This window comes from Hyperolius riggenbachi, chromosome 10, assembly GCF_040937935.1.
Source record: "Hyperolius riggenbachi isolate aHypRig1 chromosome 10, aHypRig1.pri, whole genome shotgun sequence".
NCBI classification, from domain to species: Eukaryota; Metazoa; Chordata; class Amphibia; order Anura; family Hyperoliidae; genus Hyperolius; species Hyperolius riggenbachi.
The window spans coordinates 148,368,215-148,440,303 of record NC_090655.1 but is presented as its reverse complement, the minus strand read 5'-3'; the positions used below and the strand labels follow the sequence as shown (position 1 = coordinate 148,440,303).

The 72,089-nt window shown below is 43.8% G+C and overlaps 2 protein-coding genes across 3 annotated transcripts in view; both read right to left on the bottom strand.

The window, feature by feature from the left end:
• LOC137535745 (loricrin-like) overlaps positions 1–17,058 on the bottom strand; it is a 48,287-nt gene extending 31,229 nt beyond the window's left edge. For both annotated transcript variants that reach the window (XM_068257614.1, XM_068257615.1), the window contains exon 1: positions 16,928–17,058. The gene's annotated coding sequence lies outside the window, so the exon portion shown is untranslated. The remainder of the gene's footprint in view (positions 1–16,927) is intronic.
• A 20,176-nt stretch (positions 17,059–37,234) lies between these two features.
• LOC137535743 (amelogenin-like) lies at positions 37,235–47,998 on the bottom strand. Its single transcript, XM_068257613.1, has 3 exons — positions 47,873–47,998; positions 41,781–41,936; positions 37,235–37,505 (listed from the first exon to the last, which is right to left on the bottom strand). Exons 1-3 carry the CDS (start codon positions 47,955–47,957, stop codon positions 37,399–37,401), a joined length of 348 nt encoding a protein of 115 aa, XP_068113714.1. The 5' UTR covers positions 47,958–47,998; the 3' UTR covers positions 37,235–37,398.
• Positions 47,999–72,089: the final 24,091 nt, after the last annotated feature.

Sequence of the window (72,089 nt, the reverse complement as noted above, 5' to 3'; positions counted from 1 at the left end):
TTTTTGTGGCATGTCTGGATCTGTTTGTAAGTAAAATTGTATGGCTTCAATACCGAACTCATGTGAGATGTTCGTGTAAAGTGCTGTGACGTCACACGTCAGCCAGGTGTAATTAGACTTCCATTCATGGTCTTTCAGTATTTCAATTAATGTTGAGAGTCTCTGGTGTAGGAGTCTAATTTGTGAACATGTTTTTGTAGGTGGTGATCTATAAATTTGCTAAGTTGCTGGTTAAGGAATTTATTCCGAGATTATTGGTCTCCTGGAGGGTGTTGTAGACATTTGTGTATTTTGGGCAAATGATAAAAGTAGGGGACAGTAGGGTGTTCGATGAGTATAAAGTTTCTTTCATTCTTGGTGATGAGACCCCTCTATAAGGGCCTCATTAATAAATGCTTTAAGCGCCATATTATAGATGATGGTGGGGTCTTGTACGAGTGTGGTATAGCTCGTGGTGTCCCTGAGTAAACGAAGCGATTCCCTGATATAGTCCTCCTTATTGAGTTATGACTATGCCCCCTCCCTTGTCTGCTGGTTTAATTACTAGGTTAGTGTTGTTTCTGAGCGTTGTTGATCGCAATTTTTTTCAGATGGGGTGAGGTTGGACGGATGAAATGTGTGTTCCTGACATAATTTTTGCAGGTCTTCCAAAGTAAGTGCATAAAACGTTTCTATAAAGTTTCCTTTTGATGCAGTGGGATAAAAACGAGACCGTGCTTTAAGAGAAGTGGTTATACATTTTTCTAGAATGATTTCCTGATCGTTAACCGTGATGATTGGTGTATCCGGTTCCTGAGTGTAAATCATTTTGGCTGTCTTATCTATTTTTTTTCAGAGCAAAATGTCTCTTTAGGGTCACTTTACGTATAACGTATTTAGATCTGTGAATAGTTCACTTAATTGGGCTGTGTTTGTAGGACAAAAAGATAGGCCTTTACTCACTAGTTTGATTTCATTTTCTTTGAGTATGTAATCAGAAAGATTAAAAATGGATTTTATCTCCCCCCCATTGGGTGTGGTTAAATTTTTGTTTCTTTTTCCCCTTTCCTTTTCCCCTTGAACCTCGCTTTCTGTGTCTTTGAGGGGACGTTTTCGGATACTTTTCGGTTGTAGGAGGGTGCGTGATGCTTGTGGGCTGGGAAGTTGTTTGTGTAGGGAATCCGGTGGGTGATTCGTGAATGTGGATGGAAGATCTAAAAAAGACTCCGAATGTTCACTTGGGGTGTCTGGTGCAGGGTTAGTCAGTAATAACGGATCCTCATCCGATGAGGTGTTGTTAAGGGTATCTGTATGAGGTGGGGAGGTCGTGTCTTCTTGAGTGTTGTAAGTGCTGTATTGTGTGAGGTTGTCCCCATCTATGGATTGGTTATGGTTGTGATAGGGGTCTCGAGAATTCATTATTGGGCTTCAAGGTTGTTTGTGGCGTGTATCTCCACTGTTAGGGTGTGTGAGATTCCTTTGTTTGGTTTTTCCGTTGCTGCAACCACCATCTATGGTGGAAATTGTGGTGGGAACGTCAGATATGGGGGTCTGAGTTGTATCTGTGTGGTTGAGATTGGTGAAGATGGGCCGACTCATTGGTGGGTTATATGTGGTGTCTGAAACAAAGTGGGCGGAGGTGGGCCTTTGGTGAAGTTGTATACGGGCGAATGTAAGGGACCTATTATGGGCTGTGTAACAGTTTTTTGTTGTGAATCATTGAGGGTTTGGTTAGAGGCCCTTGGGGGGAATATTCTTTATTTTCCGTGGTTTATTATTCATGTTTTTTTTAAAAAAGGAAGCTATCGGTTTATTTGGGTGCGTGGTAGTTTAGAAAAAATGAATTTATGTGAGTGAGGTGGAATGCTCCACTTGTTGTGGGTGTGATGTTCTGACCCATTCTTTGGTGTTACGGCCGGAGTTATTTGTGGTAATGTAGGGTCCTGATTATCCGGTGTGCCGGTAGTCTGTATGGGCGCGTCATCTTTGCTGGGGACCTGATGGTTAAGTGTGTTTCCACTGGTGTTCGGGTTCCCCTTAATGGGTAAGAATGGTGGAGGTGGAAAGTTGGGATATAGGAAGGGTGGTGGAGGTATGTGTAGATTCATTAGTTTTGGTATATTCCCAAGGGCCGGTCTTGACCCGTATCCCTCTTTAGGGTTCCCCAATGGTTTCTGGATGTAATGGGTGTGGGGAGGGGGGGTTTCGGTCTGCGTTCTCTTTCCCTGTGTTCGGCATATGCCAGTCTGTCCCTATTAAGTTTGCTGAGTTTATTGTCTGTAGTGTCCGTGTTCAAATTTCCTGACCCTAGTAATTAGGCAGGACATGAGAGCTTGGTATTTAACACTACTGGTGTGAGGGGCCAGTGAGTTTCTACAGTCCGTTATTATGGGCTGTAATTCCTCTATGAGGGACGTCCGTTTTTTGATGATCCGTGTCATCATACCCTCAGAGCAGGTTTCAAGGTATTCATACCAATCCTCTGTGAAAACTGTGTCCTTTGGGGAATGCTGACAATGTCTTAACTCTAATACCGTCGGGAGATATTTTCTCCTCTATGTATGTCCTCCTGCATCGAAATGTCAGCTTGGTTGAAAAATTCATCCTTTAAGGCATTTTCTAATTTTGAAAGATGGGTTTTAGGTCAATACGGGGTTTCATTGTCCATCACAGGATTATCTGTGCATTAATTGGTGGGACCAGATGTTGGGTGCTTCTTGAAGATCGCAAGAAGGTCTGTTCTATGCGAGTGTTCCGTTGTTCAATGAAATTCATTCTCCTAACGTAGTGGAGCTCTTAATGATGATAGGGTGGGGGTCTGCAATCGATTACACGTCGGACTCGTCCACGTGAATATGTAGTATGGGAAGAAGAAGAGGACAATCGAGAGCCCCCCGATAGTGTATACTGTGATACAGTTGGCATCGAAATTGATAGGAATTATACTCACAAGTCTGGGTTGCCGAGTCCAGGCAACCACTTAAATCGCGGACGAGGAGATTAGACCTGTCCTCGCTCAGGTTAAAAAGTCGCTCTCCCGTAGATAGGAAAAAGAGGGTAAAAAACCCCATCCACCAGGTGGATCAATCGTAATGTGTTATACAGAGGCGCCAATAGAGTAAAAAAAGATTGCCAATTAAAATCAATAAAATTGTGGGCGGTAGGGGTGGACCTACCCGTCCAACAACAACACACACAAGTGTAATTTTGTATATAAATAAAGTACATTTAATAAATACTCCCAATAAAATTATACAATTTGCAACGCGTTTCACGGGTCCCACAGCCCGCTTCCTCAGGCAAAAAACTTTTACAGCAGGAGCAACTGAAATATATAAAGGAACAACAAGGAGAGAAGAGAAAAAAAGAAGAAGAAAAGAAGATCATATATAAAAACAACCCAAAAAATTCACAAATTCAAAAATCCAAAACACCATCAAACATTGTTAAAGTTGGGAAGTGTACAAATGATTGCACTATTAATTAGAAACTTCTGACTGTGTTTATGGGTCCTATATACCCACCAAGCTACATTGATCGACTGTATCTGTGGGCAATATATACCCACCATGTTGTATAGGTACATGATTACCCACATATACTGTAAGATAATTGCCATCCATACATAATAAATACCATCATGTTCATCCCTTGATTTGTGTATAATACACTAATTACAGATGTACCCTTCTCCTGCCCAACCTTTAGTGTGGTTGGACCTTGTATATATTTCGTAAAGGCATCACGCCCTGAGCCAGCGCACTTGAGCATATATATGTGCAATAACATTGGCTATCCCTGATCAATATCCCCACAAGGCAAAATTGCAGTTTTCCAAAAACAATATAGTTTGTATCCTTACATTGATACACATGATCTCAAAGTTGAAGTAAGAACATCAGGTATCTTATCTCAAACAGACCGTGCGGACGGGTAAGAGGGTAGTGGGTGGACTATGTCAGGTTATCAGAGGGAGAAAAGAAACAGATAGGGTGAAGAGGAGAAATGGGGGAACATATATGCATAACTCACCAGTATCCTTGTGTGGACGAGTGTGGCGCCTTAGCTGTATGTTGGCGCCACACTCGTATCTAAATGGACTTCCGCATAGTGACGTAAGGGATGGAGGGGATTGGCTACCTGGCTGTGCAACTATACCGCGCGCACGCCGCTCGTAGAGTCCTGTGTAGAGCGGAAGTGCGCTGGCTCAGGGCGTGATGCCTGAGCCGCCATCTTTCTTATGGGCTTGTATCCGTATGGGGGATTCAGACGGAAAAAAAGTTACTCTACATATACGAGTCCGACGTGTAATCGATTGCAGACCCCACCCTATCATCATTAAGAGCTCCACTACGTTTAGGAGAATGAATTTCATTGAACAACGGAACACGCATAGAACAGACCTTCTTGCGATCTTCAAGAAGCACCCAACATCTGGTCCACCAATTAATGCACAGGATAATCCTGTGATGGACAATGAAACCCCTATTGACCTAAAACCCATCTTTCAAAAATTAGAAAATGCCTTAAAGGATGAATTTTTCAACCAAGCTGACATTTCTGATGCAGGAGACATACATAGAGGAGAAAATATCTCCCGACGGTATTAGAGTTAAGACATTGTCAGCATTCCCCAAAGACACAGTTTTCACAGAGGATTGGTATGAATACCTTGAAACCTGCTCTGAGGGTATGATGACACGGATCATCAAAAAAACGGACGTCCCTCATAGAGGAATTACAGCCCATAATAACGGACTGTAGAAACTCACTGGCCCCTCACACCAGTAGTGTTAAATACCAAGCTCTCATGTCCTGCCTAATTACTAGGGTCAGGAAATTTGAACACGACACTACAGACAATAAACTCAGCAAACTTAATAGGGACAGACTGGCATATGCCGAACACAGGGAAAGAGAACGCAGACCGAAACCCCCTCCCCCACACCCATTACATCCAGAACCATTGGGGAACCCTAAAGAGGGATACGGGGTCAAGACCGGCCCTTGGGAATATACCAAAACTAATGAATCTACACATACCTCCACCACCCTTCCTATATCCCAACTTTCCACCTCCACCATTCTTACCCATTAAGGGGAACCCGAACACCAGTGGAAACACACTTAACCATCAGGTCCCCAGCAAAGATGACGCGCCCATACAGACTACCGGCACACCGGATAATCAGGACCCTAACATTACCACAAATAACTCCGGGCCGTAACACCAAAGATGGGTCAGAACATCACACCCACAACAAGTGGAGCAATTCCACCTCACTCACATAAATTCATTTTTTTCTAAACTACCACCACCAAATAAACCGATAGCTTCCTTTTTAAAAAAAAACATGAATAATAAACCACGGAAAAATAAAGAATATTCCCCCCAAGGCCTCTAACCAAACCCTCATGATTCACAACAAAAAAACTGTTACACAGCCCATAATAGGTCCCTTACATTCGCCCGTATACAACTTCACCAAAGGCCCACTCCGCCCACTTTGTTCAGACACACATATAACCCACCAATGAGTCGGCCCATCTTCACCAATCTCAACCACACAGATACAACTCAGACCCCCATATCTGACGTTCCCACCACAATTTCCACCATAGATGGTGGGTGCAGCAACGGAAAAACCAAACAAAGGAACTCACACACCCTAACAGTGGAGATACACGCCACAAACAACCTTGAAGGCCCAATAATGAATTCTCGAGACCCCCTATCACACCATAACCAATCCATAGATGGGGACAACCTCACACAATACAGCACTTACAACACTCAAGAAGACACGACCTCCCCACCTCATACAGATACCCTTAACAACACCTCATCGGATGAGGATCCGTTATTACTGACTAACCCTGCACCAGACACCCCAAGTGAACATTCGGAGTCTTTTTTAGATCTTCCATCCACATTCACGAATCACCCCACCGGATTCCCTACACAAACAACTTCCCAGCCCACAAGGCATCACGCACCCTCCTACAACCGAAAAGTATCCGAAAACGTCCCCTCAAAGACACAGAAAGCGAGGTTCAAGGGGAAAAAGGAAAGGGGAAAAAGAAACAAAAGTTTAACCACACCCAATGGGGGGGGGAGATAAAATCCATTTTTAATCTTTCTGGATTACATACTCAAAGAAAATGAAATCAAACTATTGAGTAAAGGGCCTATCTTTTTTGTCCTACAAACACAGCCCAATTAAGTGAACTATTCACAGATCTAAATACGTTTATACGTAAAGTGACCCTAAAGAGACATTTTGCTCTGAAAAAAATAGATAAGACAGCCAAAATGATTTACACTCAGGAACCGATACACCAATCATCACGGTTAACGATCAGGAAATCATTCTAGAAAAATGTATAACCACTTCTCTTAAAGCACGGTCTCGTTTTTTATCCCACTGCATCAAAAGGAAACTTTATAGAAAACGTTTTATGCACTTACTTTGGAAGACCTGCAAAAATTATGTCAGGAACACACATTTCATCCGTCCAACCTCACCCCCATCTGAAAAAATTGCGATCAACAACCTCAGAAACAACACTAACCTAGTAATTAAACCAGCAGACAAGGGAGGGGGCATAGTCATACTCAATAAGGAGGACTATATCAGGGAATCGCTTCGTTTACTCAGGGACACCACGAGCTATACCACACTCGTACAAGACCCCACCATCATCTATAATATGGCGCTTAAAGCATTTATTAATGAGGCCCTTATAGAGGGTCTCATCACCAAGAATGAAAGAAACTTTATACTCATCGAACACCCTACTGTCCCCTACTTTTATCATTTGCCCAAAATACACAAATGTCTACAACACCCTCCAGGAAGACCAATAATCTCGGGAATAAATTCCTTAACCAGCAACTTATCCAAATTTATAGATCACCACCTACAAAAACATGTTCACAAATTAGACTCCTACACCAGAGACTCTCAACATTTAATTGAAATACTGAAAGACCATGAATGGAAGTCTAATTACACCTGGCTGACGTGTGACGTCACAGCACTTTACACGAACATCTCACATGAGTTCGGTATTGAAGCCATACAATTTTACTTACAAACAGATCCAGACATGCCACAAAAACAAAAAAACTTTTTATTACAGTGTGTTGAGTTTATACTCACACACAATTATTTTACATTCATGGAGACTATGTACCAACAAAATAGGAGGCACAGCTATGGGCAGCAGCTTTGCGCCCAGCTATGCTAATTTGGCCATGGGCCTATTGAAACCCTTTATATCCACCACAACAATCCATTCCGGGAACACATTGTATTATATAAGCGATACATAGACGACCTAGTGTTTATATGGCAAGGGGGACACGTCTCTCATTCCACTCTTTGTTAACTACCTCAATTCCAACAGAGCCAAACTCTCCTTCACATCACAACATAGTAACATATCATTAGAATTCCTTGATCTTGTTCTATTCCACAATAACAACCAAATCAAAACCAAAACGCATTTCAACAGGTGGACTCTAATAGCTATATCCACTTTAGCAGCTTTCATTACAAGCCTTGGACCACTAACACCCCGTACAACCAATTCAGACGTAATACATAAGAACTGTACAGATGTCAAAGATTACAAAACACAATCTAGCATCCTGGTTAACAAGTTTAGGGAAAAGAAATACCCTAAAAAACTGATACAAAATGCGAGACACAAAGCTATGGAACCCCCGAAACTCAAAACCACCCAAGACCCTACACAAGACCGCAATTCAGATACTACATTACGATTCATTACCAAATATAATACCCAACACCACAGCCATAAAAGACATTCTCACACACAGATGGGAAATCCTGCAGCAGGATCCATATCTACGTGACCATATCCCCAACAAACCCATCATGACATACAGGAGAGCGCCCAACCTCCGGAATCTACTAGCCCCTAGTAAACTCAAATCTGAAAATAAGGGTGAAACATCACCGGCAGGCTCCTTCACCTGCCTCAAAAAAACGGTGCCTCGCCTGTAATTTCATCACCATCACGGATCACATCATATCTCATAGTGATGACACAGCATACCCCATACACAAACATATAGACTGCGATACCAGGTTCGTAATCTATGTGGCCACGTGTCCTTGCAAAGTACAATACGTAGGACGCACCAGCCAGTTATTGAGGGAAAGAATTGGCCAACATAAACGGAATATTCTTAAGGGACTCGCTACTCACAGCCTGTCTAGACATTTCGATCAGGCCCACAATAGAAACGTCACAGATGTGTCGTTTGTAGCACTGGAATCCATAAACCCCATGAAACCAAACGCAATTCAAACACTTAAAAACAGAGAAATATTCTGGATTCAGACATTGAAAACACTTGTACCCAGGGGGCTGAACGAACAGCTAGAGAAAACCTTCTGAACACATAGGTCCAATGCCCCATACCTCACTGTCCTTCCCTCCCTCCATAAACCTAGATGGAGAGAATGTCAGGACACGTTACCTGTCCAGCATCATAATTGCTGTCCCCACCCTGTCACACACTCGACCAGGGAAATGTAACACATACAGTCCCAAGACCAGTCCGGATCAACACCGACCATAAATTAAACTCACATACAGTCGCTCTCTTTTAATCTTATTTGTATTATAATAACTTTTTGATTTTTAATTTTTTAATCTGATCCAATTTTTTTTTATTTATTTTATTCTTTTGTTTTTATTCCGATTTCCCCTAATCGTATGTTCCCCTTTCTCTCACGAGTACCAAAAGTGAAAGACCTATTCATGATGTGTCCAATTCATCACCGTGTCTGGGGGGCCCTGAGCCCTCCACGTCGAACCACCCTACCTTAAAAGGGACCAATGACCCCCGCATATGCGTTTTAGGTTTACTAGGTGTACATATAATGTTTGTACATACAGTATGTATATCCCGGTTTGTTTATACAAATGCATGAATTTATGTATTTATATGTCTCTGCATCCTGTATTCCATTTGTTTATTTCATATGTCAAGATGAGAAATGTTACTTCCCCTCCCTCCAATCCTTTCCCTCTTCCTACCACTAAACACCGGCCGCCCCCCCCCCCACCCCCCTCTACCCACCTCCTTCTCTTTCCCCCCCCCCCCCTATCTTTTCCCCCTAAAAATTTTTCGAACCCCCAAACCCCTCTTCCTCCCCCCCCACCCCCCTGCGCTGAGGCCAGGTACATGAGTGTGTGGCTCTTGGAGCAATGAGACACCTCCATTCTGTCCTCCCTATACCATGGACACACCAGCCACTCTCATTACCTACCCACCATTTCACACATTAAGGCATGATATAACCCATACATTGAGTCACCATCACACAGCACTCACTATTGGGGGGTGACCCACATCGGATACCCTTCACCTTTCACTATTTTCCACATTCCTGGAAACATGTAAAAGTGCATGGCTTGGAAGGCCTTTAAGTCATCTTGTTTATACAAGTACATATGTTTTGTCCATCTAGGACACCGTAGAATAGCCCAAAAGGCTCTTTCCGTATATGTAGAGTAACTTTTTTCCGTCTGAATCCCCATACGGATACAAGCCCATAAGAAAGATGGCGGCTCAGGCATCACGCCCTGAGCCAGCGCACTTCCGCTCTACACAGGACTCTACGAGCGGCGTGCGCGGCGTATAGTTGCACAGCCAGGTAGCCAATCCCCTCCATCCCTTACGTCACTATGCGGAAGTCCATTTAGATACGAGTGTGGCGCCAACATACAGCAAAGGCGCCACACTCGTCCACACAAGGATACTGGTGAGTTATGCATATATGTTCCCCATTTCTCCTCTTCACCCTATCTGTTTCTTTTCTCCCTCTGATAACCTGACATAGTCCACCCACTACCCTCTTACCCGTCCGCACGGTCTGTTTGAGATAAGATACCTGATGTTCTTACTTCAACTTTGAGATCATGTGTATCAATGTAAGGATACAAACTATATTGTTTTTGGAAAACTGCAATTTTGCCTTGTGGGGATATTGATCAGGGATAGCCAATGTTATTGCACATATATATGCTCAAGTGCGCTGGCTCAGGGCGTGATGCCTTTACGAAATATATACAAGGTCCAACCACACTAAAGGTTGGGCAGGAGAAGGGTACATCTGTAATTAAGTGTATTATACACAAATCAAGGGATGAACATGATGGTATTTATTATGTATGGATGCAATTATCTTACAGTATATGTGGGTAATCATGTACCTATACAACATGGTGGGTATATATTGCCCACAGATACAGTCGATCAATGTAGCTTGGTGGGTATATAGGACCCATAAACACAGTCAGAAGTTTCTAATTAATAGTGCAATCATTTGTACACTTCCCAACTTTAACAATGTTTGATGGTGTTTTGGATTTTTGAATTTGTGAATTTTTGGGTTGTTTTTATATATGATCTTCTTTTTCTTCTTCTTTTTTTCTCTTCTCTCCCTTGTTGTTCCTTTATATATTTCAGTTGCTCCTGCTGTAAAAGTTTTTTGCCTGAGGAAGCGGGCTTGGGACCCGTGAAACGCGTTGCAAATTGTATATTTTATTGGGAGTATTTATTAAATGTACTTTATTTATATACAAAATTACACTTGTGTGTGTTGTTGTTGGACGGGTAGGTCCACCCCTACCGCCCACAATTTTATTGATTTTAATTGGCAATCTTTTTTTACTCTATTGGCGCCTCTGTATAACACATTACGATTGATCCACCTGGTGGATGGGTTTTTTACCCTCTTTTTCCTATCTACGGAGAGCGACTTTTTAACCTGAGCGAGGACAGGTCTAATCTCCTCGTCCGCGATTTAAGTGGTTGCCTGGACTCGGCAACCCAGACTTGTGAGTATAATTCCTATCAATTTCGATGCCAACTGTATCACAGTAATACACTATCGGGGGCTCTCGATTGTCTCTTCTTCTTCCCTTATTACTTCTTCTGTCTTTAAGTTAACTCTTTAATCCTTAAAATAACTCCAGAGTTAAAGACAGGCTGTTCATTAACTGCGTGTGAAAATAACTACAGAGGAGGTAAGTTAACTACAGAGGAGGTAACTTAACTACAGAGGAGGTAAATTAACTACAGAGGAGGTAAATTAACTACAGAGGAGGTAACGTAAGGAATGAAGAGATAAGATAACTCTCTCACTGTGTGGAGGTAAGTTTTCTCTTGCCTTATTATCTCCAGCATGATCTTAGTGAATTGAGGCCAATGTGTTGGAAGTGACAAAGCCATGCAGTTGTTCACTGGAACTGGCTGCCAAAACACAGTTGTGGATGCTAAAGGGAAGAGCTTACAGTAGGGGAAGTTGTGGGCAGTACGGCGTTACTTCAGGATAAGGTGTAGGTACCAGGAAGGAGTTTTGGCTGTAGGAGAAGGGGTTGTCAAGTTTTACCTTATCTCATAAGAAAAAAAGGATCATTACGTGGGGATTTGGCCTGTGTGACGAAAGAGTTTAGGGCACCAGGGATGTTATTATTACCGTAAAGGTGACTATTGTGCACCATTGGCCGCAGGCAGGTTGTCTCTGGGTAGGTCAGCTGCTTGTGTTGCTGTTAGGTTGTTAAATGCCTGCACTGTTGGGCACACTGTGGTGGTAGGAACTGTGTTTTTAAAAACATGCACTTAAGTGCATTCACCACACTGTTTAGGAAGCCACACTTGTGAGTACTGACCGGTGTGGCAGCAGTATGAGAAGTGAGATGTGAGATGCGGTGCGGTGCGCACAGTAGGAAACATGGAAGAGTCTGTGTAATTAAATTACATTTTGTTTATTGATCAGTAATTGCAACGCATTTTACCCTTTCATCAGGCAAAAGTTACATTGATTACACAGATTTCTGTTGCTTTTCAGACATAACTTACAGTGTTAAAGAAATTCATCATAAAAATGATGAGGTTACTTCGTTTGAATAAAGGAATTACTCAAATGTGTGGCTACTTTGGAGAATATTCAGTAAGCAAAGTTAACATTGCTAGGTGCTGTCTTACATTTCAGCTATGTTGCTACTGGTACAGCAATAACTTTTCTTTTGTTTCTTATGCCATCAAAGTGATAACTCGGTTAACCACTAGTGACCAGTCCATTTGATTGTAATTGGGCCACTGCAACTGTAAAATTTAAAATATGTGCACACATATACAAATAAGAAGTACATTCTTTCCAGAGTAAAATGAGCCATAAATTACTTATAATGCTATAATGCTGTCACTTACAGTAGGCAGTAGAAATCTGACACAAGTGACAGGTTTTGGACTAGTCCATCTCTTCATAGGGGATTCTCAGCAAAGCTTTAATTCTTTATAAAGATATTCCCGAAAAAGGATTTAAACATTGATACTGGCCAGCTTCCCTGCTAGCTACACAGTTTTTGGGCAGATGGACAGAGCAACTGCCATTCACTAAGTGCTTTTGAAAATAAATATATCCCTGAGAATCCCCTATAAAGAGATGGACTAGTCCAAAACCTGTCACTTCTGTCCGATTTCTACTACCTACTGTAAGTGACAACAATATAGGAGAAAATAAATTTATGGCTCATTTTACTGTGGAAAAATGTACTTCTTATTTGTATATTTTTGCACATATTATACATTTTACAGTTTTTCGCTGTAGAGCCCCTTTAAGGCCTCGTTGCAGGGCCACACAACTCAGCACACAAGTGATCCCCCCCCCCTTTTCTCCCCACCAACTGAACTCTCTGTTGGTAGGGTCAGATCGCCCCCAGGATTGTTTGTTTATTTTTCATAAATATTTGTTTATTAAATGTCCCTGTTTTTTTTTCTTACCCTTTCTTACATGTTGAAATACACATACCGGTCCTGGTGAGCAGGGCAGGCAGGGGCTGGGTGGGTAGGTGGGTCCGGGGCACTGGTAGCCTAATCCTGTAATAACGCAGTAGCCATTTTCCTGAGACTTTCGTGTACTGCAGTGAGAGCTGCTTTCTCTCCAATATTTGTTGAAATGTTTTAGGCCTCGTTTCCACTATCGCGAATCCGCATGCATCTTGCGTATGCGGATTCGCATAGACAATATAAGTGAATGGGCCTGTTTCCACTTATGCATCTGCGGGAGCGTTTTATTGTGTGGAGAAAATCTGCACGGGACACCCTGCAGAATTCGCCTGCGTGTGGAATGCAGGCGAATCGCACACAATGTATTTAATAGGGAAATCGCATGCGTTTTCCCCATGCGTTTTTTGCCGCAAATTTGCATGCGAATTTGCATAGGTACCAATGTAAATTCACACAGGCAGTGACATGGTTAAAATCGCATATACCCTCCCCTATAAAACGCATGCGGAATCGCATCCGCATGCGATTTCATCAGCGTGGGAATCCAGACGATTCCGCACCGCAATAGTGTAAACGAGCCCTCAGGAAGACAACATCAAGAGTCTTTTTCCTCTGTCCTGTGAGTGACTTGTATAACTTTTGTCTAAGAACACCCCTTCAAGGACCTTCTGCTTTCCACTCAGGGACCTGCATATTTCAAAAAGAGTGGAGCACGTAACAGCCTTCTGTCTTTGCTGTGGAACCATATTTTTGCACACTAGACATCTCTAAAGGTATGCTGCCTCTACTCAAAGGCCTCGGTATTTAGCATTTTTTATTTATTTATTTTATTTAAAACAGAAAAAATACAAACATGTCTGCAGAAGGCCAAATTATGCAGGTTGAAATAAAGGTTTTTTTTTTCCTGGGGTGTGCAATAATCCCACCTTAGTATTGTTTGATAAAATTGTATCAGTTGAGGCTCATATTTAAAAAAAAAAAGCCTTTTATTTTCATGTAATGTGTTTAAAGGGAACCTTAACTGAGAGGGATATGGATGTTTCCTTCTAAACAATACCAGTTGCCTGGCAGTCCTGCTGATCTCTTTGGCCACAGCAGTGGCTGAATCACACACCTGAAACAAGGATGCAGCTCATCCAGTCTTACTTCAGTCAGAGCACCTGATCTGCATGGTTGTTGAGGGGCTGTGGCTAAAAGTATTAGAGACACAGGATCAGCAGGAGAGTCAGGCAACTGGTATTATTGTAAAAGGAAAAATCCATATCCTTCTCAGTTTAGGTTCCCTTTAATAATGTTTTTTTTTTTTTTGGGGGGGGGGGGGGGTACACAATCAGGTACTTAAAAAAAAAAGGAGGAGGGAAGGAAATAGAACACGGTATGGCCAACCTATAGTATTAATGCTGCTGCTCCTAAAAATAAACCACAATGATTCCTTTATGGTGTTAGCAGGATTATGGAATCGCACAAAGTTTTAAATGGAAGAATATAAGCAACTCTACAAAGTTTGCCACAAAACTGCATAAAATGCCTCTTCCAATGATTGTAAAGTTTTTCACCAGTGTCTCCTTGTCCTTTGTACAAGCAAGGGGAGAAAAAAAAGCTCATCTGACATTTTTTTGTGTTGCAAATCTTTTTTCCAAGCTAAATAAACCGTTAGTCCAAAGGTTCTCGGTAAGTGAGACATTTCAACAATCAAATGAATTTAGTTGCCTGTCTTTATACCTATTCTAATATGTCAATGTTCTTCCTATAGGCCTCAATTCACTAAGATTTATCAAACACTTTATCAAACGTTTGATAATTTACCTCATGCGTAAAATCTAATTTTGAATTCACTAAAGTGTTAAATATTTATCAAATATTTTATTGATAAAACGTTCAATAAATATATAACATAATATAACACCTTAGTGAATTCAAAATTAGTTTTTACCCATGAGGTAAATTATCAAACGTTTGATAAAGTGTTTGATAAAGCTTAGTGAATTGAGGCCATAGTGTGTTGCCCAAAACTGCATCCCATAATGCTACGCCACTGCTGGTGGGTAGTCTACCTAATACTGGGGGCACATCTGGCTATTTAAACTGGGTAGAAGGGCTACCTAATAATGGAAGCACATCTGGCTATCTAAACTGGGGAGGGGGGCTACTTAATACTAGGGAAACACCTGGCTGCCTATACTGGAGGGGGGGGGGGGCTACCTAATACTGGGGTCACATTTGGCTACCTTTACTGGCAGGAGGGGGGCCTACCTAATACTGGTGACATATCTGGCTACCTATACTGGGGTCAACCTACTTAATGGTGGGTGTACGTTTGCTACCTATACCGGGGAGGGCACAATTTGGGAACGTGCACTTCACAATCTTTGCCTCTTGTCCTAGAGAACCTTGTCCTGTTCTGATCTATACACATAGGAGGGTCTTCCACTGCCTTTTCTGTGACTGCTTTACATGGTCTCCAGAGAATAGAACAGAAACCAGACTTTTTATACAATTAGCTTCAATGGACCTCAACATTGGAACCAATTTAGGTGAATGGAACTGAGGAAAGTAGTATTACTCATGACAACCTCCATTTATCCCTAGATGAATAAAACGCTCATTAACCTATTTTGGTTCCTGGACGTAGTTTCTACCTCCAGGAACCATGCGCGCTCCCGCGGCCGATCGCGCGCGTGCACGCGCACTCCCGGCTGCGGATTCGGTAGCCAGGGAATCAATGTATCGGGCTATGGTGCCCGATCACTGATTCCTCTCCCCCGCTGAAAAAGCGACAGCTTCTCTCGGAAGCTGCGCCTTTTCTGGCCGTTCCCTTCCCGATGCATCACTGTAAGCGTATGTTACGCTTAGAGTGACGTCATGTAAACAAACTCATGGCCGCCATGTTGTGGCCAAAAAGTAATACTACACCTGTAAAAAAAAAAAAAAATTAAATTAACACACATTTACATTATAAATCTATTGTTTACCTCCCACCCTCCCAAAACTACCCAAATAAAATGTTTACTATAAAAAAAAAAACATTACAATAAAAAAAAAACATATTTATCTAAGGGTCTAAACTTTTTAAATATCAATGTAAAGATGAAATATTTCTATATATTTTTTTATTTTAAACTTGTAAATAGTGATAGATGCAAAACGGAAAAAATGCACCTTTATTTCCAAATAAAATGTTGTCGCCATACATTGTGATATGGACATAATTTTAACGGTGTAATAACCGGGACATATGGGCAAATACAATACGTGAGTTTTAATTATGGAGGCATGTATTATTTTAAAACTATAATGGCTGAAAACTGAGAAATAATGAATTTTTTCCGTTTTTTCTTATTCTTCCTGTTAAAATGCATTTACAGTAAAGTGGCTCTTAGCAAAATGTACCCCCCAAAGAAAGCCTAATTGGTGGCGGAAAAAACAAGATATAGATCAATGCATTGTGATAAGTAGTGATAAAGTTATAGGCTAATGAATGGGAGGTGAACATTTCTCACGTGAAAACGACAGAACCTGAATGGGTTAAAGTGGACCCAAATTTAAAATACAAGATTTCAGAAATAAAATCTATTTTCTAAATTATAATAATAAATAACAGACTTTTTTCAGCTGCATGATGACAAATATAAAATATTTTACATTTATTGGAGAAACCCCTCCCTTCCTTTCAAATTGCCGGGACAGAATCCGGCAAACTGGTGAAGTAGATGGTGTCCAGCAAAGGAGGAATTGCTAATGGCTGCCACCTGTATAATCCTAGTTATGAAAAGAGAAGGCTGAAAAGTATGCACTGAAATGCTCATAGGCTTGAAGGAGTGTTTATTTATCTTTGTATATGTCAAAATGGTGCAACTAAATATTTTTAAATAAAAAAAAAAATGTTTGGTTTGGGTTCGCTTTAAGACATTTTTTGTAGTGGCGATGTAGAGGTGAGTTTGTAGCACAAGGCACAGCATGCATAATGATGTTCAACTGACGCGTGTCGGGCTTACAATCTGCCCTTATGACTAAGGGCAGATTGTAAGCCCAACACGCGTCAGTTGAACCCTGTGGTTTTATTGCTATGCAACATGGAATTTTTTGAATAAAGAAAAAACAGCATTTTTCTACCAGCATTTGGTCTGCGGATCCTTCTGTGTACATTTGTGGACTGGCTTGGCTCTTTTGATCCTGCACCTGCTGGCTAGTTCCTAGGGGGTAGAGCGTTCTGAACTTTTCTAATGCATAATGATGTATTCCTATATATTTACTGATCCCACACGCCTGTGCCTGTCTGTAAACAAAGCTCAACTGAATATGCTGACTGTATTCAGGTTGCTTCCTAGCAACAATTTGCTGCAGTGACTAGAACAAGTCTGGTAAATGTTTGCACTGAGACGTACACCAAGCCTGCAAAGCACAACATAATGCAGGGCTTATCTATTACTTTTATGAAACAGGCATGCTAAATAAATAACTAATAGGTTCAGAAAAGTAAGCTCACAAATGCATGAAACTGCCATCAGTGTAAAAGGTGCCAAGAATTCCTAAAATGGATTTATTTTTACAAATCTGGCAACAATCATACGTCTTCACCTGCATTTATATTTCTGTTCTTTCAAAAAACTAAGCACAAGATTGTACTGAGGCTCTTGACTCTCTTTACAGCATTTTGTTGGGCCTCCTTTAGTGTGAACTCCACCTGCTGGTAATTACAGACAATGATGTTTCGGCTCCTCCTTGGATCCAAGGCTGTTATTGTAAAGGCACAATTTATGGTGCTGCAATTTTTGGCAGGAGGAAAAACAACCTTGGCACCGCCAAAAGGTGTAATAAACCCACAAAGTGATGCAGCTTCATGTTCTAACCACACACTTCACAAAGCTGCATTGATAAAGTGATTTTTGTAGAAACAACATTTCTATTTCAAGAAACAAAGAAATACCTTGGCATGCAATTCAGTTAATGGAAACCTGCACTAAGAGAAATATGATGTCTATGTTTCTATCTCTTTCCACCCCTCATTCCAATCCCCTTTACAGTATATCGTTTCAAATGGCGTCTCCCTGGCTGTCATGCAGTACCCTAAGGAGGAACATAAAGTAATTTTGAACTTGTAATATATATTATCTCAAAGACTTTCTTTATATCGAGAAAAAACTCAGTTTCATAGTTATACATTTTTATTCATTGAAAATATTCAAACAAAATGTGACATAAATGTCATTGCTGTACAATTTAGACATATTTTAGAACCCTGATGTTGAAATACCTTCAGTTCTTGCTGTGCAGCCCTCAATGTAAAAGCTCTTTTAAGTCTGTGCAACATTCACAGTGCACACGTTGCGTTGTGTGTAACGTGTAGCAATATTTAGAAAGTGCTGCATGCTGTGCGTTTAGCAATAAATCTGCTGCGTTGTGTGTGTTGCACATGCTCAGTAATGTTTTATTTTTTAATGTAACGTATGCGCCGTTTTTGTTCCATCACTGTGTGACGAAAATGGCGCACCAAATACAGGGCTAAAGAATGTACTATAATGTCCAAGTTAAAGTCTTCCAATGCGTTGCATTAGGGGCATGTTATCCGACTTTAATGCCACATCAAACGCACCGTTCCACTGTGAAAGAGGCCTTAGTAACTTGCATCTTACAGTTTTTTTCGAATGCTTACACACTAAAATGACAACTTTCCCACAATTTACAGAACCTAACACTCAAAGAGCAAAATACATTCTCAAATAGGCACAACTATAAGCACATTGTCAGCTTCACACTTTTTGCAAAACTCTACACACAGTGATTTTCAAAACCCTAAACACAATTTGTGTACATTTGACTCAAAAATCATTCATATAGACACTTCCTTGCAATATCAAAGCAAAGGCTCTCAAATGAACACTCACATGAGCCAATTGGTTAAATACAGGCACCAGGTGTGCACACACACAAGTGCATAATTATGCGCACACCAATCACACCGAGCGAGTACGAATCTACGTCGGGCAGGGGGCGCTGCGGTCCTGACAGGACGTAAACTCTACGTCCCATTGACCGTGCGCCCCAGCCCGTCCACGTCGCTCGGTCCGCTCTGCCCCCGCCGCAATCAGCTGCCCTGCCGCCTCTATGGCGGCAGAGCACTGTGAGCCGGGCAGAAGCCGTTTTCATTGGCTCCTGGCCCTGTCATTCCTGTAAGCCGTTCCCATTGGCTTACATGAAGTGACAGGGTCAGGAGCCAATGAAAGCGGCTCCTGACCGGCGCACAGCGCTCTGCTGTCATAGTGACGGCAGAGAGAGCAGCCTGCGGCGGGGACAGAGCGGCGTGTATGGCGGGAGCGACGGTAACTTGCGGTGATTCGTCGGGATGCGGCGGTTTGCTGGACCAGCACCCTCTGGTCCTTAAGGGGGCAGAGGGTGCTGGTCCAGAAAGGGTTAAATACTATAAAAAGGCAACAAGATGCCTATATTCAACAAAAATGGATGGTGTGAGAGCAAGAGGGAGAGTGCAGATGGGAGGAAGCAGCCAGACAGAACAAGGTGGAGGTGGAGGCAGAAGAAGAGGGAGAGGATGACCCGGAGGCGGCATAAGACATGGACAAAGAAGGCAACAAAATCTTTTGAATGAAATTCGTGCTACGCTTGTGGACCATGTAATAAACCATGGACTTACAATGAGGGAGGCTGGGTTAAGAGTTCAGCCTAACCTAAGAAGGTACACAGTGGCATCAGTAGTTCGCACAGTTTGTCAAGAGAACTGGTGCGGAACCTATCTTCTGTCAGCAGTGTAGTACTGTGTGTAGGAACCTTTTGTGAATACTTCACATAAATCGATACTACTCACACTGGGTGGTTGTCCAATTGCAACTGGATTTTTAGATTTTGAAAAAAACCATCGCCACCCAGGTCTTTACTGTAAAGGTGGGTACACACATCAGATAAAAGTCTGTGGGAAATGAAAGATCACAGACCAATTTTACCCCCTACCATGTAGTATGAGAGCCATAATTACACAGTCTATTCTATTGAGCTGAACTCCCCATCAGATAAAAATCTGTGCAAGATGCTGTACACAAAGATGTGGTACACATGCAAAAGATCAGTTCCTGCAAAAGATCAGTTCCTGCAAATTGCATTCATGGTCTATATCTGCAGATTCCATACACACAGACATTCATCTGCAGATCAGACAATCATCTGCAGATCTGAAAATCCATCCTGGTGGTTCTGATCTGCAGATGAATGTCCGTTACAGTAAACAAGGTGTATATGAGATCTGCAGATATCATAGATTATGAATGCAATTTGCAGGAACTTTTGCAGATACTGATCTTTTGCATGTGTACAGCATCTTTGTGTACAGCATGTTGCTAAGATTTTTATCTGATGGAGAGTTCAGCTCAATAGAATAGACTGTGTAGATATGCTCTCATACTACATGAAGGGTGGTAAGATTGGTCTGTGATCTTTCATTTTCCAAAGACTTTTATCTGATGTGTGTATCTAACGTTAGTCCTCTGGCTTCTTTCTACTGTAATATACATGTTTGGGTCAGCAGTTGAAGGAGAAAAGGGGAGGGGGGGGGGGGGGGCGCTCTGCAAAGAAACTTGGATCTACAGTGTAAAATGATGAAAAAAGGAGATAAAATACATTTTAACAATTACAGTAAAGCCTCATACACACGAGGCACAAATGTCTGCTTGCAACTGCAGACAAGAGCCAAAAAAAAAAAAAAAAAAAGCAGCGACAGTTCGTCGCCAGGTCCCTCTGTGCGGCAGCTGTACACACGCTGCACAGAGGGACAGCGATCCCACAGCTGGAAGCTCCCTTCTGGCTGTGGGTAGCTGTTGCTAGTCCGCACATACACATGCGGTACGCGTGGCGGACTAGTGACAGTTGCGGAGACAGCAGTCGCCATGCGATTGAACTTTCCAATCGCACGCAGACTTCTTTCTCCAGCGACAGTTCGGGGCACGCGTCTCATACACACAGGGGACCTGTTGCCGCAACATGGGCGTGTCACGTGTTTGTGGCGACAGTTGTGCCCCGTGTGTATGAGCCTTTAGGGCCTGTCTATGCTCATCCATTTTTACAATAAAGGTATATCAAACTGCTGTAAAATGTGCACATAAAAATGCATACATTTTGCGTGCATTTTTTCTGCTTCACAAGAAAAAGGCATATTTATAACTACAGTATTCTGGGAGTGAAAAAGGTGGTTACATTTATACATTGGGAGGCAGCAGTAGCGCAGACGCGGAATCGGCCTGTAGTGTATGGGCAGCTTCGATGAATAGACAAATTTATCTCTAATCAGATTCAATTAGAGATACATTTGTGCCTATGTGGAATCGGTCGATAATTGTCAGGTCTATGGCCACCTTTAGTATATATATATATATATATATATATATATATATATATATATATATATATATATATATATATATTCATATTCTATGTTCATCCAGAATAAATTACCTGAGTTTATATTTTTTTCAGCCCTGAACTGAATTATTTATGTTTTTACAGTTAGCCTAAGAGTACAAAGGTATATTCAGCAAATACAGTATGATAACTGGAAAAAGTTTTTTTGTTTACTGTAAATAAATGTTTTTTTTTAAATTGGACTTGAATAGACGAAAAGCAATACAAATTTTCATTGGTCTGAAAAACTTGTACAATGTAGTGTTGAAGAATGTATTTTTACACTTTTTCTATGGAAATGCTAACAGTGTTTTAAGTTAAACACTGGAGTGTTTAAATGATTTAAACAGAATCTGCTCATATGATGACATGTTTATCTGTTTGACAAGAAAATAGGGTTTTGGCAAGAAAGTGTACAGTTTTGACTAATGTGGTCCATTTAGCACATAATCTGAGGTGTTGTGCTACTTGTGTGTGGTGTTGTGAAAATTATGTGAAGTGTTTTGAAAAATTTTAAAATTTTTTGAAAATTGTGCTTAAAGAGACACTGAAGCAAAAAAAATATATGATATAATGAATTGGTTGTGTACTATGAATAATTACTAGAAGATTAGCAGCAAAGAAAATATTCTCATACTTTTATTTTCAGGTATATAGTGTTTTTTCTAACATTGCATCATTCTATAATATGTGCAGATTACACAACACTCAGCATTCAAAATGTGTCTTTCAGAGCAGTCTGTGAAGTAATGACCTCTCCTCTAGCAGAGGAAAAGTAAATAGTCCAGGAACAGTTGAGATAATAAAAGTCAGATAACAGCCCTCTCTACGACTAACTTAGTCGGAGAGCTTAATGGCTTGTTTGCATAGAGATGACAACTGGAGTTTCTCAACTCTTCCTGTACTGGAAACAATTACACTGATGTATCTGATCTTAATGTTTTATTTCTTAGCTGTGCTGCACATACAAATCATAATATCATCATTTTTTTTTCGCTTCAGTGTCTCTTTAAGCAATTGTAAAAAACTGTAACTACCTCTGTCTTTTGAAAGTCCTACCTCTCGTATGCATATCCATATCCAAATGATCTCAAGTTGTGTATGATTTTGAATTTGCACCAAAATATTTTTACAAAAATTTAGGCAAGCTCCCACCCTGAACACTCAGCATAATGACACCCTGTAGCTGCAATGGGAAAAGGAAGCCTGGAGTTGCACAGACTGTACCAGTAGTGGACTAACTTGGAAGAACAACATAAATCAAACACGGTTTTCCAACATTGGACACAGCAAGGCAATGTATGGATATGACGAAAACAGCAATATAATGTTGCATGTCTTCAAATTCCAAAACTCTACTTTTATAAATAAAACATTGGGGGGGGGGGGGGGGAGGTGTGTGTGTGTGTGTGTGTGTGTGTGTGTCTCTTCAGAAAGTGTTAAGACTGTCGCAGAACCAGTGAACACATGGACACATTCACTGTGGAGCTCCTGTCCCTCTCTGGGACAATTGATCACATCCTGGCTTCTCTAATTATTCTATCAGGTGTTGTATGTATCCTCCTATACACTTACCAAGCTGCACTGTCCAGCATCATTGTACTTAAGCAAATGGACTTGGCCCCATTAATATACAGTATTTTGCACCTTGATTATTACAGTTTTTTACGTATTAATTCATTTATTTATTACCCCCTGTATTGTATTCACCAGCACTATTAATGTTGCCCAAGCACTTTACCTATAGCCTGAACCCAGGTTCATACAATCTTGAACCACACAGATGTATACTAATCAATATTTACCCCATACTAATTGCTACCTCATTCATAGAAATTTTAGGCCAATTGCAATACCATGTATATCCTTGAATATGACATTTATTATTATGTGCTCCATACCTGCAGTAGAGATGTGGCGAACATGACATTTTTGGTACGCGAACGTGTTTTAATCTCTAAAGGGCAGAAATCACATTAAATTCCTACATTTGTGGAATAAAGTACTGCTTTAAAACATCGTGTGTACATGTCTATTAGGTAGTGTAAGTGTTAGGCCCGCTTCACATTAGATTGTTCACCTCAATGGGGGACACAGACCTGGCGCCCACTTAACCCACTTTAGCACCTGACTGTATGCTGACTGTAAGTGATTTTATCTTTTTTCAATGAACAACCCTAATTGCAGTGCTGGCTTCGCCTCACCTCTCCTTCCATGATATTACATACAAATGTAATTTGACAAAAAATTATATAAATCAAGAGATGCAGTAACTTGGCTCTGCACATGGTACTGGTGTATAGTGGTTGGTTGTGCATTGTGCTACGCAAGCACCTTCACCCTGGCAAGGTAACAAACATGAAGGGAAATTGACATATACATGCCCTTTTTTTTTTGTTGCAGCACCAGAGGCCAGAACAATTTGGCATGTACACATGCATGAAAAATTAGGTTTTGTAGCAGCTGCTGCTGTAGCAGCTGCCTGAAAAATTCAGGATTCACCTGTATAAAATGTTTCCACCCCCTAAAAAAAAAGGTTTGGACTCTAGTTGGTGGTGGCGGAGAAGGACAGCTGTGTGGGTACATGCAGCGTGCAGAGAAGAAAGACAGCTGTGTGGGGTCTAAGTCACAAGTCTTCTGGCATGCAGTAACCCTCCGGGATCTCTGCCTCATTCATCCTAATAAAGGTCAGGTAATCAACACTTTGGTGACCTAGGTGACTTCTCTTTATCAGTGACAATCCCTCTTGCTGAATTGAAGGTCCTTTCTGACAGGACGCTTGAGGCAGGGAAGACCAAAAGTTCAATGGCAAATTGTGACAGGTCTGGCCACAGGTCAAGCCCGCACACCCAGTAGTCTAGGGGTTCATCACTCCTCAGAGTGTCAATATCAGCAGTTAATACCAGTTAGTCTGCTACCTGTCGGTCGAGGGTTGTGGCAATGCATTGGACTAAAAAAACTCTGCATATCTGACGTCACCAACACATTGGTAAAGCATCCTGTCCTTGCCGGCATGGCTGTGGGAGGAGGAAGATTACTGGCAGCTCTTCCCTTGTTAGAATCCTGTCCTGTTGTGACATCACCCTTAAATGCAGTGAACAGCATACTTTGCGACTCTTTTGCAACTGCTGCACCCTTCCTGACTTCTGGTAATTTGGTAACATTTCCGCCACTTTATGCTTATACCTCACAAAACCTCACAAAGTCCTGAAACTTCCACCTTCATAACATCTGCAAGATCTTCCCTTTCCTGACCTCTGCCATCACCAAACTCCTCATCCATGCCATCATACTATCCTGCCTTGACTACTGCAATGCCCTTCTAACTGGTCTCCCTATGACCCGAATAGCCCCGCTGCAGTCCATCATGAATGCGGCAGCCAGACTTATCCACTCCTCCCATCCCTCCAACACGGCGGCTCCCCCCTGTGAATCCCTCCACTGGCTTCCTATCCAGTCCAGAATCAGATTCAAGATACTGTGACCTACAAATCTGTCCACAAAACCTGTCCAACCAACATTTCCGATCTTACTGAGAGGTACACACCTAGCCACTTACTCCGCTCCTCCAATGAACTTCGCCTGACCACGCCCCGCATTACCCAGTCCCATGCATGCCTCCAGGACTTCTCAAGAGCTGCTCCAACACTATGGAACTTCCTACCTTCACCCATTAAGGCAGCCCCCTTCTTCAACATCTTCAAGAAGACCCTCAAAGCCATTAGCGGAGTTAATTAGGGCATCCTCGGATATTCAGGGGTTTAAAGTCCACAAGCTAGAGGAGCGTATATCATTATACGCTGATGATGTACTTCTGTACTTAGCAGACCCAGGCCCCTCCTTGGTTAAAGTATTTCAAATCTATGACTCTTTTCAGGAGGTCTCTGGCCTCCGGGTAAACTGGTCTAAATCTATCTTGTTTCCTCTTGACCCAGAAGCTGTCAAACAAATTCATCCATCCTCTAAACTAGTTGTGACTGACTCCTTTAACCTGCCTGGCGTTCTGATTTCCGCGGCCGTGTTCTGATTAGCCTAGCGCTAGCTACATGATTCCCCCCTCCCTGCGGCGTCCCTCCCACCCCTCCGATCGCCGCCGGCGCAATGGCCTGTCCAGAAATCCCGTTCTGAACGGGATTTCCTGGAGGGCTTCCCCCGTCGCCATGGCGACACACGTCATGACGTCATCGATGTCGGCGACGTTGTGACATCACCGGGAGACCCAATCCACCCCTCAGCGCTGCCTGACACTGATTGGCCAGGCAGCGCACGGGGTCTCGGCTGGGGGGGGGGCGCTCTATCACGGCGGATCGGCGGCGGCGATGGGTAAGGCACGCAGCAAGCAAAGTGCTTGATGCGTGTTTTAAAAAAAAATTATTTAAATCGGCCCAGCGGGGCCTGAGCGGTGACCTTCGGCGTCTCTGGACGAGCCTAGCTCGTCCAGAACGCTAGGTATATCTAGGAGTTACAATTACCAGAAATATCAGTGACTATACTCAGGTCAATTTAAATCCTTTAATTGATGGCCTTGGTCAAATCATGGAGCAAACTACCCCTGAATATACCTGGTAAAGCCACTGCTATTAAAATGGTCGTTGCCCCTTAATTTTTATACATTCTTCAAATGGCTCCAGTACAGATACCGAAACAAACCTTTAAATTAATAGACTCCTTGGTAGTTAATTTTACTGTATATGGGGTAATTCTACACACCGTTTGGCATTAGATACTTTAAGACTAGCGACAAAATATGGGGGTCTAGCGGTTCCTAATTTCTATATATACAGTATATTACCTAGCCGCACAACTTACACATATTCATGGCTGGATGAGTCGGGATAGATTCAATGCCTCATTGACCCTGGAGGCTGACATTGCATCTTCTTATGAAGCCTTAGATATCTCTATCTTCAGGGGTATCCCTCCTTGAACAGAAGGAACTTCTTTCATTTATAATTTAATTAAAGTTTTTGCAGCTGCCTCCAAGCTGGTCCCTGGATCACTGGGCTCTATTTCTCCAAATACTCCTCTCTGGGTTAATCCAAAATTTCCAGAACTTCTTAAGATGGAAGATTCTCAATTTTGGGTAAGGTTTGGAATAAAATATATAAACCAATTATTCTGTGACGGCAATCTTAAAACGTTCAATATCCTCAAAGATGACTTTGGACTTCCACGTCATTCCCTATTTCGGTACTTTCAAATCAGAGATGCAATTAAAGCCCAAATAGGCTTATCAGGAATTTGTTTGGCCTTTTCAGAGCTAGAAACAATACTGTTAAGCCAGGATAATTCCAAACTGATCTCCCGCCCGTATTCCCTAATGTCAGATAAAATAGGGTATCACAGATATGATAAGGCCAAATTAAAATGGCAAATGAATCAATGTGAAATCTCTGCCATAGAATGGGATGAATTTGAATCCTCTTATTTGACCTTAGTGATCAGTTCAGCGGATAAGTTGATACAGACAAAATGGCTATACCAGGTTTACTATACCCCGGTTAAGCTAGCCAAAATGGGTAAAGGCATTGGCTCCAATTGTTTTAAATGTGGGTTACCAAAAGCAGATTTCAATCATTGTGTCTGGGAATGCGTGGAACTTCAAAATTATTGGACGGCCGTTACAGGTTTTGTGGGAAAAATTATGGATAGACCTATAACTCTCTCTTGTAAGGCCTCCCTTTTGGGAATAATAGATAATATTATTAATAAATACCATAAACTATTTCTCAGGCTAGTTTTCTTCTATGCACGGAAAAATGTGTTGTTAAAATGGAAAATGTCTAAATCTCCTACAATTGCAGATGTGAAAACGCTTATTAATCAGAATTTGCCCTTGTACAGCCTTACGTATCAAATGAGAGGCCATCCAGAGAAATTTGAAAAGGTATGGGGCAGATGGGTAAATAGTAGCATTACAGTGATTCCCAACCTAGATTTTACAGCCAGTGTGTCAGACACATATCTATAAGTATTATGTTTCCCTCTAGCATTCCACAGGCCTATGCGGTGTAATAAGGTATACATGGCTAAACTTTTATAAATATGTACAGTATGAAACTTATAACTTTTCTAGCATATAAAAGAGGCGGATATATCAAAATGGGATATGATTTATATATATATGAATAGTATAATCCTCAACCCTGCGTGGTTTATTTGTTTGTTTTGTCTCATAGGGTTATGTTGGAAGGGGAGGGTGGGGAGCTAAGGGGATATTGTGATGCGTGTATAACTATGTGAAAAAAAATTAATAAAAAGGCTCTTTAAAAAAAAAAAAAGAAGGCCCTCAAAACTCACCTTTTCACTCTGGCCTAGCACCCCTCACAAGTGCTCTAAACCCACAGCTGAACTCTGGTCCACTACCTTTCATGTCCCTACCACTCCCTCTAGATTGTAAGCCTTCGGCAGGGTCCTCCTCCTTTTGTATCCTACCTGATCATGCACCTCCATTACTGTGCACAAATGCTATGCATTTGAGTGAACTCAACTTTCCTAATCTTCATGCTCCCATCCAGTGTTTGACTAAGCATTACCTTGTACTCATACTGTGCTGTGTGATCTGGTTCTTCTTGTATTCCTGTATTGTCGTATTACTGTATGTCACCCTAAATATTGTCTGTAACCTAAACTAATGTCCAGCGCTGCGTAATGTTGGCGCTTTATAAATACAATAAATAAATAATAATACCAATGGTCTAGTAGTGTTGCCACACAGTACAGGTCCTTCTCCTTTAATCTTTTTATGCGGGGGTCCTTCAGCAGACAAGACAGCATGAAAGACCCCATTTGCACAAGTTTGGATGGCAAGGTAGTCATTTCCAGTTCTCGTCTTCACTGATGTCATTGAAAGGCTCCTCCCCCAGCCTTTGTGATGACAAGCCCCCTAGGACGCCTGCTCTGCTTGTTCTTCCACCTCCACAAAGCCACCTTCTTCCTCTGACTCCTCTTCTTCAGACTCTTCTCTCTGCGTTGCCGCAGGTACAGCAAGTAACGACAAGGCTCCTTCTGGTTGTGGTGATGGCAACCACAACTCTTCCTCTTCCTAGTCATGCTGATCTACAGCCTCATCCAACACTCTTTGCATGGCACGCTCCAGGAAGAAAGCGTATGGTATGAGGTTGCCGATGGTGCCTTTGGTGCAACTGATCAGGTGCAGGTGTTTAAAAACATCATGAGCGTGGAATTCCAGCAATTCGGGCTATCATAAATCAAGCATCTCACTGGCAGGTTCTTTTGCCGCTGAATATCAGCAAGGCGTGCCCCGGCCATGTATGAACATCTGAAATGGGCACACACCTTCCTGGACTGCCTGAGGATGTCCTGAAACCCTGGGTTCTTGGAGACAAATCGTTGGGCAATAATATTAAGAACATGTGCCATGCAGAGCACATGTGTTGATTTGCCCAAATGCAATGCTGTTAACAGATTGCTTCCTTTGTCACACACCACTTTTTTCATCTCGAGTTGGTGTTGGGTCAGCCACTGATTGACCTTTGACTTCAGAGCGGACAGGAGTGGTTGTCCGGTGTGACTCTCGGATTTCAGGCAAGTTATCGCCAAGACGGTGTGACACTGTCATACCTGGGATGTGGAATAGGCCCTGGTGAGCTGGGAGTGTGCAGTTGTAGTAGAGGAGGGCACAGCAGCATCAGCGGAGGACTCAGCTGAAGACGACAGTGAAGAGGATGGAGGAGGGGTAGGAGTAGAAAAGGAGATGGCAGCAGGCCTGCGTGCAATTCCTGGCGGTGTCACCAACTACATTGCAGAGCCACACATTTCATGCTTCCCAGCTGTCACCAGGTTTACCCAATGTGCAGTGTAGGTGATATACCTGCCCTGACTGTGCGTTAAAAAACATTCATCAGTGGTCAGATGGACCCTTACCCCAACACTGTGTGCCAGAGATGCGGTGACTTGGCTCTGCACATTACGGTACAGGTTCGGTATTGCCTTTTTGGAGAAAAAGTTTCTGCCGAGTACCTTCCACTGCGGTTTCCCAATTGCAACACATTTTTAAAATGGAATTGTAACAGCTGGTGGGCTAAGAGTTCCAACAAGCCATCTGTCAGACGCTGGGCAAAGGGGTGACTCGGAAACATAGGCTTTTTACACTCAAAAATGTTCAAGGTGAGAGGCAGAGTATAAGGTGGTTGAAAAGGGATAAGGACAGCAGAGGTTATGGTGGCTAAAGAAGCTGGACCAGGAGGAGGGTAGCTTTGAGTTTGTGTGCTGCTTGTCTTCATCCGTTGCTTGTTTGTGATGGGAAATCATGTGCCTTCGCAAACCAGTTGTACCTAGGTGGGTGTTGGACTCCCCATGATGTTTCTTATGGCACAGGTTGCAAATGGCATTGCTGTTATCAGAGGCACATGCACAAATAAAATGCCCCACTGCTGAGCCTTGTGATGATAGCATGTCTGCAACAATCACTCATAATACAGGACCTATACAGGGGGCAGTAGTAGTAGGATACTAGATGATGCCAGTAGTGGTGGTGATGGATTATTGGGTTATGTAGTTGGTCCACTACTATGATCACAAGCAGATCGGTAGCTAACGTGTGTACTGGACACAGAGTATTGCAAATAACAACATCAAAAGAGAACAAAAATAGCAGACTATTGTGCAAGTTACTGCAGTAGCAGCAGTGGGTGCACACCTGTCCAACAGCTAAAGTCACTGTACTGGACAGTGGACACAGAAAAATGCAATAAAACGATATTAAAAGAGAACAAAAATAGCACTTAGGAGAGTATTGTGCAAGGTACTGCAGTAGCAGCAGTGTACACAGTGCACACCTGAATCAGACAGTGCACTGTGGACAGTCAGACCCACAGAATTGCAATATTGAATAGCAAGAAAACCTATTACCTGCCCTTAGAAGGGCTCTTTGGGTGCTCAGGATGCTGTACTAACAGGAAGAAACTCAATGGGGACACAGAACAGAGGCTCTAACTAACGCTTTACCTATCACCAGCACAGCTCTTTCCCTGCTCTCACTCAAACAGCACACAGGCAGACTGTAAGATGGCTGCTGTGCTGGCGTTTTTATAGGGGGAGGGTGGTCCGGGTGGGAGAGCATACTGAGGATTTTTTTGCATTGATATGGTACTGATATTATGCTGTAATAATAATAATAATGCTACATAATAAAGTAATTTTTTTGCAGTAACGTGTCAACTTTAAAGTACACCTGATGTGAGAAGATGTTGACTGCCATATTTATTACCCTTTAACTACAGACGGTTCACAGAATGGTGCAGTTCTGCATTCTTGGGTTATTTTCTATCGGAACATGTGCAGGTTATGTGCCAAACTTATTTGAATGGTTTGGAATAACCCGGTTCCCCCTTCTGTGGAGACTTGGATTAAATAGGTTAATACTTACCTGAGGCAGGAGAAGCTTGTTTATGCTCATAGGGGGGCCCCCATAAATTTGGGGGCTCTACCTGAATGGTGTTGATGTTATATTATTTTATTGGCCTCCTCCTTCCGGACTCGCAAACAGGAAATAGTTCTGTTCTTTGTTTATGGTTTGGGATTATCTCTGTATTTAGTTGGTCAGTTACTCTCGTGTTTCCTTCTTAGGATTCTTTCGTCTGGTCGCAGTGCTTCATATTTTATTGTACTGCTGTAAACTGTTATGTTATTTTATATTTTTGTTTTTTTTACCCTTCCTTTTTTCTGCTTAATAAAGGCTGCTTTAAAAAAATATTAGATTGTTTTTTTTTTTACTTGTTCCCACTGTTTTCCAAAACTTAAGTATCGATTTTGGTGATGATAGCATGTATGGGGGTTTTGCTATTAACCGCTAAAGATGTCACAAAATTACTCAAAAATTATGCAAAATTAGCAATGCATTTCACACAACCAATTGAATGTCCAAATCATAATTAGATATGGTCGTATGCAAAGTTTTCCATATTTGTAATTAGCAGAATATGATCTTTAGCTGCAGAAGTGTTTGATCCAAACACCTGAAACAAGCATGCAGCTAATCCAGTAAGACTTTAGTCAAACTGATCTGATCGTCATGCTTGTTTAGGGTCCACAGCCAAGAATGTTATTCAGTGCTGCGTAGTATGTTGGCACTTTATAAATATAATTAATACATTAATATTAGAGGCAGAGGATCAGCAGGACAGCCAGGCAATCTGCATTGTTTAACCACTTGAGGACCTAGGGCTTTCTACCCCTTAAGGACCGGCCACTTTTTTTCCATTCAGACCACTGCAGCTTTCACGGTTTATTGCTCGCTCATACAACCTACCACCTAAATGAATTTTGGCTCCTTTTCTTGTCACTAATAAAGCTTTCTTTTGATGCTATTTGATTGCTCCTGCGATTTTTACTTTTTATTATATTCATCAAAAAAGACATGAATTTTGGCAAAAAAATGATTTTTTTAACTTTCTGTGCTGACATTTTTCAAATAAAGTAAAATTTCTGTATACATGCAGCGCGAAAAATGTGGACAAACATGTTTTTGATAAAAAAAACCCCATTCAGTGTATATTTATTGGTTTGGGTAAAAGTTATAGCGTTTACAAACTATGGTGCCAAAAGTGAATTTTCCCATTTTCAAGCATCTCTGACTTTTCTGACCCCCTGTCATGTTTCATGAGGGGCTAGAATTCCAGGATAGTATAAATACCCCCCAAATGACCCCATTTTGGAAAGAAGACATCCCAAAGTATTCACTGAGAGGCATAGTGAGTTCATAGAAGATATTATTTTTTGTCACAAGTAAGCGGAAAATGACACTTTGTGAGGAAAAAAAAAAAAAAAAAAAGTTTCCATTTCTTCTAACTTGCGACAAAAAAAAATGAAATCTGCCACGGACTCACCATGCCCCTCTCTGAATACCTTGAAGGGTCTACTTTCCAAAATGGGATCATTTGTGGGGTGTGTTTACTGTCCTGACATTTTGGGGGGTGCTAAATTGTAAGCACCCCTGTAAAGCCTAAAGGTGCTCATTGGACTTTGGACCCCTTAGCGCAGTTAGGCTGCAAAAAAGTGCCACACATGTGGTATTGCCGTACTCAGGAGAAGTAGTATAATGTGTTTTGGGGTGTATTTTTACACATACCCATGCTGGGTGGGAGAAATATCTCTGTAAATGACAATTTGTTAATTTTTTTTACACACAATTGTCCATTTACAGAGATATTTCTCCCACTCAGCATGGGTATGTGTAAAAATACACCACAAAACACATTATACTACTTCTCCTGAGTACGGCGATACCACATGTGTGGCACTTTTTTGCACCCTAACTGCGCTAAAGGGCCCAAAGTCCAATGAGTACCTTTAGGATTTCACAGGTCATTTTGAGAAATTTCGTTTCAAGACTACTCCTCACGGTTTAGGGCCCCTAAAATGCCAGGGCAGTATAGGAACCCCACAAATGACCCCATTTTAGAAAGAAGACACCCCAAGGTATTCCGTTAGTAGTATGGCGAGTTCATAGAAGATTTTATTTTTTGTCACAAGTTAGCGGAAAATGACACTTTGTGAAAAAACACAATTAAAATCAATTTCCGCTAACTTTTGACAAAAAATAAAATCTTCTATGAACTCACCATACTCCTAACGGAATACCTTGGGGTGTCTTCTTTCTAAAATGGGGTCATTTGTGGGGTTCCTATACTGCCCTGGCATTTTAGGGGCCCTAAACCGTGAGGAGTAGTCTTGAAACGAAATTTCTCAAAATGACCTGTGAAATCCTAAAGGTACTCATTGGACTTTGGGCCCTTTAGCGCAGTTAGGGTGCAAAAAAGTGCCACACATGTGGTATCGCCATACTCGGGAGAAGTAGTACAATGTGTTTTGGGGTGTATTTTTACACATACCCATGCTGGGTGGGAGAAATACCTCTGTAAATGGACAATTGTGTGTAAAAAAATCAAAAGATTGTCATTTACAGAGGTATTTCTCCCACCCAGCATGGGTATGTGTAAAAATACACCCCAAAACACATTGTACTACTTCTCCCGAGTACGGCGATACCACATGTGTGGCACTTTTTTGCACCCTAACTGCACTAAGGGGCCCAAAGTCCAATCAGTACCTTTAGGATTTCACAGGTCATTTTTGTTTCAAGACTACTCCTCACGGTTTAGGGCCCCTAAAATGCCAGGGCAGTATAGGAACCCCACTAATGACCCCATTTTAGAAAGAAGACACCCCAAGGTATTCCGTTAGGAGTATGGTGAGTTCATAGAAGTTTTTATTTTTTTGTCACAAGTTAGCGGAAATTGATTTTAATAGTTTTATTTCACAAAGTGTCATTTTCCGCTAACTTGTGACAAAAAATAAAATCTTCTATGAACTCACCATACTCCGTACGGAATACCTTTGGGTGTCTTCTTTCTAGAATGGGGTCATTTGTGGGGTTCCTATACTGCCCTGGCATTTTAGGGGCCCTAAACCGTGAGGAGTAGTCTTGAAACCAAATGTCGCAAAATGACCTGTGAAATCCTAAAGGTACTCATTGGACTTTGGGCCCCTTAGCGTACTTAGGGTGTAAAAAAGTGCCACACATGTGGTACCGCTGTACTCAGGAGAAGTAGTATAATGCGTTTTGGGGTGTATTTTTACACATACCCATGCTAAGTGGGAGAAATATCTCTGTAAATGACAATTGTTTGATTTTTTTACACACAATTGTCTATTTACATAGAAATTTCTCCCACCCAGCATGGGTATGTGTAAAAATACACCCCAAAACACATTATACTACTTTTCCTGAGTACGGCGGTACCACATGTGTGACACTTTTTTGCAGCCTAGGTGCGCTAAGGGGCCCAACGTCCTATTCACAGGTCATTTTGAAGCATTTGTTTTCTAGACTACTCCTCGCGGTTTAGGGCCCCTAAAATGCCAGGGCAGTATAGGAACCCCACAAGTGACCCCATTTTAGAAAGAAGACACCCCAAGGTATTCCGTTAGGTGTATGGCGAGTTCATAGAAGATTTTATTTTTTGTCACAAGTTAGTGAAAAATGACACTTTGTGAAAAAAAAACAATAAAACTTAATTTTCGCTAACTTTTGACAAAAAATTAAATCTTCTATGAACTCGTCATACACCTAACATAATACCTTGGGGTGTCTTTTTTTTCTAAAATGGGGTCACTTGTGGGGTTCCTATACCGCCCTGGCATTTTACAGGCCCAAAACCGTGAGTAGTCTGGAAACCAAATGTCTCAAAATGACTGTTCAGGGGTATAAGCATCTGCAAATTTTGATGACAGGTGGTCTATGAGGGGGCGAATTTTGTGGAACCGGTCATAAGCAGGGTGGCCTTTTAGATGACAGGTTGTATTGGGCCTGATCTGATGGATAGGAGTGCTAGGGGGGTGACAGGAGGTGATTGATGGGTGTCTCAGGGGGTGGTTAGAGGGGAAAATAGATGCAATCCATGCACTGGGGAGGTGATCGGAAGGGGGTCTGAGGGTTTGGCCGAGTGATCAGGAGCCCACACGGGGCAAATTGGGGCCTGATCTGATGGGTAGGTGTGCTAGGGGGTGACAGGAGGTGATTGATGGGTGTCTCAAGGTGTGATTAGAGGGGGGAATGGATGCAAGCAATGCACTGGCGAGGTGATCAGGGCTGGGGTCTGAGGGCATTCTGAGGGTGTGGGCGGGTGATTGAGTGCCCTAGGGGCAGATAGGGGTCTAATCTGATAGGTAGCAGTGACAGGGGGTGATTGATGGGTAATTAGTGGGTGTTTAGGGTAGAGAATAGATGGAAACACTGCGCTTGGGTGGTGATCTGATGTCGGATCTGCGGGCGATCTATTGGTGTGGGTGGGTGATCAGTTTGCCCGCAAGGGGCAGGTTAGGGGCTGATTGATGGGTGGCAGTGACAGCGGGTGATTGATGGGTGGCAGTGACAGGGGGTGATTGATGGGTGGCAGTGACAGGGGGTGATTGATGGGTGATTGATAGGTGATTGACAGGTAATCAGTGGGTTATTACAGGGGAGAACAGATGTAAATATTGCACTGGCGAATTGATAAGGGGGGGTCTGAGGGCAATCTGAGCGTGTAGGCGGTCGATTGGGTGCCCGCAAGGGGCAGATTAGGGTCTGATCTGATAGGTAACAGTGACAGGTGGTGATAGGGAGTGATTGATGGGTGATTGATGGGTAATTAGTGGGTGTTTAGAGGAGAGAATAGATGGAAACACTGCGCTTGGGTGGTGATCTGATGTCGGATCTGCGGGCGATCTATTGGTGTGGGTGGGTGATCAGATTGCCCGCAAGGGGCAGGTTAGGGGCTGATTGTTGGGTGGCAGTGACAGGGGGTGATTGATGGGTGATAGGTGATTGGCAGGTGATTGACAGGTGATCAGTGGGTTATTACAGGGAAGGACAGATGTAATTAATGCACTGGCGAATTGATAAGGGGGGGGGGGGGGTCTGAGGGCAATCTGAGCGTGTGGGCGGGTGATTGGGTGCCCGCAAGGGGCAGATTAGGGTCTGATCTGATAGGTAACAGTGACAGGTGGTGATAGGGGGTGATTGATGGGTAATTAGTGGGTGTTTAGAGAAGATAACAGATGTAAACGATACATTTGGGAGGTAATCTGACGGCGGGTTTGCGGGCGATCTAATGGTGTGGGTGGGTGATCAGATTGCCCGCAAGGGGCAGGTTAGGGGCTGATTGATGGGTGGCAGTGACAGGGGGTGACAGGGGGTGATTGATGGGTGATAGGTGATTGGCAGGTGATTGACAGGTGATCAGTGGGTTATTACAGGGAAGAACAGATGTAATTAATGCACTGGTGAATTGATAAGGGGGGGTCAGAGGGCAATCTGAGCGTGTGGGCGGGTGATTGGGTGCCCGCAAGGGGCAGATTAGGGTCTGATCTGATAGGTAAAAGTGACAAGTGGTGATAGGGGGTGATTGATGGGTGATTGATGGGTAATTAGTGGGTGTTTAGAGGAGAGAATAGATGTAAACAATGGATTTGGGAGGTGATCTGATGTCGGATCTGTGGGCGATCTATTGGTGTGGGGGGGTGATCAGATTGCCCGCAAGGGGCAGGTTAGGGGCTGATTGATGGGTGGCAGTGACAGGGGGTGATTGACGGGTGATTGATGGGTGATTGACGGGTGATTGACAGGTGATTGACAGGTGATCAGGGGGATAGATGCATACAGTAAACAGGGGGGGGTGGTCTGGGGGGGGGGGTCTGGGGAGAATCTGAGGGGTGGGGGGTGATCAGGAGGGGGCAGGGAGCAGGGGGGGGATAAAAAAAAAAATAGCGTTGACAGATAGTGACAGGGAGTGATTGATGGGTGATTAGGGGGGTGATTGGGTGCAAACAGGGGTCTGGGGGGTGGGCAGGGGGGGGTCTGATGGGTGCTGTGGGCGATCTGGGGCAGGGGGGGGAGAAATCAGTGTGCTTGGGTGCAGACTAGGGTGGCTGCAGCCTGCCCTGGTGGTCCCTCGGACACTGGGACCACCAGGGCAGGAGGCAGCCTGTATAATACACTTTGTAAACATTACAAAGTGTATTATACACTTTGTATGCGGCGATCGCGGGGTTAACATCCCGCCGGCGCTTCCGTATAGCCGGCGGGATGTTGCGGCGAGCGAGCGGTGACAGGCGCCGGCGGAGGATCGCGTCACGGATGACGCGATCGCTCCGCCCATGCCCTTAAATGGACCGCCGCCTCTGTGGGTGAGGCCGTCCTGCAGGGCTCCACTTCCCCGCCGCCCCTGTGTAGTGGGCGGTCGGGAAGTGGTTAAAAGGAAATGCATATGGTAGCAGCCTCCATATCCCTCTCACTTCAGGTGTTCTATAAAGCAAGCATGTGATGATTAAATGCAAAGTCACCCTGAAGATTTGTATGAATAACCTTGGATAGTTAAGGGTCTTTTGGGATTAAAAGCACACCTTAGGTGTACTGGGTGAACAGTTATGATGTTCTGTTTGATAGTTATTCTGTAAATATTTTTCAAAAAAATACTATAGTAATGTAAAAGAAAAGAAAAGAATGCCAGGTTTAATGGGATAGTCTTTAATAAAATTGATAGGAACAATGAGACAAATGTAAGGTTCAGTGTAAACACTGATCTAAAAGATTTACAAATAGTAATAAAGATTTATAGATTGCTCGAGCTACTTCAATTCATGTTTATTCAATGTATTACATTATTTCAGGAAATTCACTTCTTCACGTTGACGCCTCCACAGCCTCCACTGATTCCTCCGCCAATTCCCCCAAGGTTCACTCCACCCATTCCTTCACCAGTGCCTGTCTGGCACAGGTTAACTTCAAAGAGAACCAGAACATACATAATTAAACACAATTGCAATATTAGCTTTACAATGCAAACTACCAAAATTGCGTCACAAAAAAATCATCACATTGCGACGCAGTGTTTCAGGATGACATGCCTTCATACAGTACACACCATTAGGGTGCTGTTTGATTTTTCTGTAACATTGTGTTGTAATGAAGAGTAATCGCACCGCAATGGATTACAATAACGTGTTAAGAGGCGCCTTATTTATGGCTACAAGCACTAATAGGCACTGCTATTTGGCCTGAGGAAGTGGGTATGCACCTACGAAACGTGTTGCCAGTGCAATAAAATTCTATTAGTATGTGAATTTGTCTTCATTGAGGTAAGCCACCACACTTTTTTTCATTTTATTTGTTTTTAATGCATATTATCTTCTCTGGGCGCCTATTTCCCCTTTATCCTCTGTTAGGAGGAGTTATGGTACGGTTATACTCAAGTATTCAAATAAATTAAGAAATATGAATTACACAAATCTATATTTCACAGCCATGGGATTGATCACTTATAAACACACTCCAAGAACTGGGAAAACCTACCGGGCCCCCTCACTCTCTTCTGCCACTGCACACCAATTTGCAGAAACCTCTCTCAGGTCCTCTTTCATTCACTCCCCTGCATTCCAATACATCATCAGGTACTCCAGGGGTCTAGTCCTGGAAAAAGAGGTGAGTGGACTCACCCTAAAAAGTGGGCGTAGTCAAGCATAATGTGGGCATGGTCATGGGTGGGGCCAAATATACATGACCTTAGCAGTGATTTAAAAGGTCTGCCAGGGAAGTTTGAGCTCTGTCGTAGTGTATCCCCCAAAAATAGATGTAATCTGACAGCATTTTACCAAAAAGACACATAATCTGGTAGAAGTTCTTCCAAAATACAGATAATATGGCAGTGGTTCCTCCAACATAGACAATGTCGCAGCAGCAGTTCCCCCAACATACACATAATTTTGAAGCAGTTCCCCAAAATACGCACAACCTGGCAGTAGATCACCAAAATACACGTAACACCCAAAATACATATAATCGGGCAGCAGTGGTCCCCCAAACATACACAATCTGGCAGCAGTTCCCCAAAATACACGTAATCTGGCAGCAGTGGTCCCCCAAACTTACACAATCTGGCAGCAGTTAACCAAAATACACGTAATCTGGCAGCAGCCGTTCCCCTAACATACACATATTCTGGCAGTTGTTCCCCAAAATAAATAACAGCGGTTCCACAAAAATGCAGATAATCTGAGAGCAGTTCCCCCAAAATAGTTACCCCCAGCATAGGTAGCCAGGTCTATAGGTGTCCCCAGTATAAGTAGCCATGAGTATAGTAGTCCCCAGTATATGTAGCCAGAGGTATAGTTGCCTAGTATATGTAGCCAGGGGTATATGTGCCCAGTATATGTAGTCAGGGGTTTAGTAGTCCCCAGTATATGTAGCCAGAGGTATAGGTGTCCAGTATATGTAGCCAGGGGTATAGGTGCCCAGTATATGTAGTCAGGAGTATAGTAGTCCCCAGTATATGTAGTCAGGGGTATATGTGTCCAGTATATGTAGTCAGGGGTATATGTGCCCAGTATATGTAGTCAAGGGTATATGTGCCAGTATATGTAGTCAGGGGTATATGTACCCAGTATATGTAGTCAGGGGTATATGTTCACAGTATATGTAGTCAGGGGTATATGTGCCCAGTATATGTAGGCAGAGGTACATGTCCCTACTATATGTAGTCAGGGGTATAGTGGTCCCCAGTATATGTAGGCAGAAGTATATGTCCCCAGAATAGGTAGCCAGGTGTATAGATGTCCTCAAAAAAGGTGGCCAGGTGTATAGATGTCCTCAGTATATGTAGCCAGGTCTATAGGTGCCCCCAGAATAGGTAGCTAGATGTCCCCACAAGGAGGGGAGGCAGCGCAGAGAGGAGGGATTGGTGGGCACAGCAGGGAACCTCCCCTCCCCCCCCCTCAGGGCTCCCCCTTTCTCCCTCTCCCCCTCCAGTCCAGAACTAAAATTTGCGGGAGGCTGGCAGCAGCGTGACTTACCTCTTCCTTGTTCCAAGACGGGTAAGTAGTGATGTCCGGTTCATTTGAGCCGCTTCTTTCCTGTGAGTTGCGTGATCCGGCTCATCATACTGAACCGAATCAGTTCAGTGGAGGAGACAGGAACTGCAGCTGCACACAGTGTTCAGCTGTAGTTCCTGTCTCATCCACTGAACTGATTCAGTTCAGTGTGATGAGTCGATCACTCAACTCACAGGAAAGAACCAGCTCAAATGAACCGGACATCACTACTTACTCAGTGTTTGGAACGAGAGTGAGGTAAGTCTCGACTCCCGCCCACTGCCAGCCGCCCGCACGTTAGTTTTGGAGGGGAGAGCGGGGGATGGAGAGCCCCAAGGTGAGGGAAGGAGGGGGGAGATGGCCCCCCTTCCCCACTGCTGCTCACAGCTCTCCTTCCACAGCGCTCTCTCCCTCCACAGATGCCAGGGTGGACGGCGTCCACTCTCTGAAAAAAGCAAGTGGACGTCGTCCACCTGCGTCCACGCCCCACTCGACCCCTGAGGTACTCTCAGTCACCCCAACAAACACGTACGCATAAACACACACAAACATACTCAAAGGTAGATTCTACTGGCAGGCAGAATTTGATAGGTAGCTTCTACAGGGTGGTGCATGAAATGCAGGCCTGGCTGCCTGGCACAGGTATACAGGCAAATGCCACCTTGCTGGTCCCCTTGTGTCTCTTACTCTATCCCTGCTGTTTGTCCTTTTCTGCTGAATTGAAGCCTATGTTGATTGCATTTGCTGTCGGTGGGTAATAGGGCTTGATTCACTAAGACAAATAACACACCTTATCAGAGTTAGCACGCCTTATCAGAGTACCACAGTGAGCTCTACGAATTTATACCTGCTAATTGGCAATGACGAGAGCTCCACTCATCCTGTCGTGAGCCCCCACGGGTCCAATCACTTTAAAGAACATTGTCTGTGCACTTTGACTAGCCCAATAGGCTGCCTGTCACTTGACAGGAAACTTGACAGGCAGCCTATTGTGCCAATCTAAGTGCGGGAATAGTGTCCTTTAAAGTGATTGGACCCGCAGGGGCTCAGGGCAGGACGAGTGGAGCTCTCGCCATTGCCAACTAGCAGGCATAAATTTGTAGCGCTCGCTATGCTACTCTGATAAGACGTGTTAACTCTGATAAAGCATGCTATTTGTCTTAGTGAATAAAGCCCATAGTCTCATAAGGCAGCAACTGCAGGCAACACAGGCTTCAATAAAGCCCGGAAGGACACACATAGTAGGGATAGAGTAAGAGGTGCATGGGAACCACACTGTAGTATCAGTCTGGTAATGATCATTAAATTCTAGTGGCAATATGCAACAATGACAGCATGAAGGGGCGACAAGTGGCATTAAAAGCAGGAAGGAGTGCTGAGTGGCAATGACAGCAGGAAGGGATGAAGAGCAACAATGACAGTGGGAAGGGGCGATGTGTGGCAATGACAGAGAGAATGGGGCAACAAGCGGCAATGGCAGCGGGAAGAGACAACGAGTAGCGTTCAAAGTAGGAAAGAGTGACATGTGGCAATGAGCATAATGTAATGATTGCGAGCTGGGGCCAATGTGGCACTGCCAGTCTGCCACTGTTTAGGCCCCAGACTCTTTACCCATGCCATACGGCAGTACTGCCTGTACTGCCCTGATGGCGGCCCTGCCTTACACACGCTACAACACCCTACACAATGTGGTACAACATTATTTAAATATAGATATAATGGTTATTTACAATGGTTTCTGAAACATTAGATGATGGTCTAATGCTCATAACAAGCCTGATCAAATGCTGCTTCCAGGGACGGATCTAGGGGGGGGGGCAAGCGGATATCTTGCCCCAGGCACAGTTTGTTGAATTCTTAAAAAGGCGGCAAAATGAATGGCAGTTTGGGCGCCAAAACCTGACCTTTAGGCGCCAAAACCTGACCTTGCCCCAGGCGCAACTTGGTCTTGATCCGTCCCTGGCTGCTTCAAATATCAAAGCTATGTAAAATTAAATTTGTTATCCAGCCACCTGTCAGCATCTCATTATGGAACACTACAAGCATTCTCTGATTGGACAGGAAAGAAGGAAGCTGCTGCCCATGGGAGGCAAAGAAGGCTGCATCCATGAGTGTTACACATGCAGTAGGGGGCTGCAAGTGCAATGATAAAGAATTGCAAAAACTTGTGTAGATTCTGCATAGGTCATACCTTCACATGGCTGTACTGGAACTGGAGGTATATTCTGGCAAGGCTGAACTGGAACTGGGGGAACATTCTGGCAAGGCTGAACTGGAACTGGGTTGACATCCTGGCATGGCTGAACTGGAGTTGGGGGCACATTTGGGCATGGCTGGAATGGTGTAGCTGCAAATATATTAAAGAGAGAGAGAGAAAGTAAAGATCAGTATCATATATAACACATACATACACATTTCCAAGTATATATTGAAATGTCATGTTCAGAAGTAACTATGTCTGTCAATATTTCTTGTTCTGACATCTGTGACTGAGAAAAGGGGCTGGCTGTCTTTGATCTAAGCCGGTTCTGCTTTCTTCAACTGAAATAAAGTATTTATAATGCATGTATTTGATGTCACACAGTAAAGAAAGCTACACTATGCATCATGACGCATTGAAAGGTACACCACTTGCATTTTAGTTTAAAGGGAACCTGAAGCGAGAGGTATATAGAGGCTGCCAAATTTATTTCCTTTTAAACTATACGAGTTGCCTGGCAGCCCTGCTGATCTATTTGGTTGCAGAAGTGTCTGAATCACACCAGAAACAAGCAAACAGGTAAACTTGTCAGATTTTACAATAATGTCAGAAACATCTGATTTGCTGCATGCTTGTTCAGGGTCTATGGCTAAAAGTATTAGAGGCAGAGGGGCAGCAGGACAGCCAGGCAACTGGTATTGTTTAAAAGGAAATAAATATGGCAGCCTCTATAGCCCTCTTGCTTTAGGTGTCCTTTAAATAGCTAGTGACATCATGTATTACCACTGAAAGTAAATGTAATGTTAATTACCGATTGCTACGGCCCATTCATACTAGAGCGATTAACGGGCGACCTATGGCAGTGATATCACTACCGCGATTGGTGCTGATCGTGACTGTCGCCAATCGCAAAACGCACTACCTGCAAATTTTTTGCAGCGAATCTGGAGCGATCACTGTACAGTGCCAAATAAATTGCTGATCACGATCGCTCTGAATCCCGAAAGTGTACAGTGATTTTACAGCGCTAATCGCGGTAAAATTACGCGCACAAAACACTACTGCTATGCGTGAATGGACCCTTCTACTGAAGCCAGATGATTCCAGTGGTTATGATGAAATGCTGTGTTGGGGCTGCTCATTAGCTAATAAATCTTTGCTCTGGATTGCTATAGGTCAGTGGTTCCCAACCTTTTTCAGGTAGTGACACATCACGCCAAACATTTACATTAACATTTACATTAATTTACATTAACATCTGTTACATGCCACAGTTATATAATAGACAATTATTAATAATAATCATGAATCAATGAAAAGAGAGCGCATTTTCCTGAATACACTGCAAAAGGAATCCTAGAACTTATAACTGCTGCAGACAAACTTGAGAGGGATGCAGAGACAATATTACTTCTGCAGACACACTTGAGAGGGCTGCAGGGACAGTGTGCTGCTTTTGGCACAATGATCATTGCTGCTGCCTACTGCGGAGATACTTCACTGCATTTACATACAGAATCTATAATATCTGCTAAAGGAAGTCACACCCTTTATTTGTAAAGAGCGTGGACTTCCTTCACTCATCGTTGGCCTCTGTTTGTCATTCCCTCTGCACCTACTCCATTGGTGCACCTTGGTTAAAGCCATGTCCCCGCTCTGGCTCCCTCCCAGCTGCTCATTTGTAGTAAGAGCAGGGCTTAAAAAAAAAAAAAAAAAAGCCAGTGTCCAGGAATGTGTACTCCGGTGGCCAAATTTATGTAGTCTGTCCTGCTATAACTGTAAACGGAGCAGCGGGGGAGTCAGAGTGGCAACTGAGCAGCTGGGAGGGAGCCAGACAAGGACATGGGGAGCATGGTGACACATACCCATGGCTGCCTCGACACATAAATGTGTTGCGGCACACAAGTTGGGAACCTCTGCTACAGGTTATTCATTTGTGCTGCACTGTGATCAGGGACATCTCTAGGGGAGGGGTCACACTTGAATCTGTGGAAGTAGCAGATGTTCCCCGCAAGTCATTTTTGTGTGTTTTTAGACTGTGTTTTAATGCATGTGTTTTTAACAGCAGTTATAGAACAGTGTGACAACCTTGATTTCCCCAACGACAAGAGGCCACCACAGTAACAACAGTACTCAAGTGGGTGTACCTGTACATACTATAGTAGGTCTATAAGACTTGGCTTTGTTTTCCAACCTAGCCAGAATACCAGACAGTCACTTTTAAAGGTTTCAGCGAGAAGAATTTGCATATTCACAGTGCAGGAAAAATCAAAATAATCCCTTAAGTCGATTTCTATAGCTTTGCAGTGAACTTATTAACAATGTACCGTATGTTACAACATATCCCAACTAGTATTAGTTGGTATAGTATAATGAGGATACCTCAAATTAAGTCTTTTTTCCTCCAGTATGTGTCTGTTACATATGCATACAGGATTTATTTTAAAATGTAACCAAGGAGAGGAGACATGTGACATAAGGAGATAAATATGTGTATGTACAATGCAAAACATATTAATAACCAAGTGGGTAGTGGGTGTCAGGACACCTTCTGAAAAAAGACACAGGGAACAAAACGGGGAGCCCAATGGTGCAGTACGTCAATAAAATCGGGTAATTGTAGTAAGTAAAGATCTACTCACAAAGGTAGGTTGCAGAGGGGCAACCGACCGCAGGAAGCAGGTGGAGACAATAAACCCGACTCCACTCGGGGAGGTCACCGAGGACCTGGATGCGGTCGCACTCCTAGGGTAAAAAAAGGGGGACAGGTGTCCACCGTGGTGAGCATCTAAAAACAGTTTAAAATTGACAAAAACGTGAGGTAGCTTACCTCAATGACAACAAATCTCGGCTCCCTTGGCTAAATATTCCATTTAGCTTGGCACTTGTATTGGCCTGAGAAAGCGGGCTTGGACCCGCGAAACGCGTTGCCTGTGCTATAATAAATCTTTTGTTTATTACAAAGATTTGTCGTCATTGAGGTAAGCTACCTCACGTTTTTGTCAATTTTAAACTGTTTTTAGATGCTTTTATCTACGATTAGGGCGCCTCTTTACAATTGTCTAGTGCATATTAATAACCAGGCTGTTTTACTTGTTTTAATTTTCAGCCTGAAAGAGTTCATTTTTAGGCATGTTAGTGACAGCTTCTGTTTTGTCTGTACCTTGTCAGGAACATAGTAAACATTAATGATAAGCAAATTACAGCCATAAACGTTTTCCTGGCAGAATATAACTTCTGAGAGCAGAGTAAAATAGAAAACGGTAAATAGTGCATGTATTTTCATTTAGGGACACTTAACCTTCCTGGCGGTAACCCCGTAGTTCGGGGTAAGCCGCGCAAGAGGTTTTCTCAGGCCCTGCTGGGCCGATTTGCTTAATTTTTTTTTTTGCTGCACGCAGCTAGCTGCATCAGCACACCAATCGCCGCCTCCCCGCGCTCGATCACCGCTATCCGTTGCGCCGCGCACCCCCCCCCCCAGGCCCGTGCGCTGCCTGGCCAAGCCGTCCAGGAAATCCCGATTTCCTGATCGGAGATCACCGAAGGCGATTGAAGCGGGCGGGGGGATGCTGCTGAGCAGCGGCTATCATGTAGCGAGCCCTGGGCTTGCTACATGATTTTAAAAAAGTAAAACGTAAAAAAACTGCTGCGCTGCCTCCTGCCGGAATTCATTAGACCGCGAGGAGGGTTAATAGGCTGCCACTGAGCAGAGACAATACAACAGTCAATCTGCGTTGTAAATGTTTAAATATAAAATAAAGCCATGGGATATCTAAAAACAAAGATCTTTTTTAGAAGTAGGAGGATAAATACAATTGTTTATCTCATTAGTTTATTTTCACCTCAGGTTCACTTTAAAGGGAACCTGAGGTGAGAGTGATATGAAGACTGCCATATTTATTTCCTTGTAAACAATGCCAGTTGCCTGGCAGTCCTGTTGATCTTCTGGCATAAGTAGTGTCTGAGTCAATCCTGGACCAAGCATATGGCTAATCTAGTAAAACCTGAGCGCTCTATTACACTGGGGTGTTGCAGGTCGGTAAATTTACCACACCACGTCCCTGGGCAATTAAAGTCTATGGGGAGTTTACACTCCCCACGTTGCGGTACGCTGCACCGGAAGTTCCCTTTTTTTTTTTAAATCAGCCTTTATTAAACAAGATTAGGCAAATACAAACAGTGCTATAAAAAGTAGTCATTAAGTGCAGCAGCAATGTACGATATATACAGTATGGAAGTTTCCTATTTAATGCGCTTTAATACCTACGTTACCTACATACTTACGACCTACGTCGATCTGCATCGGACCAGAAGTCATGTAAGTCTATGGCGACGGGGTTTTTAAAAAAAGTTGGTGGTGGCTGTGCGGCACGCATGCGCAAAAGCGTATTTGTTACAATACGCTTCTGTGCACTTCCATATACCCAAAACAGGAAGTAACCGCAAGCGCGCATCACTTCCTACTTGGATGGATGCCAGACGGAGAATACCACATAGTAACGCATAATTCCCTGAAGGCCTGTTTTTGTCATTGCAGTGCGGCTGACGCCAATATTCTGTGTGAAGCCAGCCTCAGTCAGCTGAGTCAGAGTACCTGATCTGCATATGCTTGTTCAGGGTCTATGGCTAAAAGTAGTAGAATAGAGACACGGGATCAAGAGGACTGCCAGGAAACTGGTATTGTTTAACCACCCTGGCGTTCTATTAAGATCGCCAGGGCAGCTGCATGAGGGTTTTTTTTAAATAAAAAAAAAACTATTTCATGCAGCCAACTGAAAGTTGGCTGCATGAAAGCCCACTAGATGGCGCTCCGGAGGCGTTCTTCTGATCGCCTCCGGCGGCCAAAAGTAACACGGAAGGCCGCAATGAGCGGCCTTCCGTGTTTTGTTTACTTCGTCGCCATGGCGACGAGCGGAGTGACGTCATGGACGTCAGCCGACGTCCTGACGTCTGCCGCCTCCGATCCAGCCCTTAGCGCTGGCCGGAACTATTTGTTCCGGCTGCGCAGGGCTCAGGCGGCTGGGGGGACCCTCTTTCGCCGCTGCTCGCGGCGGATCGCCGCAGAGCGGCGGCGATCGGGCAGCACACGCGGCTGGCAAAGTGCCGGCTGCGTGTGCTGCTCTTTATTTGATCAAAATCGGCCCAGCAGGGCCTGAGCGGCACCCTCTGGCGGTAATGGACGAGCTGAGCTCGTCCATACCGCTAAGGTGGTTAAAAGGAAATAAATATAGCAGCCTTCATATCACTTTCACCTCGGGTTCCCTTTAAACACTAAAGTCATGTACTAAAAAGCAAAGTCAGGTTTTAGAGACAAAGACATCAAAGTACAGGATGTTAGGAATCTGATGTTATGTCTATATGCAGTCTTCCTGCGCACCTTCAATTCAAAGTACATATTAAAAATATACATTTTTATACAATATCAGGGCGATGAAGAGATTCAGTCCAGCACTTTGGTTAACATGCTCTGAGCTGATAGCTGTGTAGAAACCAGGCCAGCTCTAGATGTTTTTGCTGCCCGAGGCAAACTTGTGAGGATGCCCCAACCCCCCCTCCCTCCCCATTCGGAATTATCGCACAGCACCTGACAATTTACTCTGCTTCATTTAATGTTCTCACATGACATGCTGCAGCCTAACACAATAGCACACTGGCTGTGAGTCTGTGGCAAACAAACTACTCACCCTCAGCTACTCCATTCCTCCTCAGTCAGGACAGCAGTGCCACCTCCTCCCTTCTGCTGTGCAAGTCAAATGAAACACGGTTGCTCTCCTGCCTCCCCCCTCCTCACTCACTGTCAGACTCCTCACACAGCACAACAACAATCTGCTTTTTCTCAATAATGACCTCTTCACCTCGCTCGCTCTCCTCTCGCTTCTCCTTCTACTCTAATCGCATACTGTTAGTGTACACACAGTGCAAACACACTGCCCCTGTAATCTATGCGCCTGATGCAAATGTTTCACCTTGCTTAATGAGAGAACTGGCTCTGGCAGAAACACACAGAAAGCCATCCATACCAATTGATCAGTTTTAACTATATATGTTTGATATACTACCCAATACAATTATACAGTACTTACGGTTACAGTCTTGGGATTGGATTGGATTGGTAGGGATGGCAGTACCCCCAAAGCCTCCTAGATTTCCACCCTTAACTCCAGACATGGCTGATAACTTACTGATCTCTGGTAATGATTGATCTGAATGTGTTTATAGCTCTGGCAGTCCTTTTATACATGGTTCTGCTCTATTTTTTTTTCTCATTTATTTTCATAACTTTTGACATTTGTTTGCTTAGAGGCCAAACTTAATTAGATGTTTGAGTATGAAAGACTTTTTTATTCCATGTTGTTTTTTTCAAATCTGGGGTTGGGTGCATCTAATTAGTGAATACCTCTTTTATTGTAACAATGCCAATATAATTGTCCACGTATACCTTGCAGATCAATGTAGTGATTCATTCCAAGAGTTATGCATTCATCTTTGCCAACCTGACATAGGAGAATAATAGCTTTCTGATTAATGTCATCTATAATTTAAAGGAGCAGCACAAAATAGTCTCTTTATTTATATAAGTAATATAGAGCAGATTGTTTTGACAAGCGGTAAGATTCACACTAGATCAGGACAATTTATGACGAGCAGATGTTTGCTGCAGATCCATATTCCTTTTGTCTTATTCATGGCCCATACATTGAATTGACAGTTTTTATGGTGAATCGGCTCAATACAGTGGGTTGCAAAAGTATTCGGCCCCCTTGAAGTTTTCCACATTTTGTCATATTACTGCCACAAACATGAATCAATTTTATTGGAATTCCACATGAAAGACCAACACAAAGTGCTGTACACATGAGAAGTGGAATGAAAATCATACATGGCTCCAAACATTTTTTACAAATAAATAACTGCAAAGTCGTGTGTGCATAATTATTCGGCCCCCATTGATCTGAGTGCAGTCAGTTGCCTATAGACATTGCCTGATGAGTGCTAATGACTAAATAGAGTGCACCTGTGTGTAATCTAATGTCAGTACAAATACAGCTGCTCTGTGAGGGCCTCAGAGGTTATCTAAGAGAATATTGGGAGCAACAACACCGTGAAGTCCAAAGAACACACAAGACAGGTCAGGGATCAAGTTATTGAGAAATTTAAAGCAGGCTTAGGCTACAAAAAGATTTCCAAAGCCTTGAACATCCCAAGGAGCACTGTTCAAGCGATTATTCAGAAATGGAAGGAGTATGGCACAACTGTAAACCTACCAAGACAAGGCCATCCACCCAAACTCACCGGCCGAACAAGGAGAGTGCTGATCAGAAATGCAGTCAAGAGGCCCATGGTGACTCTAGACGAGCTGCAGAGATCTGCAGCTCAGGTGGGAGACTCTGTCCATAGGACAACTATTAGTCATGCACTGTACAAAGTTGGCCTTTATGGAAGAGTGGCAAGAAGAAAGGCATTGTTAACAGAAAGCATAAGAAGTCCCGTTTGCAGTTTGCCACAAGCCATGTGGGTGACACAGTAACCATGTGGAAGAAGGTGCTCTGGTCAGATGAGACCAAAATGGAACTTTTTGGCCAAAATGCAAAACGCTATGTGTGGCAGAAAATTAACACTGCACATCACTCTGAACACACCATCCCCACTGTCAAATATGGTGGTGGCAGCATCATGTCCCGTTTGCAGTTTGCCACAAGCCATGTGGGGGACACAGCAACCATGTGGAAGAAGGTGCTCTGGTCAGATGAGACAAAAATGGAACTTTTTGGCCAAAATGCAAAACGCTATGTGTGGCAGAAAATTAACACTGCACATCACTCTGAACACACCATCCCCACTGTCAAATATGGTGGTGGCAGCATCATGCTAGGGGGGTGCATCTCTTCAGCAGGGACAGAGAAGCTGGTCAGAGTTGATAGGAAGATGGATGGAGCCAAATACAGGGCAAACTTGGAAGAAAACCTCTTGGAGACTGCAAAAGACTTGAGACTGGGGCGGAGGTTCACCTTCCAGCAGGACAATGACCCTAAACATAAAGCCAGGGCAACAATGGAATGGTTTAAAACAAAACATATCTATGTGTTAGAATGGCCCAGTCAAAGTCCAGATCTAAATCCAATCGAGAATCTGTGGCAAGATCTGAAAACTGCTGTTCACAAACGCTGTACATCTAATCTGACTGAGCTGGAGCTGTTTTGCAAAGAAGAATGGGCAAGGATTTGTCTCTAGATGTGCAAAGCTGGTAGAGACATACCCTAAAAGACTGGCAGCTGTAATTGCAGCAAAAGGTGGTTCTACAAAGTATTGACTCAGGGGGCTGAATAATTACGCACACCCCACTTTTTTGTTATTTATTTGTAAAAAATGTTTGGAATGATGTATGATTTTCGATCCATTTCTCATATGTACACCACTTTGTATTGGTCTTTCATATGGAATTCCAATAAAAGTGATGCATGTTTGTGGCAGTAATGTGACAAAATGTGGAAAACTTCAAGGGGGCCGAATACTTTTGCAACCCACTGTATGTTTTGCTTCAACCCAGGGGCGTAGCAATAGCCCCTGCAAGGGATGCAGGCCCAGGGAAGCCCTTGAAGGGTGATCCCAGATTTTGGTAGCCCCCCTCCCATGATCCTAGTATTAGGTAACATTAGGCAGCCCCCCAGATATAAAAGAACAGCATCAGCAGAGAATCATACTTCGCCTGGTTCCAGCCTCGGTTCCATCTAAAAATGGCGCAGGGAGAAAAATGGCGCACCGTTCCGCCGATAAATGTATCATAAAACGCAATTTACTGTTTTAATCTAAATACATTAAAGCGGTAAATAGCGTTTTATGATACATTTTTTGCAGAACGGTGCGCCATTAAAAATGCAGGGACCGGTTATAGCCAGCGAGGGTTGGGGGGAAAGAGGCAGCAGGACACTGGAGGGAATAGGCATCGGTGGAGCATGTGTGTAATATGCATACATTACCTTGTCCCGGACGGCGATCTCTCCTTCCCTCCGCTCCTTCACTTCCTAGTTTGTCTGCTGTTGTCCTGCAGCCAGCCAATCACCATGTGGGGACTGAAACCACATGGTGATTGGCTGGCTGCAGGACTACATCAAACAAACTAGAAAGTGAAGGAGCGATCGGCGGCCCGGGACAAGGTAATGCAGGGCCGGCCTTAGGTTTCACAGCGCCCTGAGCGAAACCTGATTTTTGTGTCCCCTTTCATCCTCTTCGTGCATGCGTTCACACACACACGCCCATATGCAATTCACGTTTTCTCCTGAGATATCTCCTAGGACAGTGGTTCCCAACCTTTTGACATCGTGACACATCACGCCAAATGCTCAGATCTCCGTGACATGTCACATATGTATAATAGAAAAATACTATTAATAACCACGAATGGATGGAAAGAGTGCACAGCACCAACAATTTGCACCACGCCCCCCCCCCCCCCAAAAAAAAAAAACGCCCTCAGACTCAGTATAAGTAGGTAGACAGATAGGTGCCCCTAGTATAGGAAGTCAGTTGAAGGTCTCCATCACCCCCATAGGTAGCCAGGCGTAGGTGCCTCTAGTATAGGTAGCCAAGTGTTGGTGCCCTCAGTAAAGGAAGCCAGCTGTAGGTGTCCCTCAGTATAGGTAACCAGCTATAGGCGCCCCCTTGGAAGCCGGCGCCCTGAGCGACCGCTCCGGTCGCTCTGGTCAAAGGCGGCTATGAGGTAATGTATGCATATTACACACATCCTCCACTGATGCCTATTCCCTCCAGTGTCCTCTGCCCTTCACACCCCCAACCCCCACTGCCCTCTGCATTTTTTAAGACTTATAACGCTAAACTTATAACGCTATTTAGCGTTATAAGTGTAAGGCACACTGCATGAGCCATTTTTTAACACTTATAACGCTAAACAGCTTTATATAATTGAAGTCAATGAGGCGCCATTTTTACACCCCTGGCGCTGTGCGCCATTATTATCCGTTCGTACAGAACAGTTCCTTATCGTAACTCCTTAAGCTTCTGTCTTTACATGTCATGTAGCAGGGATCAGGAGTTGCAAGTGACAGCATGGCTATTGGCTATACTGAAGAGAGGAGTGAGGACCTGTCCTGGCTTTATAACCAGGTAAAGTATAATGCTCCACTGCCACTGCTCTGCTCTGCAAGTCCCCAGCCTTCCCTGTGATGGCCAAGGTCACAGGGAGCATGGAAGACATTAAAATCTTCCAAATTACCTCTTTTCTCACTTACCTTAGTAGCAGCAGGCACATGCAGAGGCAGGGGAGGCTACTATCTGTCCTTGTATCATATTGTCTAGGTCCGTAAAGGTGCCCATATACTCATTGATTTTACCATTCCATTCCCTGCAGATTCAATTAATCTGTTAAATCGATTAACCAAAATGTCTGCTCGATCAATGTTTGCCCGATTTTGGCCAAAAATGTATTAACAAAAAAAGTCATGATTTGATCGATTTTCAATAGATTCCCTGCTTGAATCTTTTGGTAATTGATGTGCAGTGTGTGGTAGGAATCAAACCCTTTTGAATCATTCCTTTTCAGGATGGAATTGATCATTTTGGAATATTAAGTGGGAATCTATAAGTGTATGGCCAGCTTGGGGGAGCCTCTCGGCATAGGCAGTAAAGGCCATTGCCTGGAGTGCCATTGGTCCTGGGGGTGCCATGCTGCGGTATTAAGCCATGCCCCCTGGATGAATCCATGCCCCCTGACTAAGCCCTGCCTCCATGGGTGTTCTATTACTTGCTTCTAATACATCTGCTTAGCGTAAGTTACAGACAGCTGCTACTGTGTCCCTCTGTGCCTTGTACATCCTCCCCTTTGTGCCTCCTTCTGTCCCTTTTGTGCCTCCTTTTGTCTCCTTGTGCCTCCTTCAGCTCCTTGTGCCATGTCTGACCCCTGTTTGTCCTTCTGTCTACCTTGATGCCTCCTTGTGTCCCCCTGTGTGCCTCCTTCTGTCCCCCTGTGCCTCCCTATATCGCATTGTGTGCCTTACTCAGTCCCCCTGTGCCTCCTTCCGTCCCACTTTGTGCCTCATGAAAGTGGAGCCCTGCCTATATGTATTTTCTGGTGAAACGCTGCCGCATTGTGCATTTTCTGGTGAAACGCTGCCGCATTGTGTATTTTCTGGTGAAACGCTGCTGCATTGTGTATTTTCTGGTGAAACACTGCCACAATAAGTGTAATTTCTGGTAAAATGCTGCCACATTACAATTATTTTCTGGTGAAATGCTGCTGCAATACAATTTTCTGATGAAAAGCTTCCGCAATACATGTATTTTCTGGTGAAACGCTGCCACATTACGATAATTTTTTGGTGAAACACTGCCACATTACGATTATTTTCATGGGGGGGGGCAGGGGTCAGGCGTCACAGTTTTTCTCGCCTGGAGTGACAAAATGGCTATAGGCACCCCTGTGCAGAGGAGGGTCTCTGGGCGCACAGATAACCCCTTTTTTAAAATATTCAATAAAGGGTCCCCTTTGGCTGTGCAAAGGAAGCTCCGCCCCTACCATGATAAGCTCCACCCACTCCTTCGTGAAGCTCTGCCCCCACATGGGACAATTTGGAATGAAGAGGCTCTGGACAGAAATCCTAGTGTGGCCATTCTGTCAGCTGTGTGGGAGCAAGTAGCATGGTGTCTCCCTAAAAGATGCACCCACAGTGACCTTTTTCTCCACCTGGCACCCACAGTGACCATATCCCTCCACCTAGCACCATAGTGACATCTCCCTCCCCAGCACTAGCAGTGATCCTGTCTACCTCAGCACCCACACTTGCCTCTCCCCCCCCAGTACCCAGTGTGATCTATCCTTACCCCAGCACCCACAGTGATCTTTCCCTCCCCCAGCAGCACTCCAGCTGTCCTTAACAGCACCAACAGGGACCTCCGATCCCAAAAGCAGCACCTACAGTGACCTCTCACAACACCCAGCATCAACAGTGACTTCTCCCTCCCCTAGCAATTACACTGACCTCTACATCCCCCAGCACTCACAGTGACTGGTTTCTCCCCCAGCACACACAGTGACCTCCTCTTCCCACAGCATCCACAGTGACCTCTCCTTTCCCCAGCACCCACAGTAACCTCCCCATCCTCCAGCACCCACACTGACCTCCAGCTCACCTATCACCCACAGTGACTACCTCTTCCTCCAGCACCAACACTGACCTCTACCTACCCCAGACCCCACAGTGACCTCTCCCTCCCCCAACACCCACAGTGACCTACCCTTTCCCCAGCGCCCACACTGACCTCTACCTCCTCCACAACCCACAGTGACCTCTCCCTCCCCTAGCAGCACTTCTACCATCCACAGCAGCACTCACAGTGACCTCCGGCTCACCTGAACTCACATCAAACAGCCACATTACACCCAGTTATCATCAGATTATCAAAGCGCTCTGGTCCTTTCTCTAAAACACAGACAGGGGTGTGCTCACAACTAAGTATGGCACTTCACAAAATTGTATATCTATAAGTCCAGCGCACTACCCCTTTTAACTTCTCCTTCATACACAGTTCATTAGTCCACTGCTGCAGCCTATATTCAATCTTACTTCCAATATACTGTGCTCAGTCCATCACCAGATTGCACCCAACTGGAAACAGACTCACCGATTCAGCAGTGACCACTGTTAGATTGGTCATAGATTGCATGAATCCAGGATACCTGTATCAATGCTTTCACTCCATGTGTTCCAATTACCTCAAAATTAAAAGCCTTCCATAGCGTAATCATGTTTAAAAACATTAAATTTTATTAAAACATGCCTCCGGATGTTAGTAGCACATAAAGTTTTTTCCACTGGCTCTCTCCCATTGCCAGGCTGGGCTCTACTGTGCCTTTTCCATGCCGCGCCCATCCATATTGCACTTGTCACACTTGCTATGCCGCCGGTTAGTTCCTGGTGCTCTCAATCCCCGCCCGACTAGTTTCGTCACTCCCTCGTGACTCATCAGGAGCAGGGGGATTGGACGCATTACCAGGATCTTTTACTGAAATTCTCTACCGCCATCTCCTGGTTACCATTGGTGGATTTACGCGGCACATGATTTTCTATGTCGTTGCCTCTCTCCCTGTCTCAGTCACTACCCCCCAATATATCTCTCTCTCCCTGTGTGACTACTCTTCCCTACAACCCGTGCCATGTGGCTATCACTTCCATTGTCACTACCACCCTCCATATGCCAGATGCATAGTTAAAATAAAGGTGCCTGGAAAAAAGGGTGCAGGGGATTGCCGCTAGTGGAATATTGCTAAAATTTGCAATATTCTACTGCTGGATTGTGATAGTAAAATATTGGTAAGTTTTACCATTATTTTACTATAACTAAATATAACCCTACTCTCACACAGAACTCTCCCTCTACCAATTCCTAATCCTAAAATCTTCCCCCCCCCCCATCCAGTGGTGCCTAACCCTGGAAGTGGCCATACACTAGACGACTTGGCGGCCTATCAACCTTCTGAGTTGGAATTGGATAAAAATTGGTGCCACCAAATGCATTTCAGGCTGAAATTGGTTGCATTAATTGGTCAGACATGCTGCAAGATATTTTTCCCTTTGTGGTCGGTGGGGTGCATGGCGGTAACCGCGAGCGAGATCGGAATGAGTGACGAACGTGACAAAACCCCTGGCGCTGTGTCCCCAGTGTATAAATATATATGTGTGCTGTGTGCGTTTATACATAACCTGTCCTATGTTGCTGTGTCCCAGTGATGAGCGAAAATGCAAAAATTTGTTTCGACGAATTTACGCCTAATTTCGTTTCAACAGACAAATTTTCGATCAAATTTTTCCGCGTAAATTTTCGCCTAATGCCGTCATTTTCGTGTTACTTGCGTATTATTGCGGACATTTTTCCGCATAAAGACATAAGCGTCCGCATAGAATGAATTTCCATGCGGATTATTGCAGACATTTTTCCGCATAAGGGCATAAGCGTCCGCATACAATGAATTTACATGCGGATTATTGCGGACATTTTTCCACATAAGCGTCCGTATACAATTTTCGATGCTGGTCGAAAAAACGCGAATATTTCTGAAGATTTGCACGAAAATTCGCCGAATTCGAAAACGGGATTTTCGATGCGAAAATTACTTAGGTGAATTTTCGCAAGCAACACTACTGTGTCCTCCTGACTTAAGAATTTGCCGCTCTTTCATAGCTGCATATACGCTGCCAGCGCATACGTCGCATTCGGCGCATGGCATAGCAACAGATTCATAAGACAGATGTGCCGTGCACTGCTACACAGGACAGGTAATGTATAAACGCACACATGCACACATGTACATTTATACACTAGGGCACAGCGGCGAGGCAGCACATGCTGCGGACAGGGCCGGCCCGCTCATGAGGCGGGGTGAAACTTTTGCCTCAGACGGCAAATTTCCAGGGGCGGCACCCGCCCGTCCGTGGGTGCGGGGAGCCGGCCCACCGAGCTGGAGGGGTAGCTGGCAGGATGGGGGTATTGGGCCAGCGGCGGGGAGGGGGGTCGGACCCCCCCCTCCCTCGCCTGGGTCCCCCGTCCTCCGCTCCCCTCCAGCCTAAATAGAAGCAGCCGTATGTGTAAGAGGCACGGGCGGGGAGACACTCACCTCCTCCTCGCCCCAGCGTGCGCTCCACTGACATCACTTCCTGCAGGACGCTGCAGGAAGTGACGTCAGTGGAGCGCACGCTGGGAAGAGCGCCCCCCCCCCCCCCGAGGGGGGGGGGGAGGGGCGGCGGTGACAATTTTTTAAAAATTTGCCTCAGGCGGCAAAAAGTCTAGGGCCGGCCCTGGCTGCGGAGGTGGCGGGCTCGGCCAATTCCCAATGTATTTCATTCTGAAATTGATCAAGAATTGGCCTGCGGTCTATGGGCAGCTTAGATAATTGACATCCAAAAATACCAAAGATACTACATAATTTGATAGTTTGGGGAACTGGTAAAACGTGGGCATAACCAGTTTTTTAAACTTTAAATTATTGATAATATGCTAGTGTTACAAAATAATTTAAAGTTTAAAAAACTTACAAAGGAAGGAATACCTGTTAAAAATATATGAAAAATAAAACCAATCTACCATACACTATTTTTTTCTCAAAACTGATCAGAGTTTTCCACCATGGCCAAAAGATCAAAATATCGACATTATTGGAAAATCGATTGATGCCTGCTGATTGAAAAAGAATTACATTCAATTTATTTATATACAATTGGTTATTTTTATTAAACATATGGAAAAATGGAATGTTTCTGTTGATTTCTGTATGACCACCTTTAGAAAGATCTTTAGTTACATAGCTATGTGTTATTTTATTATTTAGATGACATATGTAGCAACCAAAGTGTTTGCTATTTGTTTTATGAGACTGTAGTAGAGCTGATCAAGGTTGTCAAATCAGATGTGTGAAATTGTTGGAAAACTGCCCCATTCTCATGAAGTTTTTTGTGAAACTGTAGATGAATCCCCTGGATAGTTGCACACAAAATTATGAACATGAAATGGGGAACATCCCCAAAAATCATCTAATGATGCATTTCGAAAGCAGGTTTGTAAAAATGTTCAATTTCAGATGGAAACAGTGCTCTACAATGCTTGTACTTTACCCGTAATAGATTGAATTTGCTATCTTGCCACTATATACGAGCGCAGTATTGGGGTGCTATAACTATTACTATACCTATATAAAAATGTTGCCTTAGGTGGAATGAATCTGATGGTTTTTTCACAAATTTGAGTTTATTTATTCGATCTGCTCAATCCTAGACTGTAGTACTGATTATTTACCACAAGATGGAGCTCTCCTTTAAAGACTACATTTATGAACAGAGTGAGACAGGAAGTAAGGATGAGAAAGGAAGAGGAAAAAAGTGGAGGTTGGGAGAGTGACATGAGGTGGAAGCTGAAAGAGAGTGAAGAGGTGTTTCTTGTCTCTACTGTGTGGATAGGGATTCTCAGTGTCGGGGACTGAGAACATGAATCATGGAGTGTACGTGCTTTCTGATGACTCTCTTCAGTGGTGATATTTATAAAGACCAATACAGAGGCCTTTGTGAAACATACCCTAGTTCATCCCAGATTGCAAGGGATAGTGCATCTTGCGCTACTTGCTATTGCAGTGATATCTTCTATTGATGGATGGACCGATGAATGGGAACCACTGCAAGCAGTTGAGCAACTCTTGAAATATTCTGCATGGTGTCTCAGGTATCAGTAAAACTTTCAGATTTCTATATTCTCTTCTAGAATGGACTAAGTAATATGTCTGTAAGTAGATCTTTTCATCCCCCATTCATAACCCCTCTTCATTTTTTTGTTGTTGTAAATAATCATCTGTGTGTCTGATACATTATCTTTTTTATGTCTTAAAGAGAACCCAAAGTGACATATGATAATCCTAATAGGACCCAGAGGCATGTCGTGTGCACAATGACATGCCTCTGGGTCACTGTACTGCTGCTGGCAGCCCCCTCTGCGCCATGCTGCACCTGCTTAAAAGATCGCCAGGCTAGCGACAATCTGCTTGTCGCTTGCTGGCTTTATTTATGTGAGGCTGACAGCCTCGTAGCATCTCCGCCTGGATTCCAGGCTCCCACACCGCTCCCCGCCTCTGTTAGCTTCTACCAATAGGAAGCCAAGCTACGACCCAGGAAGTTCCTGGGTCGTGGCTTGGCTTCCTATTTGTGGAAAATAACAGAGATGGGGAGTCGCGGGGGGAGCCCGGAATCCAGGCAGAGATGCGACGTGGCTGACAGCCTCAAATAAATAAAGCCAGCTAGCGACACACAAATTGCTAGCCTGGCAATATTTTAAGGGGGTGCAGCAAGGCGCAGGGAGGTGCTGGCAGCGGGGGTACAATCACCCAGAGGCATGTCATTGTGCACATGACATGCCTCTGGGTCCTATTAGGATTATCATGTGCCACCTCAGGTTCTCTTTAAGGAACCACCATAGAACCAGAACCAATTTTATTTTCCCACATATGTTTGCACTTACAAGGCTGTCTTGACTTGGAAATTGCTTAAAGGGAACCTAAACTGAGAAGTATATGGATTTTTCCTTTTAAAATAATACCAGTTGCCTGACTCTCCTGCTGATCCTGTGCCTCTAATAGTTTTAGCCACAACAAGCATGCAGATCAGGTGCTCTGACTGAAGTCAGACTGGATTAGCGGCATGCTTGTTTTAGGTGTGTGATTCAGTACGGTGACCATACGTCCCGCTTTACCCGGGACGCGTCCCGCCTTCGGGGGGCGCTGTCCCAGGCTGCATGAGGTCCCGGGAAACGTCCCGCTTTTAGCAGCGGGACGTCCCGGCCTCGGGACTCTGCCCACCGTACAATGAACTAGCCGCAGCGTCTCATAGACGCTGCGCTAGTTCATTCCCCGCAGCCCCGCTCCAGCAGCCTGCATTGTGTTCCGGGCGGCAGGCACAGGCAGAGCAGGGCTACGGGAAGATGGCGTCCGGAGGCGGAGCCCTGTACTGTCTCCAGTACAGGGCTCCGCCTCCGGATGCCATCTTGCCATAGCCCTGCTCTGCCTGTGAGAGCGGGAGATTGAAGGAGGAAGATCGTCCAGGGGGAGCTGCACACACCAGAGGCCGGCTGCGTGAGGGGACGTCTTCTGCCAGGTGAGTAACTAAATGCTTTTTTTCCCCAGGTGACAGGTTTCCCCGCAGTGCGTTTAGTTTGTGCTGACATGTTTGCCCGCAGTGCGTTTAGTTTGTGCTGACATGTTTGCCCGCAGTGCGTTTAGTTTGTGCTGACATGTTTGCCCGCAGTGCGTTTATTTTGTACTGACGTGTTTGCCCGCATTGTGTTTATTTTCTACTGACATGTTTGCCCCCATTGCGTTTATTTTGTGCCGACATGTTTGCCCCCATTGCGTTTATTTTGTACTGACATTATTGCCCGCATTGTGTTTATTTTCTACTGACATGTTTGCCCCCATTGCGTTTATTTTGTGCCGACATGTTTGCCCCCATTGCGTTTATTTTGTACTGACATGTTTGCCCCCATTGCATTTATTTTGTGCTGACATGTTGCCCGCAATACGTTTATTTTGTGCTGACATGTTGCCCTCAATACGTTTATTTTGTGCTGACATGTTGCCCATTGCGTTTATTTTGTGGTGTCTGGGGTAACTGTTGCTGCATTTATTATTTAATGGTCATAGTTGGCTGTGTTTGCTGCTTTGGGGTTATGGTATACTATTAAATAGCATCACACAGTTACTGCACACCCATGATGCGAATCCTCGTTTGACCACATCACGGCGTAAACACTGCTTTCTTATGCCTCGCTGTTGCATCATTTGGTTAGCTCCGCCCATAGAATGTCATGCCCACACCCATTTTTTCACGCGCGCCACAGACACCACATTTTTCGGCGCGGTACGCGCGCCGCACCCCCTATTTTTCGGCGTGATGCACCCCCCCCCCCCTGCCGCCCTGTCCCAGGTTGAGCCTACAAAAATCTGGTCACTCTAGATTCAGCCACTATTGCAGCCAAAGAGATCAGCTGGACTGCCAAGCAACTGGTATTGTTTAAAAGGAAACATCCATATCCCTCTCAGTTTAGGTTCCCTTTCGAGGACCACTATCGTGAAAAAAGTAGGCGGTTAAAATCTGACAGAACCGACAGGTTGTGGGCCAATCCATCTCTCCATGGGGGATCCTCAGGGTTTTCTTTTTCAACAGCATTTCCTGAACAGCAGTTGCAAAGTCTAAGGGCCCATTCACACTAGATGCGCTTTTCTGAGCACTTTGTGATTGATTAGCGCTTTTTAACCACTTCACAACTGAGGGGTTTTACCCCTTCAGCATCCAAGCAATTTTCACCTTTCAGCTCCTTCCATTCATTTGCCAATAACTTTATCTCTACTTATCAGAATGAAATGTGTTAAATGTGTTTTTGTTTTATCACTTATTAGGCTTACTTTGGGTGGTACATTATGCCAAGAATTTTTTTATTATAAATGTTTTTTAATGGAAAAATAAGAAAAAAAATTGGAAAAAATCCTTATTTTTCAGTTTTCGGCCATTATAATTTTTAAATAATGCATGCTACCGTAATTAAAATCCACGTAATTAATGTGCCCATTTGTACCAGTTATCACACCATTTAAATGATGTCCCTATCACAATGTCTGGCGCCAATATTTTATTAGGAAATAAAGATGCATTTTTTTCAGTTTTGCATCCATCACTAATAAAAAGACCATAATTTATAAAGTAACAGTATTATACCGTCTTGACATACATATTAAAAAAGTTCAGTCCCTAAGAAAAATATTAATGCATTTTTTATAATTGTAAATTTATTTCATTGTATTTTTTTACAAAAAAAATAAATGTTGGTAACTATTGGGGAGTGTGGGAGGTAAGGGGTTAATTTAAAATGTAAAAACAGGTCTTTGCATTTAAAAAAAGTACTTTTAGATGTAGTTTTACTATTTGGCCACAAGATGGCCTCAGTCTTTTTTTTGTTATATGTCCTGTAAGCGAAATATGTATGCTTACAGGAAGTGTACTGAAGATGGGAAACTTTTATTTATTAGAATGATCGTGCAGCTTCTCATAAAAGGCGCCGATAATTGCTACGGGGACTTAGATCAATGATTAGGAATTGCTTTCCCATTCATTGATCTCCTGGCGGGCAGATGGCAACATGAACGAGCGCACAAATAAGCGGGAGCGCTTACAGCAGTGGTAGCAGCGGGAGTACGTATATTTACTCCCCTGGGCGGTTAGATGAAGTCTGCAGGGGAGTAGATATACTGTACTGGAGCTGTGAAGTGGTTAAAAATCGCTCCCATTTAGCCTGGTCACTAGGGGGTTTAACACCATGGTCCTCAAGAGGTTTACCAATAAGTGAGGGTGGTTTCACACTGTAAACTGGTAGTAGTGGTGCGATCGGACAATCGCACCGTAACGCTAAAAATAACCTACAAGGGACTTATGCATTAATACGCGGTAATCCCCCTTCTAGCTGACAGCCAAACAGGAAGCGAGGCTCTCAAGCACTCACTTCCTGTGCTGAAAATACGAAGTGTATTTAAAAAAATCTGCTTCCACGCATGTGCGCACAACACAGACATGAAAAACACTTTAAAAAAAGCTGCGTTGCCATAGACCTACATGGCTTCTGGTCCACCGCGCAACATGCCCGACAACTCATCGATGCTCTTGCGATAGAAGCACCACTTCTGGTGAATTGCATCTAGTGTGAAAGGCCCCATATACTTCCATTGCCCTAGCGTTACCCTGCGGTAAAAAGGGTAACGCACTGCAATGAAAACATCCCAGTGTGAAAGGGGCCTGAGGCATGCAGCAATTCATTAAGGCTTTTACTGCAGAGAAAAGTTAAATCACTGGCTAGGGTGGTAAATTGTAGATTTGTGTGGTAAATACCTCAATTATTGTAAATTCACAAAGTTTACAGCATTCGTTTAAACAAGAAAAAAGTTTAGCATTTAAGACCAGCCACAGCTGTTGGTAACTGGCAAACATGCCTGCAGTAACATTGACAGGTAAAGGAGATAGCCAATAGGCTATCCTACTCCACACTGTATTGGAGTTGATATACTGCTGGATGGGACATAACAGTAATCAGCCCGATAAGCATGTTTCTCTCTCTCCCATACTGGGCTTCTGTGTGCTCCCCACTGTTCATTTCTGAGTTGGCTGCTCTGGGCACTTGCATCATTTTAGCGCTCCTGAATGATCAGACCCCTGTGAAGTGTCTCACGTTCATCAGACTCCTCCTTCTTTTACACTTTCCAGATCCTCCTTTTCATAGGACTGCACCGCACTGTCAACCAATAAATAGTTTGGTAACTTTTTAAAAGACTCTAGCATGTGGAAAAAAAAATGTGAATTAAAAAAAAAAAGTGTAACATACTGCATGTGGTATTTCTTCGGCTGAAAAACTGATTTCCAACAAGGCCATTGTGAATGAAGCCCAATGTGATAAGTGTTCATTTTCAGTTCTGTTCTGTAATGTTAAAAAAGCCCTAGCAGTTTCAGAATTGCTGTTTGTGCTGGATCAATTAGTGTGGTTCTGCATTAAGCATGCCAACCACCAGTGGTGAGTGATCTTCTTTTTGCATTAATTTTTGCAAAAATAATTTGAGTGAACTTTTTTTTCGCTTAAAGGCAACTGAAGTGAAAGCTATATGGAGGCTGCCATATATATTTCCTTTTAAAGAGAATCTGAAGCCATATTAAAAATGGCTTTTTACCTTATACACATGTGAGGCATGTTTGCTTCAGCTAAAACGCCGCTATCCCGCGCCATAACGAGGGGTCTTTACCCCCCAAATCCCCTCCGTGGTGCCCGGGGAGCGCTTCCGTGTGAGGCAGGGCTATGAGCTGCAGCCCTGCCTCACACGCGTCTGTCAGCGGCGCATCGCCGCCTCTCCCCCGCCCCTCTCAGTCTTCCTTCACTGAGAGGGGCGGGGGAGAGGCGGAGATGCGCGCTGACAGACAGGGGCAGCAAAATCCACGACCAAGTTGGTTGTGGATTTTGCAGGGGGGATTTGGGGGGTAAAGACCCCTCGTTATGCCGCGGGATAGCGGCGTTTTAGCTGGGGCAAACATGCCTCACATGTGTATAAAGTAAAAAAGCCATTTTTAATATGGCTTCAGATTCTCTTTAACCACTTGAGGACCGCCCCCAGCCGATGGGCGGCGGCAAGGGCTGTGCCCAAATGACTGCAATACACCCATCGGCGGCGTCATTCGTGACGCGATCAGCCGCCGGCGACAGGCTCCGCCCCCTCACGCTGTAACCCGCCGGTCGTTCGGAAGCGCCGCCGGGTTACTAGCTGCCCGATCGCCGCGTACAAAGTGTATAATAGGCTTTGTAATGTATACAAAGCCTATTATACAGGCTGCCTCCTGCCCTGGTGGTCCCAGTGTCCGAGGGACCACCAGGGCAGGCTGCAGCCACCCTAGTCTGCACACAAGCACACTGATCTCCCCCCCCCTTCCCTCTGATTGCCCACAGCACCCCTCAGACCCCCCCTGCCCACCCCCCAGACCACTGTTTGCACCCAATCACCCCCCTAATCACCCATCAATCATTCCCTGTCACTATCTGTCAACGCTATTTTTTTAATGCCCTAAACTGCCTCCTGCTCCCTCCTGATCACCCCCCACCCCTCAGATTCTCCCAAGCCCCCCCCCCCCCCTGTGTACTTTATGCCTCTATCCCCCCTGTAATAACCCACTGATCACCTGTCAATCACCCATCAATCACCCCCTGTCACTGCCATCCATCAATCAGCCCCTAACCTGCCCCTTGCGGGCAATCTAATCACCCACCCACACCATCAGATCGCCTGCAGACCCGCCATCAGATCACCTCCCAAGTGCATTGTTTACATCTGTTCTCTCCTCTAAACACCCACGAATTACCCATCAATCACCCCCTGTCACCACCTGTCACTGTTACTCATCAGATTAGACCCCTATCTGCCCCTAGGGCACCCAATTACTTGCCCACACCCTCAGAACGCCCTCAGACCCCAGCCCTGATCACCTCGCCAGTGCATCGCTTGCATCTATTCCCCCCTCTAATCACACCTTGAGACACCCATCAATCACCTCCTGTCACCACCTGTCACCCTCTAGCACACCTACCCATCAGATCAGGCCCTAATTTGCCCCGTGTGGGCTCCTGATCACTCGGCCAAACCCTCAGATCCCCCTCAGACCTCCTTCCGATCACCTCCCCAGTGCATTCATTGCATCTATTTTCCCCTCTAACCACCCCCTGAGACACCCATCAATCACCTCCTGTCACCCCCCTAGCACTCCTATCCATCAGATCAGGCCCAATACATCCTGTCATCTAAAAGGCCACCCTGCTTATGACCGGTTCCACAAAATTCGCCCCATCATAGACCACCTGTCATCAAAATTTGCAGATGCTTATACCCCTGAACAGTCATTTTGAGACATTTGGTTTCCAGACTACTCACGGTTTTGGGCCCGTAAAATGCCAGGGCAGTATAGGAACCCCACAAGTGACCCCATTTTAGAAAGCAGACACCCCAAGGTATTCCGTTAGGTGTATGGTGAGTTCATAGAAGATTTTATTTTTTGTCACAAGTTAGTGAAAAATGAAACTTTGTGAAAAAAACAATAAAAATCAATTTCTGCTAACCTTTGACAAAAAATAAAATCTTCTATGAACTCGTCATACACCTAAAATGGGGTCACTTGTGGGGTTCCTATAAGTGACCCCATTTTCACAAAGTGTAATTTTTCACTAACTTGTGACAAAAAATAAAATCTTCTATGAACTCGTCATACACCTAACGGAATACCTTGGGGTGTCTTCTTTCTAAAATGGGGTCACTTGTGGGGTTCCTATACTGCCCTGGCATTTTAGGGGCCCTAAACCGTGAGGAGTAGTCTAGAAAACAAATGCCTCAAAATGACCTGTGAATTGGACGTTGGGCCCCTTAGCGCACCTAGGCTGCAAAAAAGTGTCACACATGTGATATCACCGTACTCAGGAGAAGTAGTATAATGTGTTTTGGGGTGTATTTTTACACATACCCATGCTGGGTGGGAGAAAAATCTTCTATGAACTCACCATGCCCCTCAATAAATACTTTGGGTTGTCTTCTTTCCAAAATGGGGTCATTTGGGGGGTATTTATACTATCCTCCAATTTTAGCACCTCATGAAACATGACAGGTGGTCAGAAAAGTCAGATGCTTCAAAATGGGAAAATTCACTTTTGGCACCATAGTTTGTAAACGCTATAACTTTTACCCAAACCAATAAATATACACTGAATGGATTTTTTTTAATCAAAAACATGTAGCAGAATAAATTCGGACAAAAATGTATACAGAAATTTTACTTTATTTGAAAAATGTCAGCACAGAAAGTAAAAACATTTTTTTGACAAAATTCATGTCTTTTTTGATGAATATAATAAAAACTAAAACTCGCAGCAGTAGTCAAATAGCACCAAAAGAAAGCTGTATTAGTGACAAGAAAAGGAGGTAAAATTCATTTAGGTAGTAGGTTGTATGACCGAGCAATAAACCGTGAAAGCTGCAGTGGTCTGAATGGAAAAAAAAGGCTCTGGTCCTTAAGGGGCGACCAGTTGCTTGGCTATCCTGCTGAGCCACAGACCCCAAACAAGCATGCAGCAGATCTGACAAAATTAGCTGCATGCTTTTTTCTGGTGTGATTCAGACACATTTGTAGCCAAATAGACCAGCAGGGCTGCCAGGGAACCTGGTATTGCTTAAAGGAAATAAATATGGCAGTCTCTATACACCTCTCACTGCAGTTGTCTTTTAAAGCCAAAAGCTGCAATATGCGCTAATTAGAGTAGTTGGGTGCAGGGACAGTCTTCCCTCAAGGCAAATTGCGGCAGAGAGCCCGCTATACAAAGCTGCAATTCGCATAGTGGGAAGAATTGACGTCGTCCATTTTATCAGGCGCTTCCATTTGCCCAACTGCACTATCATTACTACAAATTGTGGCTCTGCGTTAGGTGGGAAGGTTTAGGTTAAGGCATAATATGGGGGGGGGGGGGGGGTTGGGTGCCACTAAGGGGGATGGCTAAGGGTTAGGCAACACCTTGGTGTTAAGATATAGTTAGAGGAACGATTTTGTGTTAAGCATAGGAGGGGGGGTTCAGTGTGAGGTTAGGTTTAGTCATAGTAAAATATTGGTAAAGATTACTGAAACTTTACTACCAGAATTCACTACTAGAATATCACTTATTCTAGTGATATTCTACTAGTGGCAATCCCCTGCGGCCTTTTTTCCAGGGGCCCTTTTTTTTTAAGTACTCCCTGCATGTACCAAATAGTGTGCAATGGTGTGATGCGTTGCAGTAGCCTCTTTTGCTGCTCGTAAATTGCATCACACCATGTGTAAAAGGACCCTCAGGCCGGTTTCACACTAGCAACCTGCGTTTTGGTTGCGATGCGATCGGATGATTACATTGCACCGCAACCATTAAAATAGGCTTTGGAGATTAACACTGCAATGAATGGGAATCTGACTTGTGGAAGCAAGCTAAAGTATCAGTGAGGCTCTCTAGTGCTCACCTCCTGTGGCCAAAAAACAAATTGCTTGGGAGTGTATTGAAAAAATACGCATCGCGCATGTGCGAGATGAACGCAAATTTTTTTTAAAACATCTGTGGCGCCAATGATTGCTAACATTACCTTTGGTCAACGCACTTCGACACTGATGTTGATGCCCTCCGGCACTTCGCACCACATCTGATCTGAAATGCCCTTTTGACTTTCATTACTTTAGCCTTACCCTGCGGTAAAATAGCTGGATTCTGCCCCAGTCACTCAATGGAAACCGTCCTAGCCAAAGTGATGAGCAACTTATAAACTGCAAAACCTAACACATTTTACTTGGTTTTAATCTTCTTTATGTCTTCTCAGCGTTTGACACAGTGGAGCAGCCTCTGCTCGCCCAAATCCTCTCTTTGTTTGCATTCAGGTCGCTCACTTTCTACTGGCTTTCCTCCAGTTCCATCCCTCAGATAGGACATTAAGAATTGTACACTCCAACATCAGCTCCTCCTTGTGCTTCCTCTCTGTTGTTGTACTCCAAGGCACAGTTCCCTTCTTTTCTCTGTCTATATTTGGTCTTGGCCAACTTATCAGCTGTTTTGGATTTCACCATCACTTAAAGGGATCCTGAGACGATCAAATAAAACAGTTTTATACATACCTGGGTCTTCCTCCAGCCCCCTTTGCGCTGATTAGTACCTTGCCGCCCTCCCCCACTGCCTGCAGCCACCGCAATCTGGGAACTTACTGCATATGCGCCCGGCCGTGTGCGCTCTTCCATCTTGTTCCTGTTGCTGGGAGAGTTCTGTGCCTGCGCAGTACTACTGCACAGGCGCAGAATGCTCCCATCTGCGGGAGCGAGATGAGGGAGCACACTTGGCAGCACTGTGTATGCGCTGACTGGCCCCGACTTGCCAACTTACCGGCCCGGATTGTATAAGCTGCAGGCGGTGGAGGAACGCGACGAGGGAGCAATCAGGCCGAAGGGGGCTGGAGGAATCCCCAGGTATGTATAAAACTATTTTTTTTCTCAGGTACACTGTAAATGCCAATGAGACACAAATATGTCTCTCAGCTCCTGATTTAGGCCTCTTTCAGAAGGGCAAACTGTGAGCTAGCTGTGCAGTTCAGCATCCCATCTTCTGCCCAGGTGTGCAATTTGGGTGCAATTTAAATGCAGCTGAATGGCAGCAGTTGTGAAACCATGCATGTCAGCACTTAACTAGTGGTTGCTTTACCCGGCGGCAGAGGACTAGAACATGTTGTGTCGGAGCATGGCTGTTATTGCTCTATTTATGGAGGTGCTAACTGTGCAGCACCAGTACTGAGTGCTAACAAGCGCCCAGGCCGGTGCAGGAGAGCAGCTGACAGGCAGGTGATTCACCACTTGTCAGCTGCCCTTTTGAAAGAGGCTTTAGCTACACAAACAGCTTGCTTCCCCAACTGTCTCCACGCTACTTCTATGTCCTACTTATTTTTTTTTTACTTTCAATAATTTTTATTGAGATCATACAAGTGTTATAACAAGTTTACAAACATATTATTATATCTGAACATTGCTAGATTCACACAAACATTTCTAAAATGAACTTTCGAATATGTATCTAGTTTCAGTAACGATGAACAGTTAGCTTGGGCAATCTTCTATCTCAACAGTGAGTAACAATATTGATAAGGCCTTATTCATACTTTTAGGCCTTTAACCGTAGATTAGAGTTATCTATTCTATATAAGTGCTCAAAGTATTATCTACTTAACACTAGACTTGGTCCTGTCTTCATTTATCCCTTGAGAGGGAGTCTAGTGGCTACCTAATGCCGGGCATACACGGCACGTTTATGCGCCGGTATCGAGCCAGCGCGTCATCACTCGTCCGCGTGGATCGATCCCCGCTCGTCTCCGCGGGCATCCCTTATCAGCCGCTCGATTCCCCGCTAATGTCCGCCCGCGGAGATCGAGCGGGGAATCTATCCGGCAGGTCATCGGACCTGTCGGATATTATCAATCGAGCCATCAGCGGCTCGATTGATAAGCCTGCGGTCGAGCCGTGTATGCCAGGCATAAGACCTTTTAGATCAGTGGGGTTAGGGTATGGGTTATGAGGGGGGGGGGGTATTTTTTTTTTTTTTTTTGTAATGAAAGTCAATTTCAGTTATTTTTCCATTACGAGATTGAACTCTCTTGCCTCACTTGACAATCATTGTAGACAAAATCCAATAAGCTTTGGACCCCAGGTCAGCTGCCTAGGTTTAATACTTGACTCGACTCTCTTTTTCAAACTGCTCATCAACACACTATCAGCTTTCCCTATAGAAGATCTCCATTATCGTGTGTGTGTGTGTGTGTGTGTATGTATGTATTGTTATAATTTAAGTAGGCCTCAGTTATTTGGCCTGAGTTTTATGTAAAAGGCTTGTCCGCAGAGTATGCCTTTAAAATAAATAGATTTTCTTGTGATGCAGGCAGAAGCATCTCGGTGTCTGCGTGTAGCAGATGATGCACGCAGATACTGAGAACATGTTCCTGAAAGAAGGCCACAGGCCTGCACTGGCCTCAACATGTACACCACAAGAACAATCAACATAGGCCATGTTTACCAAAATACCACATTCCAGTAAGTAAGGGAAAAGTGACATTAAATATTAATCGAGTAGGTGGGTATTATGACACCACGAGGGGGCTCAGCCAATAGTCGAGTCTAGGGGATGGCGAAGATGAGGTCACATAGTCGGTATTAAAGAAACGGACGAGCTGAAAGAGCTCTCTCTGATTCCTGCTCTGCTTCCTAATTCATGCTACCTAGATGCTGACTGGGACCTCTAAGTATTTCCATTCTATATGGAATCTGATCTAATGTATGTTGTACATAGGTAGTCTAGAGTAACGTAGTCTAGAAAGAAGATAACTGACTAATATTCAGGAGGAAGGTTAGTCAAGAGCTGTAACGCCAAGACCTTAAACATGCGGATCTGCTTTGCTAGGATATGATGAACTATATCTGTATATTTGTGTAGTGAATAAACTCCCTAAATACTGAAGAAGCCTGAGAAAAGTCTATCTCCTGCTTGCTGTGTTGAGAGTCAAGTTATCTCACAGTCTGTGAGACGCAACTGTAAGAAGTATATATATATGTGTATATATATATATATGTATATATATATATATATATATATATATATATATATATATATATATATATATATATATATATATACATACATACATACATACATACATACATACATACATACATACATACATACATACATACATATATATATATATATACAGTGGTGTGAAAAACTATTTGCCCCCTTCCTGATTTCTTATTCTTTTGCATGTTTGTCACACTTAAATGTTTCTGCTCATCAAAAACCGTTAACTATTAGTCAAAGATAACATAATTGAACACAAAATGCAGTTTTAAATGATGTTTTTTATTATTTAGTGAGAAAAAAAACCTCCAAATCTACATGGCCCTGTGTGAAAAAGTGATTGCCCCCCTTGTTAAAAAATAATTTAACTGTGGTTTATCACACCTGAGTTCAATTTTTGTAGTCACCCCCAGGCCTGATTACTGCCACACCTGTTTCAATCAAGAAATCACTTAAATAGGAGCTATCTGACACAGAGAAGTAGACCAAAAGCACCTCAAAAGCTAGACATCATGCCAAGATCCAAAGAAATTCAGGAACAAATGAGAACAAATTACTGTAATTGAGATCAATCAGTCTGGTAAAGGTTATAAAGCCATTTCTCAAGCTTTGGGACTCCAGCAAACCACAGTGAGAGCCATTATCCACAAATGGCAAACACATGGAACAGTGATAAACCTTCCCAGGAGTGGCTGGCCAACCAAAATAACCCCAAGAGCGCAGAGAAAACTCATCCGAGAGGCCACAAAAGACCCCAGGACAACATCTAAAGAACTGCAGGCCTCACTTGCCACGTTCACGACTCCAACATAAGAAAGAGACTGGGCAAAAACAGTCTGCATGGCAGATATCCAAGGCGCAAACCACTTTTAAGCAAAAAGAACATTAAGGCTCGTCTCAATTTTGCTAAAAAAACATCTCAATGATTGGCAAGACTTTTGGGAAAATACCTTGTTGACCGACGAGACAAAAGTTGAACTTTTTGGAAGGTGCGTGTTCCGTTACATCTGGCGTAGAAGTAACACAGCATTTCAGCAAAAGAACATCATACCAACAATAAAATATGGTGGTGGTAGTGTGATGGTCTGGGGTTGTTTTGCTGCTTCAGGACCTGGAAGGCTTGCTGTGATAGATGGAACCATGAATTCTACTGTCTACCAAAAAATCCTGAAGGAGAATCTGTTTGTCAACTCAAGCTGAAGCGATCTTGGGTGCTGCAGCAGGACAATGACCCAAAACACACCAGCAAATCCACCTCTGAATGGCTGAAGAAAAACAAAATGAAGACTTTGGAGTGGCCTAGTCAAAGTCCTGACCTGAATCCTATTGAGATGTTGTCGCATGACCTTAAAAAGGCGGTTCATGCTAGAAAACCCTCAAATAAAGCTGAATTACAACAATTCTGCAAAGATGAGTGGGCCAAAATTCCTCCAGAGCGCTGTAAAAGACTCGTTGCAAGTTATCGCAAACGCTTGATTGCAGTTATTGCTGCTAAGGGTGGTCCAACCAGTTATTAGGTTCAGGGGGCAATTTCTTTTTCACACAGGGCCATGTAGGTTTTGAGTTATTTTTCTCACTAAATAATAAAAACCATCATTTAAAACTGCATTTTGTATTCAATTATGTTATCTTTGACTAATAGTTAATGGTTTTTGATGAGCAGAAACATTTAAGTGTGACAAACATGCAAAAGAATAAGAAATCAAGAAGGGGGCAAATAGTTTTTCACACCACTGTATATATATATATATATATATATATATATATATATATTTTACTGATACAGGTATATCCATAGATATCCGTCTATATCTGTGCGTGTGTGTGTGTGTGTGTGTGTGTGTATATATATATATATATATACTCCTTTTTGGATGCTGCAACTATATATAATAATATATATACACACACCCAAAAAGGGAAAAAAAGAAAAAAAAAGATGGGCTCTTCTTGGTCTTGCAATGTAATTGTGCTCAAGCTCACCGACTGCACCAAAGTGTCCCCCAGACAGTGAGTCCTACTCTAAGTTTTCAAAAAAATGCTGCTATCCTCCCCTAGCAACTACTT

What these genes read in the sequence shown, in the direction of transcription:
- LOC137535743 (XM_068257613.1), bottom strand. Translation starts at nt 47,957, where the DNA reads ATGTCTGGAGTTAAGGGTGGAAATCTAGGAGGCTTTGGGGGTACTGCC. An exon ending in CCAATCCCAAGACTGTAACC is followed by an intron (nt 41,937 to 47,872) that starts GTAAGTACTGTA and finishes ATATATTTGCAG; the next exon opens with CTACACCATTCCAGCCATGC. An exon ending in TCCAGTACAGCCATGTGAAG is followed by an intron (nt 37,506 to 41,780) that starts GTATGACCTATG and finishes TTCTCTTTGAAG; the next exon opens with TTAACCTGTGCCAGACAGGC.